This window comes from Rattus rattus, chromosome 8 (assembly GCF_011064425.1).
Source record: "Rattus rattus isolate New Zealand chromosome 8, Rrattus_CSIRO_v1, whole genome shotgun sequence".
NCBI lineage: Eukaryota > Metazoa > Chordata > Mammalia > Rodentia > Muridae > Rattus > Rattus rattus.
The window spans coordinates 71,997,237-72,069,325 of record NC_046161.1 but is presented as its reverse complement, the minus strand read 5'-3'; the positions used below and the strand labels follow the sequence as shown (position 1 = coordinate 72,069,325).

Here is a 72,089-nt window from a genome sequence, read left to right as displayed (position 1 = left end):
GACACAGTACTCATGGATTAAAATCTAAAACTCTGTTGAGGCCTTCCTCTAGAATAGGGTCAACAATCACAACTACCTCACTCCCCAGACCACTGAATCAAACTCTGGGGTCAAATTTTACTTGGCCTTGCTAAAGAGTTGCTCACCAATGGTGGAGCAGACCACTGCAGATCGAGACAACTCAACTGCTTGACCCTTAGCATTTAGCAGACCTGACATGATGAAGATCCTCTGCCATGTTCTCCTTCAGTGGGGGTCCCTGTGAAGCAAAGTGGAGTACACAAGGAGGGAAGAGGCGAACAGAGAATATGGCCATGCTGTGTGTTTGTTCAACCTTAGGTTTTGAGATGGACATAGAAAAATCACCAGAACACGAAGTTTTTAGGTCAGTTACAGCTGTCAAATGTTATAGTCTGTGTTCCCTTTTATTATTAATAGTCAAGAATGAGCCTGTTTTCAGGCTGGTGGGGCAGTCTGTAATCTACGAATGATGGCAAAGTAAATCATTAGTCCTAAATACTGACATGCTGAGAAGCCCCCAAATATGCTGGCTGATGGCTAAGCCATCTACAGGCTTCAACTGGACATTTTAGATTCTTTGGGCAAATGATCTTACCTAGTGGAAAGTGGTGTTGAAGCAGGCTGCTCTTGTCTTTGAAGACTAATAAGCAGGTAGAACATGTTTTTTGTGGAGATGCACAAAATGACTTTGAATTTTATACTATGATGCCTTCCCGTGTGCACCGAGACAAGCACACAGGATCTCAAGATCTTTCTCACTCTGTTCTCTGCACTGTCTCATTAAAAATAAGTGCTGGTTGCAGTTCACTGGGGCACTTGACTAATGAGTTATAATTTGCAATTTGGAACTTAGGAATGAGGAGACAGTTGAGGATAAAGATGCTGGTGAGCTGGGCTGTAGCTCAGTGGCAGAGAACTTGCCTACAATCCAAAGGCTCTAGGTTCAGTCCCAGTGCATACACACCACGCACACACACACACACACACACATGCACACACATACACACACATACACACACATACACACACATACACACACACACATATACACACACATGCACACACATACACACACATGCACACACTACTCTATTGGCTGTAGTTGTGGTTTCTCAGTCTGAAGAACCAAGGCCACTCTACTCTTCGGTTACATTTGTAGTATGTGTGGTCAAGTCATCTTGGTTTGTCCAATGTATAGGAGTTGTATCTGCCTAGGAATAGTGTCGTAGCTACTTAGTTATAAGATTTCTATAATGATTTTCAAATTAGTGTATAAAACAAATATATTATTTTTCATAAAAGTCAAGCTATAAAGATAAGAAACTATCGATGGTTAGGTAAATCCTGATTGTGCTATGATGGGTAATAAGGTTGACAACCTAATAGGGAACTACAGTGTAATTCAAAACCAATACAGAGGCCGTATAATTTGGACTGAACCATCAAACAGGGCCTTAGAGTACTGGACCTGAGGTACCTGAAGAATGTGATATGGTCCCACTCAGCAGCACCAACATTACCAAGGAGCTCCAGAAGTGTAAGATCATCTGAGCTGGAAGCTGTGTTTTATTAAGTTCCTTGGCTGATTCTTGTGCAACCCAAACCCAAAGAAGTCATGAAATGGTGGATGCTTTTTCAGAAGCCCATGTGTTATTTCAGATCCTTGTACAGTGTGTTTGGGGAGGGGATGAAACTTCAAAGCATACATCTTCTAACAAGGCCACACCTCCTAATCCTTCCCAAACAGATTCAACAACCAGGGACAGAGCATTCAAATATATGAGCCGGTGGGAGTCATTCTTATTCGAACCACAATGGTGAGGGAAGCAGAGACCTTTAGGTAGGGAGCCATGGAGGCTATGAACACCTCACTGAGAACATACTACTCAGAACTTCCTGAATAATTCTGATTTCATGTCCTTTTTCGTTTGCAATAAAATCCCACTTTAATGTATAAATAAATATAATTATATTTTTTATGTCTCATAAGAAAAAATTTACAAGTCATTGAAAGTTCTGTATTAGACTTTATTTTCTGCTTTAGTGTAAGTAGTCAGTCTACATTGCCGAGTTGGTGTTGTTTGAAGGGACACTGGCTTTCAGTAAGTAAGGGCCAGGAATTTACTGTAATTTTCCTAGTATACGCATTTGTTTGAGGTCAGTCATAATATTCAAACTTTAAATGAACAATTCGGTAGTATTCGTTTGTTCACAGTTTTGTGTAGCCAGTTCTATAGAATTCTAAAATAGACCCTGGAACTGCTCCTGCTGTGAGCTACTCCCTGTTCCCTCTTTCTGCAGCTATTGAAGCTGTCAATCATCCGTCTGCTTCCTTCTTCCACATATTTCATATCAATGGATTGACCAAGCCAGCTCAGTCAGAGGGAGTGAAGACTGAAAAAGAAAAAAAAAAAACAAAACAAAACAATTAGACAATTGACTCCAGCCTGATCTGAGGCTAAAACAGCTTTACTCCTCTCCAGTCTGCTTTTATATCATTCTAGGTACATCCAAAAAACATGGTCAGTTCTTAGATCAAAGACAAAGTAATCAAGAGAAGTAATAAACAAGGCGATCTCACAGGATAGTAATTAAGTGAAGTAGTAGCAAAAAGATCACACAAGGTAATAACTAAGTAAACCAGTGAACAAAGCCCCATGGTCACTGTTTCTGACACTCTTATCTAAGCCTACTTCCTTGTCCGAGCCCAGAGACAAATGCCAAGTTCCTAAAAATGGCACCAGAAGCTCTCAACAATGGATTAATGTGTTCTCTAAACTTTGTGTTCAGCGTCTTTCATTTAGAATAATGTTTTCAAGGTTCACTCATGCTGATGTGTTATTTTATTCTTGTTCTAGCTGAATAATAAACCATTATATGAACTGACCACATTATCAGTCCAGCCTGCTGACCATTACACAATGAAACCTACATGTACCACAGTTCCCTCATTCACCCATTGATGAACCTTTAGGTTGTTCTAGCCTTTTACCTGTTGAGAACACTGTTGCCACAGCAAACATTCATCTGTGATAACAAATGACGTCTTGCTTTCTCTTCCTTGTCAAAAGATGGAGATCAGACGTCATTCCAACTTCTTTCATTTAACATCTTAATTTCATTCTTTAAAACAATGTTGACTTATTTTTATTTTATACATTTGAGAGCTTATCTGTATGTATGTCTATGTACCACATGCATTCTTGGTGCCCTTGGAGTCCAGTAGAGGGCACAAGATCCCCTGTGACTAGATGGTTGTGAGCCACCATGTGAGTGCTGGGAATCAAATCTAGGTCCTCTGGAAGAGCAGCCGATATCTTAACCACTGAACTATCTTTCCAGCCCCTTCATCTCATTCTTACCCTGTATTAGAGACTTTTCTGTTGCCATGATAAAACATCCCCAGTCTTGCTTTCTACAACACACATCTCCCTTGGGCTTGTTCCCCTCCCTGTATGCAGCTCTCCTAGCAGCTGTCTCACAGTGCTGGCATCTCCAGCATCGTGGGGGTTTGGTTTCCTTTGCAATCTAGGCTTCGCGTTTATGACGTACTATGGCCTCTCTGAGCTTCCACTCAGGGCCTTCATCCAGGGACTCCCATAAAACACAGTCTTTGGTCTTAAATGATCTCTAAAACAGTGGAGGATGAATTCATGACTGTTTCATTCTTTTTTTTTTTCCCGGAGCTGAGGATCGAACCCAGGGTCTTGTGCTTCCTAGGCAAGTGCTCTACCACTGAGCTAAATCTCCAACCCCAACTGTTTCACTCTTACATCAGTTCTACATGGGCAACCCTAGCCCAGGGATGGAGCCTGATCCCTATAAACCAGGTGAACAATAGTGTCTCTTTTCCAGTTGCTTTCAAGGATCAGAGAACTCCTTAGGCTTTCTTTCCAAAGTTAGAAGCTTAGCTGGGTGTGGTCCTTCCGCGAGGACACCCTTCCCCTTAGGCCAGTGCCCTCTCCTTAAAGGCATCAATCTCGACAGCCTCTCCTCCAGGACCTGCCTTGGCTATAACACAAGCTTTCTACTGCTGCCTTTCTCTCCAACCTACTTACATTTTATTTCTTTCCTCTCCACTTGCTCTTTTTTTTAAGTTGTAGACCTGAAAAAGAGTAATTAGTAATAACTATGCTAAAGAGTTGATTTTATGCTGCCTTGAAATTTCTTCAGTCAAAGAAATTAGTCTCCTACTTGCTTATTTAGCCTTGGGCAAGTTCTAAGGCCATGGGCAGAAAGTGCAATTTTTTTGGTTGTTGTTAAAATATCACAAGACTGACGAGTTACTGTTGAAAGTTTTGCTTCCTGCTAAAACCTATTGACCCAGGCCTCTTCATTCTTCTGAGCACAAGAATCTTATAGGCTCCTACTAGAAGAGCCCACTAAACTATGCCAACAGGGTTCAACCAACTTTCTAGTTTAAAGTTCCAAAGCCTTTCACGTTCCTCCAGAAAACTCCAACATGATCAGCATTTTCACCACAACAGCTTAGACTCCGGAACCAGCTTTATATTAGCCATTCATCTGTTGTGATTAAAGGCCATAACCAAAGCAACTCATGGAAGACAGTTTGGAAGGCATAGCAGCTAGAGAAGGAATAAGAGGAATGAGGGAACTCACATCTAAAAACGCAGTGAAGTGGGGATAGGGAGGGAGGGAGGGAGGGAGGGAGGGGAGAGAGAGAGAGAGAGAGAGAGAGAGAGAGAGAGAGAGAGAGAGAGAACAAGCTAACTGAAGATGGTGTTAGGATTTTAACTCTCAAATCTTCCTCCAGTGATGTGCTTTCTTGAGCAATGGTAGGCCTCCTAACCCCCCCTGACAGTACCACAAACCAGGACCAAATATGCAAATAACTGAACCCATGAAGCATGGTCTTCTTCAAATCATATATATCCCAAACCTTGGCTTAGCTCCTCAGTGAATAAGTACTAGTTGCATGTCCTATTTTATATATTATATGTCAAGTTTGGTATTGGCCATGAATATAGCCACATTTTGGGAAGATGATTCCTACACTGTAGTTATTGTATTAATCCTAGGCTAAGGATCTCCATATTCACAAATGGCTCTTTTCAAAATATAGATGTTAAGTCCTTGTGGATACATGGCAGGTCTTCACCAGCCGTCCTGGTTCTGTACTCACTGTGCTTAGTCACACAGGCACTGATGAAGGCAGGAGTTCTTCAGGCCAGTTCCGTCCTCGAGACAGACCCTAGCAGGTCCTGAGAGTCTCCATTGTCATACTGTGTGTTGACACCACAGTAACTTCTCAGCTACAGTTATTTTAAATTATTTCCATAATTGGATCGGAGAGACAGCTCAGTGGTTAAGAGCAGTGGCTGCTCTTCCAGAGTCCTGAGTTCGATTCCCAGTAACCACATGGTGGCTCACGACCATCTATAAAGGGATCAGATGCCCTCTTCTGGCATTTAGGTATACGTGCAGACACAGCACTCACACCAAACAAACTAACAAATAACAAACAAGCAAATAAAATTAAAAAAATATCATTTCAGTAATTACTATTCTCACATATATAAAATGCTCCCAAATGTATATTCCAATTCGATCCTTGTGTGTCCGTTCAAAGTGTGGGCTTCTCCTTGGTGGCTCGCCCTATCTCATCTCCACCTTGCAGTTCAGGGGGATGCTCTCTGTGAAATCAGCCTTGTGGGAAACAAAGAGATCCTCAGGTGTGTCCAACCAACTTTTTACTTGAAGGGTTAAAGTTTTAAAGTAACAACTGTGCTTAATGCCTCCCCGCTTAGTACTTGGAGCTAGTAAGTCCCCCTGGCACAGACTTCCATGCTGCATTCATTGAGCACATGCTCAGTAAGATCTAGGGAAAATGTATCTTTCACAAAGGCAGTCTGGGGAGGGATCAGAGGCGTTAAGTCCCTCAGTGCCGTGTAGGGGGTGGAGGAAGTGGATTGTGATGAGAGGCGGAAACAAGCTCATAATCGCTAAAGCTAAGCTGCTTTGCTTCCTATGAGTAACTGTAATGAAAAGCGACATGAATGAAACCTGGCCAAGCCTTAAATAGTTCTCAGTCTTAGGAGAGTGGATGGAATGACTTTTTAAATACTGCAATAAATTCTCCCAGCCTGATTTATTTATTCATTCATTCATTCATTCATTCATTCATTCACTTTACATCCAGATCACAGCCCCACTTCCTCCAGGCCAAAGTTTTATGTTAAGACAAGCGTACTTTTATTTGTCCTTCCTAGCAGACAAACAGTACTATGCTTCACTCTCCTGGTACTGCCCGTATCTACATTTGAACTGGTTATAGAATGTATGTAAATGCGTGCCTGGGGACCTGGAGAGATGGCTCAGTGGTTAAGAGCACTTGCTACTTGTCTTAGTCGGGTTTCTATTGCCTTGATGAAACACCGTTGAAAGCAAGTTGGGGAGGAAAGGGTTTATTTGGCTTATACTTCCACATCACTTTCACATACACTTCATCACTGAAGGAAGCTAGACCAGAAACTCACAGGGCAGGAACCTGGAGGCAGGGCTGATGCAGAGGCCATAGAGGGTGCTGCTTACTGGCTTGCTTCCCCTGGCTTGCTCAGCCGTTCTTATAGAACCTAGGACCACCTGCCCAGGAGTGGCACCACCCACAATGGGCTGGAGTGTTCGCCACCAATCACTAATTAGGAAATGCCTTACAGCTGGGTCTTTTGGAGGCATTTCTCGATCGAGGTGCCCTCCTTTCCAGTGAGTGTAGCTTAAGTGGACATTGATTAGCAGAAGACTTGCATTTGTCTCTCAGAATCCACAGGGTAGCTCACGGCTGTCTGGAACACCAGTTCTGGAAGATCTGATGCCCTGTTCTGATCTCTGTGGGCCCTTTCTGTATGTGGTGCACAGATACACATGCAGGCAAAATGCTTGTGTACATAACATAGAAATAAATAAGTCCTTAAAAATTAGACGAAGCTATTCGAAAGTAGTTTATACTTCTGAATACTGTGTGTGGCAAGAGTAACACATGTGCGTGCACATGTGCGCACGCGCACACACACGCACGTATGTTGGTGGGGAGAAATAGAAGGAGAGAGAATACAAGTTATAAGCTCAATAAAGAATGAATTTTCAAAGGAAAAAAGAGCAAGTACTAACAAGTGGGCTTTGAAGAATTGTTGCTATTTGTCCATTGTGTGTACACAAAAGAAAAGGTGTGTGTGTGTCTGTGTGTGTGTGTGTGTAAGATTTTTATGCTTACTTCTGTATTATATACTTCTCTCTTGCTATGATTAAGCAACTAATAGAAAGAGTGTATTCTGGGTAATAGTTCCAGAGGGTAAGGGAGAAAGTCCGGAATGGTGGGAGAGGGATATCAGCAGGCAGCCGGAGCAGCAAGGACATAGGGAATCACACAGGGATCATTGAGAGAGCAAACTGGATGTAGGTAAGGCTATACACTCCTAATGCCTACACCCAGTCATGGACCTCCTCCAACAAGGTTCCACTCTCTAAAGGTTCTGTAACCTCTACGAATAGTGCCACCAACCAGGGACCAAGTACTCAAATACGCGTCGACAAGGGACATTTCTCAATAAAATCTCCACAGAGGTCTTGACAGTCTTCAAACTGCAGACAGCCTAGTGTTTATATCAGGTCGGCCTTTCCTGCTCCCTAAGGGGCTTCCTGTCAGCTGTCGAGCCTCAGCCTTAAAGCTGCTTGGGGATTGATGCTTCACCTTGCTTTTCCTTCACCTCATCCTCACATTCAGTCTCCATCAGAACGTCCTTTCTTCTGTTACCTTTCCTCCTCACTTTAAGTTAGATGTGGATTCAAATCCTCGCTCTAACTCAAGCACGAACCCTTGGACAGTGGCATCACCAGAAGAAACCAGAGAGGTCAGTCTCTACTTCCTAGAGGTATTGAGCAGGTAAATGGAGGCCACACACAAACAAAACGAAAACAAACAAGTGAGGGGGCTCCCTGTAGGGTCCTTCAATTTCTTACGGGCTCAGCTTAAACCTCTTTACTGCCTGTGGATCAGTGAGGTGAGCCTCTGGTGGAGACCAGTGGACTGTGACGTAGCTTGCCAATTTCATGTTAGCATTTTGATGTCACCTCATACCAACACACTGACTCCCTACTTCTCTGACTGAAGGAAATTAGGCAGGAGTGCCGAAGCTCATGTTGAACGAGCCCCCAGTGATGGCCTCAAAGAAGATAAAAATTTGTCGGACCCTCATTTAAGGCCTACTCTAATGTAGCCACGCCTTCTCTCCATCCTCACCCTAAGCGTTGGCCTTGTGAACAATTCTCTGACCCCAGAACAGCTGTCCTAGCTGGCTCCCACCTGCCTCCTGCCTCTTCCCAGCATGTACTTCCGCTCTCATGGTTCCCTCTGTCCATGGTTTCAGCACTTTGCAACTCAGAAAGTTACCTTTCCCAAGAAGTCTGCCTGCTCCTTCACTGACTCTTCCAACTCTTTCCCCATGCACGGCTGACCATGACCCAGTGTCTTGGTTTACTTTCTACTGATTGATAAAAACTATAACCAAAAACAACTTAAGGAGGAAGGGCTTGTTTTGTTTATACGTCTCAATCACAGTCCGTATTGAGAGAAGCCAAGGTAAAACTTAAGCCGGACAGTCTTCAAACTGCAAAAGCAACACAGGGTTTTGGCGCTCCCCCAGAGAGCTGCATTAGCTTTTGTCTCTAGCCACCCCCATCAGTCACCAGTGCCCACGTCTTTACCACTCGGGTCCTCCCTGTAGGTCTGAGGCACACAGGTGGCCTTCCCTTAGGAAGCCCAGTCTCTGAAAGTCCTTCCAGACCCTGCTTCTCTTCTCTTCTCCCAGTGGATCCACAGATTTTGTACAGGAAAAAGATCGAGGAAGTGATTTCTCCTGAGAAAAGTGCCAGCTAACTCAGAGCTCTGTGAAGCCCCCACTGACTCCTCTATTCACATAATCTCTTGGATGCTTTGCGGGATTTTACCAAAATGTGTCAAATACATGGAGCAGCTGCCCTAAGTAAAAGACTTTCGCATCCTTAAAGTGATGACCTCTTCTAGTTGCCTTAACCTTCAAAACACCCTTTAGCCTTGTCTCCTTCTGTTTCCCATCTTGGTGTCTATGCCTTTACTTATCTCAGAGAAAGAAGGGTCATCTTAGCGTCTAAACCTTGGCTTTAAATGGTCCCACAGTCTCACGCCCTAGAAAATAAGATGCCGGGCTATTCAGCACATGTGAGCTTGCACAGGCAAGGACTAAATAACCGAATTATAGAATAGGTCCATAGTCTTCCCCTCCCCCTTTTTTAGGTTATAGTCTTAAGCATTCATGTTAATTTAACTACATTTTTTTCTTAAACTTTTTTTAGAACTTATACACATAAAACATTAAAATTAAGTATTAGTAAGCTACTGTGTAAAGTTTCAATTTATCTGAACATTACATTAAAATGTCATAATTTTACCCAGGAGCAATAAAGATTACATAATCGATTAAGTAATGTAATTTAAATAGCAAGCTCCTACAGTGCCCTCTGATTGCCTCAACTTTACCATTCCTTGTTCTCTGAGGAGTTGTCTTGTAGCAGGAAGGGAAAGAAGAGGAACAGAAGGATGAAAGGGAAAAGGAGGAAGAGGAAAAGGGAGGAGGAAGAAGAGGAAGAAGAGGAGGAAGAAGAGGTGACACCCAAATCACCCATGGGTGGAATTCTGCACAAACACCCAGATGCAATACCCAGCAGTCACAGGACATGCCATCTTTATTAGCCGCTAGTTAGTAGGATAGATGACTTTGTCTTCACCAGTGCTGAGACAGAGGCAAATATATAAACCAAAGAGTGAACATGTCTTACAAAGCTCCCCAGGTTTTTGGCACAGATCTACAGTCCCAGCTACTAAGAAAGTTGAGGCAGGAGGATTCAAGTTGAAGGTCTTCCTAAAGAACACAATGAGACCTGAGATCCTCCCGCCTTTAAAAGCACGAAGAGGTCTGTGGCTGTAACTCAAAGAACTTGTTGAACACATGCGATCCTTAGGTTCAATCCTCAGCATGGCAGAAAGCAGAATAAAAGTAGCCAGTGATCCCTCCCTCAGTTCTGTTTACCCAGGAGATTGTCACGTAGAGACAGGCAGGGCTCTATGTCTACTCTCGTCCTTCTGTTTCACCCAGTCAAGTCAGGCTTCTCCTTAAATCTTATGGCTTAGCCTGACAGGGATGCTTGTATAAACAAAATGCTACTGGTGTGACAGCAAGATGACAGGTATTGAAGGGATTTGTCCTTTCAAGAATCCTCTGCCTTCCACTTGTAAATCCAACGCTCTGGAGGCAGAGGCAGTAAGAGTGCAAACTCAAGACCAGCCTGGGCTATATAGTGAGTCCTGTTTCAGAAAAACAAAACATAAAACCTGACAAACTCCTTCCCATCCTATGCATCTAGACCCTGCTTCCTGGCATTGCTGACATGGCCTAGTACTTTCTTTGGAGTGTTTATCTCTCCTGACCTCTTTAACACTAAAATTTGTCTTTACTCAAGGGCTAGGTTAGGTCTGTTCTCCTCCATTGATTTAAACCTTCCCAGGCCAATTGGACTGTCTATAGTCCCACCTGAGAGACATCCTCTCCTCTATGACTTTCCACATCGTGATATTCAAGAATATTCAAAGGCTGGGCTGGTTAAATAAACTCCTTGCTAAAGGTTACATTAGGATATTCTGCTGTCACCTCAGACTCTACCAGGCACACTCCAATGTCAGCAGCACCCATAGGATGTTCAAAACAATGCTGCCTCTCTGGTTTCTGCAATGAGGACCTGTGGACCTTTGAGGCAATTTCAAAATACCTGTCACCATCCAAAGACCACACCTCTCTCAAAACATCTTCCCTTTGCCACAAACCAGCTTCCAATGTCTTCAAGAGTCACAGTTGGGTTGGGGATTTAGCTCAGTGGTAGAGCGCTTGCCTCGCAAGCACAAGGCCCTGGGTGCGGTTCTCAGGTCTGAAAAAAAGAAAAAAAAAAGAAAAAGAAAAAAGAAAAAAGAGTCACAGTTGCCCATCATCAACTGCTGCTACCCAGCCTGGGGTTCAATGTCTGCTTCCTCTCCTTTTCTAGATATTACAGTCTTTGACATAATAGTCTTAATTATTTCATTTTAAAATGTTTCATTTTACTTTCAGTTACTTGTATGTGTGTGTGCTGTGTCCTTGGAAGCCGGAAAAGGGTATTAGGTCCCACAGAGCTGGAGTTACAGGTGATTGTGAGTTACCTGTTGTGGGTGCTGGAAACCGAACTCTGGGCCTCTGTACGAGCAGCACATGTGCTTAACCACTGTGCTGCCTCTTCTTCTCATATCAACTCGTTCTTTACAGCATCTTGTGTCTCTCCCCCATGCCCTTTGGTTCTTACTATCGCCATCATAATTCATATTTACATTTAAAGGATTCCAAAGCCAACAATTTGTGTCTCAACGATGTTTCTGCTCCCGAGAGGAGGAGTGCAAAGGAGGGCATGTGGCATCGGCCCTAAGACCTAGATGATCTCTGAGCTTCTTCATTACTGGGATAGGTTCTGCAGCCGTCTGGAAACCCTGAGATTCACAGTAGCTTCTATTGGTTGGCCCGTTCTTAAGTCATTTGAGTTAAATCTTGCATCATAAGAAGAGTGTCTGGGCCAAGGAGCAGAAAGTGCAAGAGCAATGGTGGGACATACTTGGGAGCTCCTGGGACAGCAAGAGTCCAGTGGGACCCAAGCACAGAGACACGAGTACAGGAAAGGATGAAGACCCTACTGGGGTCAAGTCACTGTAATATTTTCAGGCCAAAGAAAGGAATTTGGAAGAGACATTGATCTTAGTTGTGAAAACTGAGGAGAGCATGCAGGCGATTAGGAGATAAAATTCCAGGCAAAGGCAATGCCACGGACAGTGGAAACAGCCTGTGCTGGCCTCCCATTATATCTGTGGGGAAATTCCCTAAAGGGTAGTGAAGACAGGCCAAGGGGAAGGAGAGGTTAGGCTGACAGAGAGGTCAGAGTCCAACCAGCACATGCTATCCCAGCCAGACTCCAGGTTTCTCTCGGGTGGTTGGTGGCCTGAGTGTGCTGGGCAGTAGGTCCTGTTGGGGTCGGGGGGTCTCTGACAGAACTGTTACGAGTCTGACAGCTTTTAGGCGGCTTTTAGGTTCTTCCTCAATTCCAAAGGTGGAAGGCACAGGAACATGATGCTACCTGAGATGGAATCGGTTTTAACTAGTGGGAAGTCTTAGGTCTCTCACAGCAGAGAGGTTTAAGGAAGACGAAACTCCCAAGACAATGATCAGTTTTGAAAGAAATATTGGTAAAAAGTGAGAAAACACAACAACATCCTTGGTTAAGAAACCAGAAGCTATGTTAGGATTTGACCAGAGTCAGACAAATGCCTTTTGTGTTCTCTCTGAGGAAGGCCTGTGCCTATGGCCCTCGAGCAACCTTCCTGTGAGGGTATTTGATTGCAGATTGTCCACCTTACTCTATAAACAATGCCCAGCATCACACAGCGATGCTCCTGGTATGGATCTAGGAATACACTATGTCCCATACTCAGGTGACCTTTGACAAAGTTCAAATAGTCAAGGTTAATCTTCACTGCCTCTGTGGTCCTCTGGGGTATTGCTGTGCTCTCAGGGGTGGTAGCTGATATGGCCTAGTGTGTTACTGCCTTGTGAGCTATGCACCGGCCTTTGCTTTGAGCACCTTGGACCTGTTTCTGCAGTAAAGTGATGTAGGCTGGCACAGGCAGAGAATGGGAGTGCAGAAATTGCTCTTTTCTCTCTGACCACAAAAATATGAAAGTGATTTTAGATTATTTTGACTAAAGAGCGATTCTGTGGTCATGAGAAACAGGTGCATGTCACCTCCATACTGTGGCCATTGTGTGGCCACTCCTTTGAGTCAAATTTATTGCGATCTTCTGTATGCTAGGTATCATTCAAGATGCTGTGACTATAGCCATCATTTCCTAATTTAAATATTGTATGGGTAAGTAAAGGACATCAGGAGGAACTCTTCCCATTTGTGGCGAACCTTGGTAGCGAGCTACTCACGAACATCCTGTAGAACAGTGTGTGGTGGGGAGGGTCTGGTGATACCATTTAGGAATTCCAGAACCTGTCAAGTATTTCTGACTGTTAATCAAGAGTAGATGAGTAGCTGTTTTCTCCCAAGGTGGTAAACTTAGAAATAGAGAGTTGTTTGAGCCAGTGACCACTGTGCTGCAGCTTTTCTGGACTGTGTGTACGAGCCAGGGGACTTCAAACAGCAGAAAGTTATTCTCTCCTGGTTGGAGAGTAACAGTGGAAAACCAAGGCACTGGCACGCACATTCCCTTGAAGTCACTGGGAAGAATTCTTGGGATTCTTCTCATTTCTGGTGGTGTCTAGAGATGCACCTCAGCTTGTAACATTAACTCCAATCTTGGCCTCCATGGCCTTCCTCTTTGTATGTCTGTATGTCTCCAATATGAACAACAACAACAACAACAACAGCAGCAACAACAACCAGACAGCAGTCATTGACGGACAGCAAACCCTGATGGACAGAAGCCATTGGATTTAGAGCCCTTAACTTAGTTATACCTGCAAACTGCTTCCAAATAAGGTCACGTTCACAGGTACTAGCAGTGTGTGTGTGTGTGTGTGTGCGCGTGCACTCTCGAAGACTTCACACCCTGGTATACACAGTAAGACAATGTATTGTCTGTGGCTAATTTAAAAGTAACAATCCAACTGAAAATTCAGTGGAGGCTTCTATGCACTGTAAATGCTCAAATATTTCCTTAGGCCTTTGCTACCCTGCAGGTCCAGTGGGGAACAGGCTGAAACACCACTAATATATTTGTACTGTCACTGACCTCCTCGATGTGTCTTAATCCTGTCACATCAACAAGATGATCCAGCATCCCCAGGAAGCAGTGTCACAGGAAACTGTTACTCCATAGAAAGAAGTCGATTATCAGATAAGGGGAGGGAACAGAGGAGCAGAAGGACTCCACAAACTGAGTTTTCCTGTATGCCTTTCATGGTGCCTTGCTCATCTACACTTGCAGGAAGGTCCTCTGTAGAACAAGTTATCAACCAACCAATCAACCAACCCATCCAACCAACTAACCAACTAACCAACCCATCCAACCAACTAACCAACCAACCAACCCATCCAACCAACCAACCAACCCATCCAACCAACCAACCAACCAATCCAACCAATCCACCCACCAACCAACCCATCCAACCAACCAACCCAACCAACCAACCCAACCAACAAACCCATCCACCCACCCCACCAACCCAACCAACCAACCCAACCAACCAACCAAACAACCAAACAAACCACCCAACCACCCAACATCCAACCAACCAACCCATCCAACCACCCAACCCAACCAACCAACCCAACCAACCAACCAAACAAACCAACCAAACCAACCAACCAACCAACCAACCAACCCAACAACCAACCAACCAACCAACCAACCCAACCAACCAACCCAACCAACCCATTCAACCAACCAACTCATCCAACCAACCAAACAACCAACAAGCACAAGCCAAACAAAAAACAAAACAAAAACAAAAACAACAACAACAAAAAAAACCAAGACAAAAACCAAAAACCCAACCCTCCTGATTTATGGCAATTCTTAAGAACATAATGCTGTAGTGTGAGACAGGATCTGCCACCCACATTTATTTCTTATTAAGCTTTGGGTAATCTAGTTTTCTTTCCTTCCTTCCTTCCTTCCTTCCTTCCTTCCTTCCTTCCTTCCTTCCTTCCCTTCCCTTCCCTTCCTTCCTTCCTTCTTTCCTTCCTTCCTTCCTTCTTTCCTTCCCTCCCTCCCTCCTACCCTCCCTCTCTCCCTCTCTTTCAGCCTTTCTTTCTTTCCTTCCTTTTATTTATTTATTGATTTTTTTTTTCAAGACAAGGTTTCTCTTTGTAGCACTGACTGTCCTGGAACTCTCTTTGTAAATCAAGCTTCTGTCAAACTCACCTGTCTCCTGAGTGCTGGGATTACAGGTCAGTGTGCCATCATGCCTGGCTCTAATTTTCTTTATTATAAATAACGGTAGGAAGAGGCTCTTTAAATAGATATAAATACATTTAGGAGACATTACATTTCTAGAGACCTTCTCAAGATAGGCCACAAAATAGAAGGCAAGGGCCAAGATATGGATATTTTAGAGCAATTGGCATTGTGCTTTAAAGTGGGGACCTTCCCTTCTGCTGCATAAAAGCCAGCAGTGGTTTTTGTACTGGAAAACAAGATTTGCTGTGAAAATCAATCCCACTTAAGCCTTTGCTTTATGGTGTGTGAGTTTGTGCTGTTTCATATGTTCGTTGCGTTCCTTTCCTTAAAATATTTTAACTATATACTTTTATCTTTTACTGGTAGAACACATATAAAACCTAAGTTTATCACTTTAGCCGTTTCTACCCTCACCAACCATGCTAAGTGCACAGCTCTGGGTGAAGTACATTTATAACATTGTCCAACCGATTTCCATCTCACAGAACTGAAATCCTAGACTCATTAAACAACTTCCCCGTTCTTTCTTCCCACAGTCCCTGGCAACTCCCATTCGCTTTCTGTCTCTATGAATTTGACTACTCTCCTTACTTCATATGAGTAGGACAATGCAGTATTTGTTCTTTTCTGACTGCATATTTAACACTGTCTTCAAAATTCATTCATGTTTTAGAACCTATCAGAATTTCCTTATTTTTGAGTTACCCAATATTCCACTGTGCATAGTATTCCACCTTTCCTTTTTTTGTCCATTGGTCTGTTGTTGGACATTTGTGTCACCCTAACTCTGGCTAGTGTGAATGATGTCGCTCTATATAAATACATCTTGAGACCATGCTTTTGATTCTTAGAGGATGTGTGTATGTGCCGAGTTAGATTTGCTGGGTCACGCAATAATCTTACTTTTGACTTTTGGAGGATTTCAGTGCTCCCCTGTTCTGAAGGCTTTGAAGAAATAGCTCTTCTATGGTCTCCACTGATCTTGGACACAACTCCATGGCAGCTAGACTGTGGAAAAGCCTGCTTTGGCTCTATCTGACAGTTTCGAGGACACAGCATTCGCCATTCCTTCCTGAACAACCCATCTAATAAAGCCTAGAGAGCTGAAAAGAGTAGATACAGCCTCCTGGGCGTTTCAGGCAGGTAGCCTGCAAAGTTGGTTTCCCAGGACTCCTACAAGATCAAAAGACCCAGGGCTGCTCCAGCTACTGCCGAAATAATGCTCGTCAGACAGAGCCTGCTCTTCCGTACCGCCATCTTGGTGCAGTGGGAACTGCCTAGGGTAGTCTCCCAATCTGTTAGCTGTGAGGCACAATACAGTAAGATTATGTTAATTATTATATTAATTAAATATAGCACAATCCTTTCTTTTTTTGTCAACTCATAGCTGTTGCTGGACACTCTGACGCTGTGTCTTCTCTAAACACACTGGCAGCATGGCAGCACCCAGTTCCTCTGAATGATGAGAGCAGGAGACAGCAATGTCATGTGACCTTGAGATGGTGGTTCTCCTTGTAGACTTCACAGATGCCCATAAGGCTGTGAGTGCGGAGTACAAGATACCCACAGGTAAAAGAGAGTGGGGGCTTGCATCCTGGGATCCACCTTGACTTTCCCATTAGCACAGGTTTTCTGTTTGCCACCCCCACTGACTTCACTGGAAATGCACACACTCCAGGCTTCTATGTCTTCAGGATAATGAGTTGATGGGGTAAACATTTTCTCCACCCTTGGAGAGACCAGTACCAGGAGGGGTTACTAGGAGGGATATATTTACTGTGCACTCCTACCCTCCAGCAATGGGCCTTAGGTCCCCTAGGACTTTCTCATATGCCCCATTGGTTTCAAGCACATGAGGGACACCCTTTCTCTGCAGAAAAGGGCTTCGGTCTCGCAGTTCCCATGCCTTGTTCAAGAATAGTCACCATTGCTTGCTCCAGACTCCAGGGAGAATGTTTTCCTGGCTGCTTCTTTTTCTTTATAGAGATGACACAGGCAGGGCTCAGGCTCCTGTTAACTGAGCACCTTATGCTGGGCACCTGGCCAGATGAACATTCCCTGCTTGAGTGATGTCATCAGGCCCATGTTATCATTTCCATGTTTATGGATAACAAGAGGAAAAGTGGGGTCACAAAGTAGGTTTGAATTCCAGAGAATCTATTCATTTTGATAGCAAGGAAGATTCTGTGGGGTATAATTTTTTTGTACCCCATTGAACTTTGTCCAGAAAAATGATATCTTTGTCAGGAGATTGCATGCAGCAATGGCTAAAGAACCAAACCACTACCACAACAGAGACCCAATTCGTGCTAAGTGTCTTTTGGACTTGGCTATAACTCAGCAAATGCTTATGGCCTGTTATGTTTGGGGTTGGGGAGGTACATTCATTACTCTCCATAAAGCGCTTTGAGGACCTTGACTGAATCATGTTTTTTGGCTGTTAGTGTAATTCCCAGGCAGGGGTTCATAAGGTCATACACAGCCAAGAAAAATATGTGACATTTCTATAGTCCAGTTGTCCCTTTGTTTACAGCCATAGGGGCCAACCACGAAAAGAGAACTGAACTATTTATTCTCAAATGCTTGCTTTCAGGGGGCAGAGGAAATGGGAAAAACATTTGTAGACAGGGCTATTGTGTTTGCCACTGGCTGCTGTCCAATACTTATGAAAAGGGTGCTCTCACCAAGTAGATGCTTTGTTTTCCCATAAGAAACTGTTTTCTCTGTCTGGAAAGCGAGCTGCATTTCTTTGTTTCTGAGGTTAATAACCCAGATGCATGAGGCACTTTGTCTCCCTTCCGAGCAACCTGATTTTGCATCTGACGGGATTCTGGGGTTTTTGCCTTTGCCGTAGGTGAGTTCAGGATCCTGGAAGGCGTCAGGTATATTCGCTAGTCTTACACTGCCATCACGGGGCCACTGCTGGAATTTCAAGGTACTTAGGAAGCTCTGTTCTAGTCTCAGGTGTCCATTTTCAGAAGCGAAAGTGAGCACATTAATTTTATGTTATGTTACTCAATTCAAATAATATCAGATTTAAAGTTATAATTGCTCAAGAACCATAAGGACACAAACTACCTTCAGGAAGGCTTTAGAGGGACAGGTAGCTTCAGCATGTGTGTCTGAATTACTTTAAATATGTAGAGTCTCCAAAGATCCATATAGTAAAGGCTCGACTCCCAAATGTAGCAATGGACAGGGTGGGGGTGGGGGGGTCAGAGAGGTGATTGGGTCAGGAGTGTTCTAAACTCATCTACAGAAAGTAGGGGAATCTGGTGGTGAGTTCATAGATGAAAGGGCTATTAGCATATGGTGCCTAGCTGGATGAAGTAGGCTACAGGAAGAGTGCCATTGAAGGCTGTGTCTCCCCTCATCCTTGCTCAGGAAGAGTGTCATTGAAGGCTGTGTCTCCCCTCACCCCGGCTCAGGAAGAGTGTCATTGAAGGCTGTGTCTCCCCTCACCCCGGCTCAGGAAGAGTGCCATTGAAGGCTGTGTCTCCCCTCACCCCGGCTCAGGAAGAGTGCCATTGAAGGCTGTGTCTCCCCTCACCCCAGCTCAGGAAGAGTGTCATTGAAGGCTGTGTCTCCCCCCCCTGCTCAGGAAGAGTGTCATTGAAGGCTGTGTCTCCCCTCATCCCTGCTCAGGAAGAGTGCCATTGAAGGCTGTGTCTCCCCTCATCCCTGCTCAGGAAGAGTGTCATTGAAGGCTGTGTCTCCCCTCACCCCGGCTCAGGAAGAGTGTCATTGAAGGCTGTGTCTCCCCTCACCCCGGCTCAGGAAGAGTGCCATTGAAGGCTATGTCTCCCCTCACCCCAGCTCAGGAAGAGTGTCATTGAAGGCTGTGTCTCCCCTCACCCCTGCTCAGGAAGAGTGCCATTGAAGGCTATGTCTCCCCTCACCCCGGCTCAGGAAGAGTGCCATTGAAGGCTGTGTCTCCCCTCATCCCGGCTCAGGAAGAGTGTCATTGAAGGTTGTGTCTCCCCTCACCCCGGCTCAGGAAGAGTGTCATTGAAGGCTGTGTCTCCCCTCACCCCAGCTCAGGAAGAGTGTCATTGAAGGCTGTGTCTCCCCTCACCCCGGCTCAGGAAGAGTGTCATTGAAGGCTGTGTCTCCCCTCACCCCGGCTCAGGAAGAGTGCCATTGAAGGCTGTGTCTCCCCTCACCCCGGCTCAGGAAGAGTGCCATTGAAGGCTGTGTCTCCCCTCACCCCAGCTCAGGAAGAGTGCCATTGAAGGCTGTGTCTCCCCTCACCCCAGCTCAGGAAGAGTGCCATTGAAGGCTGTGTCTCCCCTCACCCCGGCTCAGGAAGAGTGTCATTGAAGGCTGTGTCTCCCCTCACCCCGGCTCAGGAAGAGTGCCATTGAAAGGCTGTGTCTCCCCTCACCCCTCAGGAAGAGTGTCATTGAAGGCTGTGTCTCCCCTCACCCCTGCTCAAGAAGAGTGTCATTGAAGGCTGTGTCTGTCCTCTTCCCTGCTCACACTATCTGCTTTCTGCCTGCCACAAGGTGAATAGCTTTGCTCTAGCGCATGCCCAGCCATACATGATGCTGTCTTATGATGGTCCAGAAACAAAGTGGACAGAACCCTGTGAAACTACAGGCCCAAAGAATCTGAGTGGGTTTTCTCTGTGTTTCTCAAAGCAACGGAAGACTACTAGCCTGGCTTAACCTACAAACCAGACATTTCAGTCTTCTAAGCCACAAGTGTAGTGAACCTCTGATCACTACACTCCAGTTCAGTGGTAGAGTTCTTACTGAGGCCCTGGGTTAGCATGTCGTTCATGCTATCCCACGCGTTCTCATACACACACACACACACACACACACACACACACACACACACCAATGACAGAACCCATTTCACCAAGTTTGTCTTGACTAAATAACACAGACTGTCTCAGTCATTAGTATTTGGAAATTATTCAGTGAAGGACTGCTCTGTTGCTATTATCTGACACTGACTTTGCCTCTCTGCAAAGCCTTTATGGAAGACAGAGTGTTGTGGGGAGGTGAGCACCCAGCATGCTGCTAGAGAGGATGCTCCAGAACCCCTTGGGATGCTAGAAGAGGCAAGTAATGGCGCCAACACTGATGCTCATTGCCAAAATGGGGATGAAATAGTATTTTGTTTGCTTGATCCTCTGGTATCAGAAAATCATAAAAGTACATACGTCCCTCCCTCCCTCCTTCCCTACCTCCCCTCATGGGGCAACCAACTAAGTGTTTATGTCACTTTCAAATTAAAATGTAGGCCACTGGAAGGGTGACCAGAACCTAAGGTTTTCCACAAATCACCCAGCAGTCTTTATGTAGCATCAAGACATCACCAATGATCACCAGTCAAGATCTCCTTAGACTGGACTAGTTATAAAGTTGCTTCATCCGACTGTGTTCACCCCCTTCCCCGCGATGGAAATATTGATACCCTGTTGCAGAAGGCTATAGGGAAGACCAATGAGATGATGTGTGTCAAGCATCTAGGATTGCACATCACTCATTAACCAGTGTGAATATCAATAGAGATAATCATAGACGAATCCAGTTATAGAAAGGAATAATGGACTAGAGAGATAGCTCAGTGGTTTAGTGCACTGACTGCTCATCCAGAGGTCTTGAGTTCAATTCCCAGCAACCACACCATAGCTCACAACCATCTGTAATGAGACCAGATACCCTCTTCTGGTGTGTCTGAGGACAGCTCCAGTGTTCTTATATAATAAATAAATAAATCTTTAAATCCCACACACCCTTTACCAATGTATGTGGCTGTCCAGACTGCACAGTATCATCTGTGGGCTTCCCAGGGCTCACCTGTACTGTTCCTGTGTATTGCCACCACACATGGATCTGTCTCTTTTGTAGGCTCACGTATTCACAATCCTAATCAACTCATGGAGCAATTCCATCATCCACAGGATCTCTCGCACTGACTCACCTATTCTAACTACACCAATCCCTCTCCTCTCTCCCAGCTGTCCTGAAACTAGAGAGACCTAACCAGCATAGAGCTTTGTTGATGCGCGATTCACTGGGGACTCATCTACGATTGCTGCTCAGATCAATACTTCATCCCATCTATCACCACCTCATCTTAGATGACATGGATGAACCACTGTTTGCTTAACGTTCCTTGAAGGAGAGCTGGGTTGCTTCTTCTGTTTGGCTACTAGGAATAAAGCAGCTATGCACGGGTCTTTGTGCACACAGGAGTTTTCGTATCTTCGGGACAAACGCCCTCGAGTACAACATCTGGGTCAAATGGCAGTTACATGCTTAGCATCAGAAGCTCTCAAACTGTGTCCCAGAGTGGCTGTTACCATTGACCTGACCAGCCCAGCTACCCTATATTTTTAAGTCAGCATTTCTAATAAGTCGTAGTAATATTTTGTTGTGCCATACATATCCTTTTGACTTTCCCTAGTCACTAGTAACGTTGAGTGGCTTTTCAGTCCTTACCTGTCCATTGTCTTACCTCTTTGGTAAAATATCTCTTCATATCTTTAACATCAGGGAATAGAAATTCCCTATGAGTTTTTTGTGAGCTATCACTATTGCTAGTTCTTCACATGTGTGAGATACGAAGACTTTGATGTTTAATTTTTACTCTAAAATACCAACATTGGATTGTGAGAAACATTACCCACTTCAGTAAAAGCCACAACCCAAAGATTGATGACCAAAGAGTATACAAACTCATGACTTGAAGACTTACTGACTCATATGACTTGAAGACTCTTATGTGACTCTTAGGGTACATATGAACTGTGACAGTGTAGATCCATGCCTAGCTGTGATATGTTAGAAATATGCACTATGATCATTGAGACATACGTAAAGATGAACCTTTAGCAGAAACCAGTGAGCTATTAGTGACGAGAAAATTACATAGCCCAAAACCAGGACAAAATGTACGTGAAAGGAAACAGGAGAAACAAAAAGAAAACAAAGAGGTTGTTGTGCCTAGGCCTGGCCAAATCAACCACCATAAATGCCCACAGATGAAATAACTGCAATTAAAATATTTAAAAAAGTAGGGCCTAACGAAGAAAGGCTTTAAGGGATGTACTTTAGTTAGAAAACTGGATATGAATATAAAAGAATGGAAGAAATATCATGAAAGTGTCATCTAAAGAGATGAAATGATAAAATGATGTATCATGAAAATATCAGTAAAGAGCAAAGCAGAAATGACACCAGAGAGAGAGAGAGAGAGAGAGAGAGAGAGAGAGAGAGAGAGAGAGAGAGAGAGAGAACAATGCTGTTATAATCAGCTGGAGGGCAAGTGACTGAGAAAGTGCATTTCAACCCTAGAGGCCAAGGCAGCTGCCCACAGAGCCACAGAGCTCAGGTACTTGGGAAAAAAAAACAAAGTGGAGAAGATCATCCCAGTCACCTCAGATGCTTCATCCCAGGTACTGGAAGAAAAACAAAGAATAAGAGTATAGAAGATCCAAACATTGCCACTGAAGATCCCTCTCCGGAGGTGTCGAGTGGACATTGTATGGAAGTGAGTACAGAATATTTTCCATGAAAGGTCAGACAATGAGCTGTTATGGAGTTTTTTTTTTTTTTAAAGGAAAGCACTGAAATAATTCAGAATATTTTGTGAGTAAAGAAATTATGCTAGACATCAAGAATAATTATCTAGAAAAATTCCCAAAGATTTTGAAGTCAAGCTACACACTTCTAAATAACACTTAGCCAAAGAGAAACCTCCAAAGTGTTAAGAACACTGACAACAGCCAGGTGTGGTGGTGCAGGGAGGGCAGAGGCCGCAGATCTCTGTGAGTTCTAGGCCAGTACACGGTAAGAACCCGTCTCAAAAGCGAAGCAAACAGAAACATTAGAAACAGCAACAACCAAACCAAACCAAAAACAACCCACCCTCAAAAAACTAAACCAAATTAAACAAACAAAAAAGTCCAACCCCACTTATAAGTGAATAATGAAAGTGGGGCCTGCAGATGGCCCAGGGCACAGGGGTGCTTTTGTGTAGGCCTGACAGCCTGAGTTCAATGTCCTGATCCCATCAGGTTGTCAAGAGACCTGTCCTCTGACCTCCATGTGTATGCAGTAGTACGTGTGTGTGTGTGTGTGTGTGTGTGTGTGTGTGTGTGTGTGTGTGTGTGTGTGTAGGCTACTACATGCAAAAAATACAAATTTCAAAACAGGGATGCGGGTGAAGCAATGGTGAAAACTAGCTCACGGCTCACCAGCCTGTTTTAGAATGAAAGGTCATTTGTGCCTAAACGTAAGAATGGAGTTAATGGTCACCTCAGTACGGAGTTTCCCAGTCGCAGCATCCAGCGCCCTCTTCTGGCCTCTGGAAGCACCAGGCATGAGTGTACCGGTGTAGACATACATGCAAACAAGACTCCCACACACATAAAAATAAAGACTCAATGTGGAGTTTCACTTTACAGTCATCTGTTCAGAAGAGGCATTTGTAAAGGAAATGACAAGACAAGACCGAAACTCTGAGTGAAACTGCATCAAAAAAGGCGCCCAAAGAATAGATGGCACTACCATCGAGCTTCCAAAGGAATAAGGCCTCCGTGTTGATAACATGTTGGCCCTGGAGGAAATCCAAGACAGTGTTGACATTTCAAACATTTTGAAAAGAAAACCGAGGCCTAGAGGGAGCAGACGACAGCTCTAATATCAGAAGTCCCGGGAGGACTCAGAGCAAGAGCCCTCTTTGGGATTCTTCACGATACTGGTTTTTGCTGTGGATCCACGGCCAATGAGAACGTCTTGAGATGCTGGAGCATATGGCAGGGTGGGGACCATACTCGAGCTGTGGCAGTCTAGAACCTGAGGACATAGTGTCACATCTTGTACATTTTACTATTCAAGTGAGTGGGTTGGTTAGTTTAGTTTTTGAATTTCAAGCCAGATGAAACTCAGTTCTTTTGCCACTTACATCCAGCAGCTCAAAACATGCCCAGCATCTCTACCTTCCGCAAAGGCTGAGAATATTCAAAACACATAATTCTATTTTGATACAAAGTAAACCAAAAGCCAAACTGAAAAGGACTGTAGGAAACTCGACAGGTGACAGGCGTGGTGTTTGGATGTGACTAAAAGAGAAAGTGCATTTATCATCCTCTACTCCTTCCCCAGGCAGCTCAGCTGTTCCAGTGTGGGTGGGGTTTTTCTGACTTCTCGTATCGTTGGAAATGTCCCCGATTGGAAAGGAAGCTAAGAAGATGTGGTAGGCTGGTTAGAGCACTGTGGGTGTGTCATCTATAACAAGAGGGCATCCTCTGAGAGGACAACAGAGGGGTAAGAAGGCTAGGCTGTTTTTACTTCCCACCCATGTGGCTCCTAGAAACAAAAAGGATTTGTTATTTATCTACTCACAAAACTGGTGTATGAAAATATTAGCATTTTGCTAAGAACATTGCCGAAACCATTTTGTGTAACTAAAAATAAAATAAAAAAATCAAAAATCTTGCGTGTCTTGAAATAATGTGGTGTTCCAGCTTGCTGCCAGCAGCTCTGACAAGGCCCTGGCAGGCCACTGGGCCAGCTCAGGGGATGCCTAGTCCAGGGCTGGCCTTGATATGCTAATGAGCTAACCCTAAGGTGATGCTTTTGGTTAGAGAACCAGCCCTAAGTGGTGAGCCTTGAGAGTGCAAAGCCACTACCAGATGAAATAACACAAAAACTATGGAAATAATCTGTAGGTTTGCGCTCCTGAAGATATGGCCTCTCTAGCTGAGTTGGAGGCTAATTTAGGAGGATGAGGAGGAGGTACAGGTACCACAGGACTGTGGGGTAGGTTTTCCCTTTTAACAGTGTACGTTTTACATTTTTTTGTTTACCATGACGTGTGAAAGGTGCTGTCATCCAAAGTGTCACTTTGCAGGGCACTGACTCATCACCAGACTAGGGAAGAAACTGAGCCTAGCGTCCTAGAGTTGATGGCTTTGCAGTCAGTGTTGTTCACTCTGGAGTTAACTACTAGGTACCCGGTATCACATCTTTACGATTTGAATTACAACTGGAGTTCACAGTGCACAATCATCTCTCTGGCCTCTCTCATTTGGGACAATGTGTGCATAGTTCGCTTCACTGCTACACTTTTCTTTCTCAGTGCATCTTCAGTACTTGTCCAAAATTCATCCCAAAGACCTTTAGAATGACAAGGGATTCAGACCATTTTGGCCTCTGCTTGTCATCGAGTTCAAGGACATACCTTTCCTAGCCAAGCCCTGGTTTCCCCATTTCCTTTCTGCCGCAGGCAGAATGTGTCTTCCCTTAAATGTCCAACTGCCAATGGGATATACCTGGTGCTGAGGCCTTAAGGAAGCAATCAGCTTCAGATGGTGGTGGTAGCTTGTGTAAGTGGGATGAAGGTATTAGCAGAACAGCATGAAGTTAACCTGCAAGCCAGGAGCTCCCACCAGGAACCCTGTGTGTCAATGCTTGAGCCCGCATTTCCAGTCTCCAAAACCAAGAAATGATGTCAAGTCTTTTGTCAAGAACTATAGTGTTCTGGTGTCTGAAGTGAGACACCCCCCAACTTTTACTTTCCTAAGCATCATTTGGTGTGAACTCCTGAAGTGTTCATGGGGAAAGTGGGATATAAGAGCAGATGACAGATCTCTCTTCAGGGAAAGATGATGACCCTCACTGACCTCAAGGGGAGCCATAACCAGGGCTTCTGATAAGTGGCTAGCTGAAGCTCTGAGAAGGCCCCTAAGCTAACGTCAACAGGCTCTGCAGCACAGCCTCACCGCCATCTTCCTTCCCCTCTATCCCTGAGGGTCCCTTCACCTTTCTCCTGCAGGCTCCTAGTAAACCTCCGAGCACTCTGAGACTTGGGCCAAGACCATGCCAAAACCCAGACATTTGTGACAGCCAGTTTTTCAATTAGGCATTGGTTTATGAAATCACCATATGCTCAGTCTCTGGGATGATATCTTGGAAATATGGGGAATCGGCCCACCAGTACAAAGGATGCCCACGTGACCAGGAGGTTAGAAGCAGGGAAGAAAGGCAGTGTCTAAGAGAATGCAGAGTCCAGGCTTGGCCATGGTTTTGGTTAATGTCAATCTTTATTGTACTCTATAGAATGTATCTGGATCATGACTACCCTTCCCTTCAGCTCTCCACAGAGCCCCATTAATCTCCCTTCCAGCTTTTTTATAATAATGTATTTGTTTTTAACTCAATTAATGCTGTCTATATATGCATGGATGTTAGGGTCATCCACTGGGAAGCAACCAGTGGCCACACTCACAAAGTAACTATCCTTTCCCGAAGCAGCCATCAACTACAAATAGCTCCCCCGGCCCCCTTCCTCCTTGTGGAATTTTGAGCTGTCTTGGTTTGCGCAGGTCATTGGCAGCCGCTTTGCGTTCATATGAGCAAGAGCCATGTATGTCCAGAGAACAGCACTTCAGCCCTCCTCCAGCTTTTACATTCTTCCTGCTCCTCTTCTGTGAGACTCTGAGCGGGGTGCTGATGTTGGTATCCCATCTACGGCTGAGCACGCAGCTGCCTATTCTTAGGCCTGCACTACATAGGCACTACCAATGCAGCAGCCAGCTTCCCTGAGACCAAAGGTACCAATCTATGGGTATAAAAATACCATAGAAGGCAGCTCGACAACAAGATCGTTAAAGTAAAAAAACAGCAACAAGTTCTCCCCTGGGCTTGCTAACTTCTCTAACCATGGGTTGAGCACTGTGTTTACAGCACTAGGCATTGGCTCCCTGCTGTAGAGCAGGCCTCAAATCTGATCTGGTGGGGGCATTTCTTGCTTGGTAGGTGGGTATTGTCACATGTAGAGTCCAGTCTGCATCTTACCACTGGGTAAGATGATTGATGTCTTTTCCTCCCCCAGCAGCCTACGCAGCTCCTTCTGGCACTATAAAAGCAAGCAAGCAAGCAAGCAAGCAGGGAGAGCTTCCTACCTCACTGACCCTCAACTCATACAAAGTATCCTGTGCCTGGCATTGAAATTTCCAATTTGTAACTGTCTTCTCAGCATTTGTTCAGTAACCTGAGGTCTCCCATCCAAACTCCTTCTTTAAAATTGTTTAATTAGTAACAGGCCAGTGGTGTGTCACAAGGCTTCTTCACACATTTTCACCAATGACGAAGCATCTTTTGTTCATGTCAGTGTTTATAATTTGGCTCTCGACCCTGAATGCTGTTTAGATGGTAACGCTCATGAGTGTGGGTCATACTTGCTCTGTCTGGGAGTGGAGAAGAGCATGTGACATAGGCTGAAATTCGCCTGGTTTAAACTTTAGCAGGAGGACAATCTAGACATGCACTGAAGGCGAGCGACTGCTGATGCTTTAAGCGGACTATCTGTAACTTGGGCATGAAGTGGTAGCAAGTATTCGTGTGAGCTGCAGGCAGACAAGCAATACCCAGGCTTACTAGCAGTGGAGAAGTGTAGACTTCACTCTATGTAGATTAGAGCTGAGTGCTGCTGAGGGCCAGTTAAGAAGTTACTGCCCAGAGGAAGGCGAGCGGGAGAAAGCCTTTTGGGGACACACCCCTTCCACACCTTCCACACGACTTTTCCTTTATCTACAGCGAGATGAAAGCCCAGCACACCATGTTCTCATCTCATCAGGAAAGCTGTATGCCATGATCTTGAACTAAGCACACCCATCTTTCCTTCTTAAATTATCACCTTAAATGGACCATGCTTGGAAACGTCCCTGAAGTACTTTTCTGAATGAGGTCCCTGAACAGAATAAAATCCTCTGGTGCTTCCTTTGCCTGAAGGGAGCGCTGTTTTGGAAGTAACTCTTATGTCTGGGCTATACTTGTCTAAGCTTCATTCGAATGAAGGTGTGACCCAATAAAAACATGCTCCATGAACTTGGTGTATGTGAGAGGATGTGGTAGGGACACCGATCCAGACGGGTTGAAAACAGCTCTGCAGGGATCGTTTGTTCCTCCGTATAAGTGTCTCCAGTGTGGACTACATTTTCCAGGCCACCACTGGCCCAGCAGCATGAGGCTGGCTGAGAGTAAAAGAAAAATTCATTTTCATAGGCAAAGCAGTCTATCAGCTACAGCTCAGGTCTTGTGAGAGAAATACTGAGCGAGATCCATCTGCCTTAGCAGTCCTCCTCTTAGGGGATCGGAGAGCTGAAATGATGAGGTGACGTCACACAATCTGATAAAATCCTCCCAACCAAAGCCAGGCATATCGGCTCATGCTTTTAGCAGTACTATCAGGTAGAGGCAGGTGGGCTTTTATGAGTTCAAGGCCAGGCTGAGCTACATAGTGGGCACATAGTGGGCACAAACCAGTGGCCAGGTGACATAGTTAGAAATAAAAACAAAACATAAAACAATGCCTCCCAATCCAAACTAAAAACCCTGAAAACCACTCATACACGTACTACCTTTGAATATGAATCCCGATCTTTTATTTTCTCATACTACAAACATTTTATCCTTTTTACAACCTAGTTTACATAAGAGAACTATAGAAAATAAGGCTTCCTTTAACTTTCCGAGGTAAATGAGATACAGAGCCAATCCCAGTATTTAAAGCTTTAAGCTGAAGCGGCTTTATTGCAATCTTTCAAAATTAGCATTACAGTAAATATTTATATCTGTAAAGCTTGGCTTAATCTACAGTTCAGTTACTTTAGAAGTAGTTAAATTCAGTTAACAATTAAAAAGATAACACAAACCTAAAGCAATCTATGAAACAAATTATTTACAATTAAACACTTAGGGTCCTGATTCACAAAAATTAGTGCATTTCATGATTGATTTGTAAGTTTTATACAGAAAGCAAGCAGGATGCAGACTATTCCCCTGGGAAAATCTGGAATGAAATGAATGGCTGTTAGAAGACAGTCTGCCAATCTGCTACAGCAAACTTGAGAGAGGGCGGAAACCTGGTGGCTGCACTGACGACTGTTCTCAGCAGAGGTCAGACAGGTGGTAATGGAGAGCAGACATTTGACAGAGCTCTTGGTGTACATAGAAGGAAAAGGTTTTCCTTTTCAGATGAAACTAAATATTCTCTGAGTCTGTATATTCAGACGAATCTAGGATTTGTAGTTTCTTTTCTAATAGCTGGCAGAGTTCAGTTCCGTGGCAGGAGTGGGACTGCGCTGGAAAGGAAGTGTCACAGGTAAGGTGCCTCGCCCTCAGAGGGCATCAGTGCAGTCCAGTGACTTCACGTACACAGCAAGAGGAGACTCAAGAAACAGGTAGGAGAAAGCATTTTTTTAAAAATAAATTTCAGTGAATCAGGTCCCAGGTAGTATTAAAGAAGGTTTACAGTAAACATTGAAACTCTGGAATGCAGGTACATGTATTGTACAATTACATTTACAAAACTGCCTAGACAGCAGTCGCTCCAGAGTCAGAATTCAAAAATGTACAAGCCAGTTCACCATGACTGTAGATACAGTGTTATTAAAATACATTGTTAATAATCATAAAAATACTTTAGTATATACATATACAAACTCAGATTCACCTACTGAAGGAAGCTTCTAGTCACTTGCGGGCAACTGGAACACTGTAGGCCATCTTGGTCTTCACAGCATCTGAGTGGGCTTGGGGTCAGGGCTGCAGCTGACATCCACTTTGCTGGATGTCTAGTCTGAAGGGTCGCTTTTACCTCCACTGTACTTTGCTTTTCTAAATCCTGATCCAAGTAACTCTGGACATTCACACAATTCATTTGCAATTTGATTGCATTTCAAAATGAGGCTATAGTTGATCTCATCAGTTATTACACTGTCTTGCTTGTAGTCAGGATGGTTTGCAATAAACTCTCTCATCCACCTGGCAACAGTCATTAGTTCTCCTGAAGAAAAGAAAATAGGTGGTTTAAGAAGTAGATATTTAATGACTGGTGAACACATGCCTCTAAAATGAGATCATCATGAACTGGGAGTATCACACAGTAAGGACTGAGAGAAAGGTTTTCATCACATTCAAAGGATTCCTGCTGGGGACAAATGGCAGGTTGCAGAACAGCAACACACACGCGCGCGTGCGCACACACACACACACGCACAGAGAGGCCCCCACAGGCTGATACTACCAGCTCTTAAGAGACAGAGAGGGCTATGTCTCTAGATGCTGGCATTATATAACTACTTGAAGGGCTATAGGATCCCTACAGGGATGAGAAGGACTATGGTGTCCCTGTGGGGATGAGAAGGACTATGGGGTCCCTATGGGGATAAGAAGGACTATGGGGTCCCTATGGGGATGAGAAGGACTATGGGGTCCCTATGGGGATGAGAAGGACTATGGGGTCTCTATGGGGATGAGAAGGACTATGGGGTCCCTGTGGGGATAAGAAGGACTATGGGGTCCCTATGGGGATGAGGAGGACTATGGGGTCCCTATGGGGATGAGGAGGACTATGGGGTCCCTATGGGGATGAGGAGGACTATGGGGTCCCTACAGGGATGAGAAGGGGGTAAAAGCGAAGCCAGAGATACAGCATCCTAGAGGTAACATGCTCCCAGATGACCTTTGTCCAGAGGCTGTTAGCATTCGCACTGAGTTAGTTTTGCATGAGCTGTTCCCTGTGTAAGAACCAGCAAGGCCAGTAAGGCCCTGTAAATGAGGTCTTAAGCTGACAAGGAAAGGGCATGGGGTTGGGCAGAGGCACTGTACAGGAGCTGGCAGCTGTCCACATGTCAGTGGTATAGCCTGCCTGAGCCATGATTACTTAGCCCAGCAGAAGTTAACAGTGATGTGCAATACACAGACGACACTGGAGTGACACTGCAGTCACCACACCTCATTGAAGATGCCACATTTTAAAAAGCATCATTATTTCACAAGCCAGTAAAGAAAAAGAGAGCTCTGTCAATTCAATCCTAAGACTGTAAGGTGTGGCCACTGCAGAAATAGTCACGTGTAGAAAGTGAGCATGGCGAAAGTGGAGCTGTCACAGAAGCAAACATCACAAGGAGTCAGACAAAGGAAAGGAAATGACTACTGTACCAGATGCTCTCTTCTTAATTAGCTTCAGGTAGTTCAGAATACTGCATCGGGTGTCCACGTCGACTTCCATGTTCTCAAGATAGGAGTTCAGAATGGGGATGAGTCCAGGAAACACGCCTTCCTACAAGAACATGTTGTTATAAACACTGCCATTGGCGTTCCCAGTGCAGAGCCCCGGTCAGGCCCTACCTTCCCATTGATGATGGTGTCTATGCTCATGAGTGTGTACTCCTCTGCAGATGGCTCGGAGCTGGTCTGGGCCTTGCTACACCCATCCACCACAGCGTTGCCACCTGCCAACCAAGGGGAGCACAGGTGAGCTCCAGCAGCTTGTTCAGCATAAACTGACCCCAGAACCCTGAACACACGATACCTTTGCAAATATCTTTCCTGAAATAAAACATCCCCTGGAGGACGGCATCTCGCTTCTGTGCCACTTTCATGTTCTCGTCAACCTAATGAAGAAGAGGGGTCAGGACCAAGTCAGAACGTCTTAGATCAAACAAGCCAGTGCCTGCATCGCTCCCACCCCTCACAGCAGGAAAAACAGACCATGTGCCCATCATATGGTATCTGTGCAAAACAGGAATTTAAGGGAAACGTACTTCACAAACCAAACCAAACAGAAAACACCAGAAGATCCTGGCTCTCTTGGTCTCAAAGTCGGTGTTCTCCCTAGCCCTGCCTTGCTTAAGTGAACAAAGGGGCAGGAAACTGTTAGGTCTGCAGTACTGGGTAGCCCACCATGGGCAGAGTCACCAATGCCATTTGCCTAGCTGGTAACCCATCCACGAATTCTCAATTTCTACAATACATTTTAAATTTTTCTATAATGTTATCTTTGTCTCTCTCTTTTTTTTCCCTTATTTTATGTGTATGGTGTTTTGTCTGCATGTATGTCTGTCCACCATGTTTGTGCAGTGCTCTTGGAGAGTAGAAGAGGGCATCAGATCCCATGGGACTAGAATTTCAGATGATTGTGATAAGCTGCCATGTGGTACTGGGAACTGATCCTGGGCTCTCTGGAAGATTAGTCACTGCTCTTAACAAGTGAGTGGCCTCTTCAGCTCTCTCTAACACTAGCTTATGTGCAACCTCAGTATATAATACAAACACAAGCTGGAGGGCCGGGTGGGCCACGGTTGATGTTGGAGTGCCTTCCTCAATCACAGCCTCTCTCTCTGAACTTGGAACTCCTGGTTTTTGCTGGACTGGCTGGCCACTGAGCCTGGGTCCCGCCCACCTGTGTCCACCTGCAGAACTCAAGTGAGCCATCTCTCCAGCCTGGTTACAAGTCGTTTGTGATTATTTAACCTCCTTCCACACTGGTTATGGAGAGAACCCTGTTTTAACTCCTTGATGCTTTACAGGGATACTGAGAGACCTTGTGAATGTCTAGACACTTGTAGGAACACACTCAAGTAACAGGCTGAATGCAACTGCGGCTGTGGGCAGCTCTAAGGTTCAGGCTTACACTTGGTTTTTACTCGTTTTGTTCCAGCAACATTCACACCATTAATTTTCCTTCCCATAAGTCATTCAAGTTTCAGCTTACTTCAAGATTTATTAGGAAAGACACTTCAAACTTAAAAGAAAAATAGAGGACTTTTTTCTTGAGTATTATTTTGTTGACTTTTGGTGGGAATATATTTCAGATAATGTCTATTTTTGAGAAGTGATTTTTTTTTATTGATTTTTTTCAATCTTCAAGGCATGTGAACAAAAGATGCTCTTTGGCATGACATATCTGATGTAACCTACACAATTACACTTGTTAACACATCATTTGATTCCCTGCAGCTCTTCAGCCTTAGCAGCTCACCTGTTAGGGACCCCTAGGGCCCTATTCTCTATGTGGAAGGAGACCATAAGCAACCTGCGCACAGAATAAACAGCTCAGGATTCAGTTTCCTATCTCATGCATTACTGCCCACCACAGTAAATGCCTCTAACAACACTGTAGACAGCCAGGGCCATTGCCGCACACCTTGGACGAGCAGTTTGCACTGCTGTCTCCAGCCACCTGACTGCCTACCTCACACTCTATTTTGTGTGGCACTTTGTCATTTCTGTTATCATTTTTAAATGCCATTGTTACCCCTCATTTTCAACATTTGTCCTTGTTTTCAGAATGTTGTACAAAAGTGACACATACCAGAATGTTACAATCGGATGTTACCTGTTTCTTCATAAAGATTTTTTTTTCTTTTTTCTTTTTTTTTTCTGGAGCTGGGGACCGAACCCAGGGCCTTGTGCTTGCTAGGCAAGCACTCTACCACTGAGCCAAATCCCCAACCCTCTTCATAAAGATTTTTATACTTCTGTTTATCTTTGTGTGTTTGTGTCAGAAGACAACTTGTGTGGGCATCAGCTCTCTCTCCTACTACCACATGGGTCCTGGAATCTACCTGAGGTCACCAGGCTCGGAGGCAAGTGCCTTTACCTGCAGTTATCTCTCCATGCCTGTGTTTGTTCTTACTGCCTCCCCTGTGGCTGGATGTCCTCACTGACCTTTTACAACACTGAGACATTTGCTCTCTTTGTTTGCTCACTCTGGAGACGGTCCTTTAGAATTGACGAATGCTCTTTTCATATGGTTTCCTTATTTACTTTTTATGCTTGACACAGGTTCTTGCTTATGAAGTCAAAGTGGCTTTGAACTTGTGATCCTCCTGCCTCAGCTTCCCAAGTGCTAGAGATCTTAGGTGCACTGTTGTACGTTGACACTGATGACTAACAGTTTTGTGTGCTTGTCTTATTCTTCGTTATGGTCAGAATCACTGACAAATGAGAAAAGGAAGGGCTCTGCCGGGAGCTTTACTGCCAGATGTTTTACTTCTAATTCAAATTACTTACATACTTATTTAGTATGTGTGGAGCAGTGGGCCATACATATGCTACATGATATGCATGTGGTAGTCAGAGGACAACTGTTCTCTCCCTCAAGTTCCTTTTGGTTACAGTGTTCATCACAGTCACAGGAAGCAAACTAGGACACGCACTAAATTATACAAAATACAGAAATCACTTGGCTGGGAAGGGAACTCTAATAGTGCTCTTTCCATCTCTCTAGCATTAAATTCAGTAAAGAAGCACATCCCACGCCCCGCAGGTGTCCTTACCAGAGTCTGCCCTGTCCAGAACATTTCTGCTGAGATAAAATTCCTAGTTTGGGTTCTGGAGTTAATGGCTTCAGAGGACTGTCTAGGTGAGGACTCTTCGGTTAGGGATACTTTTCCTTAATTTTTCTGTCAGTTTTGGGGACATGTCCTCAAATTCACAAGCAGAAGTGTGGATGTGTAGCTCACATGGACTTCCACACCCACAGACGTCAGAAGCCTCTAGAATCCCTCCCAGGTTTGCTATGACGGCCTTACTCCCTGTCAGGGCTGCACAACTGACAGCCTTACTCCCTGTCAGGGCTGCACAGCAGCAGAGCCTTACTCCCTGTCAGGGTTGCACAACTGACAGCCTTACTCCCTGTCAGGGCTGCACAGCAGCAGAGCCTTACTCCCTGTCAGGGCTGCACAACTGACAGCCTTACTCCCTGTCAGGGCTGCACAGCAGCAGAGCCTTACTCCCTGTCAAGGCTGCACAGCAGCAGAGCCTTACTCCCTGTCAGGGCTGCACAGCAGCAGAGCCTTACTCCCTGTCAGGGCTGCACAGCAGCAGAGCCTTACTCCCTGTCAGGGCTGCACAGCAGCAGAGCCTTACTCCCTGTCAGGGCTGCACAGCAGCAGAGCTTTACTCCCTGTCAGGGCTGCACAGCAGCAGAGCCTTACTCCCTGTCAGTCAGGGCTGCACAGCAGCAGAGCCTTACTCCCTGTCAGGGCTGCACAGCAGCAGAGCCTTACTCCCTGTCAGTCAGGGCTGCACAGCAGCAGAGCCTTACTCCCTGTCAGGGCTGCACAGCAGCAGAGCCCTCATCCATCAGCAAGCTCTCCTACCCATCATTATGTCAAGAGGAAGATCTGCCCAAAAGTTCCTGGCATTCACCAACTTTTGGGCTTCTCCAGATTACACAGCTTTGTGGCCTGAGCAAGGAGATGCTCAGAAGCTTGGCTGGCCAACTTCCTCCAGAAAGCCTCTTCTCTGGTCTTCTTCATGAGGGTGGGGATGTGAAACTCTTAATTTGGTAATCCATGCCATCACATCCTCCACAAACATGTGAAGTTTGGTTGCACTGAAACCTACCGGCAGGCCTACCAGTCATCCTAATTTTGACATTGTAGACCAATGGGAATATCAGGGAGATAGCTCCAGTTTGTGGGACTGCCTCACCATTATTTTACAAAGCTTAGATTTAGGCTTGCCAGGAAAATCAGAGTCCAAGTAGAGACAATTTATCCTGATGAGTAAAAGAACTCTATGTAAAGATAGGTTAAAACTGGAGAGTGAATTCAAACAAGTAACTGCATTTACATTGTCTACGTTCATGGGTGTGAGCAGACTCATCTTTACCTTGGACAGTGGAATGAGGAAGTCTAGTTTGTATGAGAGGATCACCCTGGTCAGCAGTACCACAAATACCACATAGGCAGAGTTCTCAAAGTCTGTCAACTGTACCTGTAGATAAAGAGCAGACATGTTGGGGATCACCTGGCTGCCAAAGCTGCGCCCCTCACTAGCCCCTCAGACTGGATTATTCCCCAGCACTTTCTTCCTCTTCCCCATTTGAGACTGGAAGTCCTCTATCCAGGTCCACGCGCTGGTACCAGCTCCCAAGGGCTTTGTAGATGCTATTCGTGGGCAAGTTTGGATTCCTATTGCTTTTGAATAAATGCAGAGCCCTCTGAGAAGAGCACTGGAAGGGTGGGGAGCAACTGGAAGGGAGCTTCTGAGCTGAAGCATGTGTCTCACCTCCATTGGTCGGAACTCTACTCTCCATCCAATATCTGAGTTTGGAGGAGGAGGCTTAAACCTCATTGTCTGCCAGTTTGTGGACTGAATATTCTATAACAGCAAAAAGAAAGAGGATGAAACCAACTTTCTACACATTTAGGACACACTTAGGTTACATGTATTTAATGGGGGACAAAGACTGTTCACTGTCGAGCCACACTTAAAACTTCCCAATTTACAAATATAAAAAAGTTAACAAGTTAAACGCTTTGCGAATGTGACCTGTGAGAAGACAGTGTTTCCTGGAAGTCAGGATATGTCTGCAACACTTACTGCAGAGCTCCAGCAAGTTTCTGTGCTGCTGGTATTTAGTTTCACAGAACTGAGAAGTAACTAGGAAGCCATGGAAGCACTTTATTCCTTTAGTTTTTCTTAGCTCTGTATTGCACTAGGTAATGGAAGACATTTTCCTGTCACTAATCCTCACAGGCACAGAAACAAACTTCCTTTAGTTATGCAGTGAAATACATTCGAATGGGAGATACCTCAAAATGGTCAGACTCATTGGCATCATCCAGATGTATTTTCTCTTCAAAAAGGGTCAGTGGGTCTCTAATAAAGAGATGAGCGACGTGCTGCGCCAGAAGGTGATCGATGCCTGCAAAGACAGACCGCAGGGGGCTAACTGCAAAGGGCAAAGCACCATGTAGGATTTCTAAGTCCACAGACTGAAGAAAGGCTAGAAGCTTAGGAAGGGCTGGGTGGTTCAGTGCTCTCACCTTGCCCAGGGTTTTATCCTATGGACACTGGGGAAGACTCGGAGTTTACTCACTCCTCACACAATGCCTTCTGGGCACTGGTGTGGACCTAGATACAGAGCTCCAACAAGTTCCTTTTGCTAAAAGTCAAGAAGATCTCACAAGGATTTGGAACTTGAAACTTTAGGAACAAGCAGCCTCATAAGAAAAGTTAGAGACTTCACACTAAAAACAGAAACCAGACCAGGAGTCAGCAAAAAGTTCAGAGTGCTTTGAAGAACAAAGGTGCACATATGAACAAGGCAGGCGTGGGGTACGCTGCTCACCTTCCTCTAAGAGCTGCTCGTAGATCTCCGTGTCGATGGTCAGGTCGATGTCATTGTACTTCTCTCCACACTTGGACAGGTAGCTATCTATTGAGTCATACCGAGACTTACTGATTTTAAAGCGATTGTTCTTCAGAGGCTAAAACAGAAGAAATGACCTGACATTAACAGCCAGGTATGAACTGTTCAGAAGCACACTTGCCTCGGACCCTACATTCAATCTGGGAAGTCAGAGTAGAGAGAACAGACTTACAATGCTGCTCTCTGACCTCTATGCTGAGGCCTGTGTGCCCTCCCCAACCCTCTCTCTTCCACACACAACAAAATTATAGACTATGTTCAACAATTAGTGAATAATTATGAAAGGGCCAGAGCAGAAATACCCTCAGTGGAAGCCACTAAAAACAGTGATGTCCAACCAGGTGCTTGTCCTGAAGAGTCTTTCCTAGGATAAACCTAGATACCTGGCTCTCTGAGGTGGGTGGTGACGCATGTCCCTGGAGCTCAGAGTTGAAAGGACGCATTACTACAGTTCAGTATGACAAAAAACGTTAGTAATGCTAACCAGACCTTACAGGGCAAAGCCTAAGGCCTTCAAATGGAAAATCACCCAACTTCCTAGCAGAAACTATCAGATGTAAAGTGGTGGCCAGAGCACTTGGTAAAACAGCTGTCGGTGTGACTGCTACAACACAAAATGGGCAGTATTTTTAAAAGAAGCTATTAAGATCTATTAAGCTTACAGAAAGAAAAAAGTCACTCGTACCTCCAGTCCTCTCTCCTCCCGTGTTCTATCATCTACAGATGCAGAAATCACTCCCCAGCGACAATCAATGTCTGACACGTAGCCTCGGTAAAATGGAGATGCAGCACTCAAAGCCATCTGAAAGCACAAGACAGCAAATGCAGAGTGGAAGTGTGGCGAACACAGATAAGGGTACACCTACCCATCATCCTTGATGTTCCACTGTATGTACTACCAGCTACTGTTTTGTAAATAGAATGTACGAGAAAGAACTCCACGTCCTGTACTCATTAAAGCCATCCATTCTGTAGCATGAGGACGTGGTCTTATTTTCTACAAAGATGTATTTAAAGAAGGACATACTTTCTACTTACAACAATCGGGCAGATAGTGGCCAACTGGTCATAAAGGTATCTTGCCTCAGATATACTGCAGGCTTGGAATGTCACCTGATGAGAACAGAAATTGTTAAAACATCATAAAGTCCTTTTCTGGCCCAGATGGGAAGGCTTCGGGTACGACCTTGGCTTACAAGTTACCTTGGGTGTTATGTAATCAAGTCCCACTGCATAAGGACAACTCTTACACATCAGTGTAAGCCAAACCACTGTCTAGCCAGGAAAGAGAGGAAAGACTCAGGCCAGGCAGAACAGCTTTGGCCCCTTGTTGGCTTCCAATAGTGGAGGGCTGCCTGCATTTTGGCAGAAAGAAGGGTTTGGTGATATTACAGGCAGCTTTCTAAGTACACTGGAGGGGTGTGTTTGGTGTATTTCCAAGCACTGGTGGGTGAGGTTGTTGGGGATGTGGAAGGCGGTAAGGCCAGAAGGCACTATCGTGAAATCTCTGGTGTGAGAAGGAGAAAGCTCAGGGCCAGCAGAAGGGCTGTGCCAGAGGTGAAGCAGGTGGGCTGGGGACCCGTGGACAGAGCATGACTAGATTCTTGGTGGGTGTTCCTAGGGCATAAAGAAGAGGAGGCTGGAGCATGAGAGGTACAGGACACAGGTGCTGTGACGTGCAGGTTAAAGGACGTTAGGGGAAGAAAAAGTCCTGGAAGCAGCTGGGTTTCCAAGGCTCTGGACTTCAGAGGGAAAAGTCTGTGCTAAGAGTATATGTTCTGACAACGTCCCAAATTCAGGAAGATTACCTAGGAAGCCTCTTCACAGGGGCAAGTAGGCACCAGAAAATGATAGGAGAACCACACTGGTTAGCACATCCTCTAAAGTAACAACCCTAAAGAAACAGAGTCTTGCGCTCCCTCACAGGGAACAGTGGCAGTGATGGTCAAGGAGTGCTTTAAAAACAGCACAACTGCTATACCCACAGACTGAAAAGTTTTAACTTCCTTATTACGGCCATTCAGTGATGACAGTTTGAGTTTGGTCCTGATGCAGGAAATGATAACTGATGTTCTTAAACTGTGAAGTAATAGAGGCTGAAGAAAGCACTGATAGGAATCTCAGTGTTACTGCTGACTCTTAGGTCCAGCGTCCTGACTGTACCTCAGCTGTCCCTTATACCATCAGACATGGGGGACACACCTGCTGATCCTCCTGTAGTTTCCATGTTCATGCTAAAGTGAGCAGCACATTAAGTAATGGCAATCACTGGCCACCACAGATTAAGACAGTGAAGCTATTGCATCCATTAAGGAAAAAAGTTCCAAAGGTTACAGTAAGAGCTGAAGAGAGCTGGAGATAAGGCCACTGACAAGTAAAGCAAGGCATCCCTCCAATGACATGAGACTCAAAACAATGTGTGAGGCCAGGGAGAGAGTGCGAAGGGAAAGCGTTTACCTTGTTAGCACTGGGACCTGACTTTGATCCCTAGAACCCCCACCATAGCTGGGTGTGGTAACATGTTTTATAGTCTTGGAGCTGGGGAGGCAAAGACTGGCAGATTCCTAGGGCTTGTTAGCTCCAGGCCAATGAGTGACCCTGGCTGTTGTGCTTGAGGAATCGCACCTGAGGTTGGCCTCTGATCTACACAGGCAGGTATACACACTTTCTGCAGTAAGGATTCAGTGTGGGAAGGAACTTGGTAAAGCAGAGCACTGCTCATTGTCTATGGTCCTATCACCTATCACCAGGACTCTGTCCAGGATCTTCTGTCCCAAGAATGTGTGGAAGTCCTTGTCACCCACTTATTAAACTGACGGATGGTCATGAAGGAAAGAGGATGACAAAGAGGGGAACAAGGAGAGAGCTACGTTGAGGGACTTTGAAAACCTTTGAGATGTAAAAGAGTCAAGTGTTTCCGGGTGTTGTGATGGACAGAGTCTGTTGGACATGTTTCTTAGGAGATCTGCTTCTTTCCCGTGGCTCTTGGGTCTGTTACTGTGCACTATTATCTTTAGTTTTGCACACATACTGTAATGAAGACTTTTCTTGGAGGCGTTTCTTTAGGTAGCTTGGGACAGAGCAGAGGATTCGTAGGTACATTCCAGAAAACCCATCTTTAGAAAAATCTAAAAGGAGTGACTGGGATTTCAAAGTTCTGTTTAACAATAGTTATCTTAAGTAAATTTCATAACTACCCTTTGGCTCTACAGCTGAAACACTGTGTGCATCGAGTCAAACAGAACACTTTGGGGGGGGGGAAACAAAACCCAGGATCTCTGACTCCTTCAGAAAGGCATAACCATGGAAGCTCTAGCTTTTGTTGCCCTCTGAAGGATCACAGAGGAGGAAGTGTCATTCTGACATTGACAGAGGCAAAGAAGGAACTATGAAAACATGGACATTAGCAACCAAATCTGAAATTTACCTAGAATCCGGTTTTGAAACCACATAATTTTCTTAAGTAGAAAGAAGAAGAAAAAAAATCCATAGCAGGCTATGACTTTTCTATTTATTAAATGCCTCTCAAAAACCCTGAAGAGTGAGGATTTATCCTTCTCTGAGATGGTCTGGCTATGCGGCCCAGGCTCCATGTGTGGCACTGGGGTCACTGGGGTTGCAGGCGAGCACTACAGCACTCAGCAAGCTCGCAAACTTGGAGGAGTTTCCTTTTGTCTAGTTAAGTCTGCCATTACCTAAAAACTTACTTTCCATTTCTTTTGTGCTTCTCTATAATAAAAGTTCCTTCAGGTCCCGTCAGAAGATATAAGGCAGGGACTTTTGTAGCTATTTGTGAGTTCATGTCATTTAGAATATGTCTTAATTATCTGTCACTTCAACCTTCTGAAGAGGAATACTGCAACTGGATATGTTGGGGGAGTAAAAAACTCACACTTTAATGTTTGTCCCCACCAATAGGACTCACTTATTTGCATAAACCAAGTATCTGAAGACAGACTGTCGCTCTGTGCGAACCTGATAGACCCTGGTTCAATATTAAGCCAAGGAAGGACTGGGTTCCCAGAACACTGAAGCCATGTATTTTAAATGCTACAGCTTAATGGTTCATTCCAGAAATGTTTGTATTTAAGATAAGAAAGCAGGTAACACAGTTAAAAGTCAGCCTCGTTTTAAATGATGTGTGACCATCCTAAGGGAACATTCTGGCTTCTCTTTGGAGGCCACACATCCGATCCTACTTAAATAAGCTAAGGAAACAAAACACCTTTTCCTTTATCATGTTATAGAAACATACACCATGGGAAAGTCTGACTTGGGTATTATATCTGAATTATCTGTAGTTTTAAAAATAACAGTCAGGAGGCTTATGTGACAACTATGTGTACAGCTGCAGCCCTGAGAAAGAATGCTGAGTTCTGTGCCCTTTGTGCTGAGGCTACTGTCAGTTTAACAAACTGAGCCAGCAAAGCAGAGGCAGCAGGGGCAGAGTCAACCACGGGCTGTGCGGTGGGAGCTCTGCACTCCTCAGGCAGCCTGGCACCGTCACTGCCAGAGGCTGTCAGTTATTTGATTAGGCCCAACCAAAGTTTTAGTTACATGAACAGAGAAATACTATTGTATCTCCTGTGTAACTTAGCCAGGGGCAAGCAAGGCAAAGGCTGTTAAATATTTATTCCTTTTAAACCGTGAAGTAGCTTTGCACAAGAATAAAAATTTAAATGCCAAACCACCTTTCCCCTCAGATCATAAAGTCATTGGATTCTCCCACTAGAGGTCATTTTCAGAAACAGAGATCTGATCCTTGTCTAACATCTTCAAAGGCTGTCACTAGATGGCAGTAAAAATCAGGCATCTAGAAAGGGTGCTCACGAATACTTTCTCAGCAGATACTATGTTTAGTAACAACCACACACGTTTGTGGTGAACTGTGAACTCTTAGTAAAAAGACAGCTACAAAAGACTTCACTAAAGCAACATCACTTTCCAGAGGCATGCTATCTTCTGAATCAGGTTAGAAGGTGACTTTAAACAGGACGCGCTAAGGAAGAGGTCACAGCCTCACTGCAATGGAGGCAATACCTGAAGACAGCAGTTGCCCATCCCAAATCCCATGGCATCCATGTAGATGTGATCTGGCTTAGAGGCCTTTGATGCCTCCTCGTCCTCAGGAAACGTTTCTACAAACGGAGATGGTGTGTTCTTGTCCTTGAATACTGTATTATTAATTCAGAGAAGAGGAGTTGAGAATCAAGGATGACAGATGGACATGCTGTCCCCCAGCCCTCCCACCCCCCACAGACGTACTTGGCACATTGATGACAACCTTTTCTCCTCTCCGATGCCGGATGTTTCTTGTTAGAGTACTAAAATAACCAAACAAAAGAAAAGGTCATCCAAGAACTGCCACATTAGAATGTGAGCACATCCAAAGGGATGGATCAGAATCCTACAAAAACTAGAACTCCAGGACAGCCTCACGGCACATGTGACATGCCACCCTAAGGCTCTCCTGAAAGAGGACTGGTAAGCGGCAGTTCCTTTGCTCTGTGTGGGGGCCCATCCTGCTCACCTACTGTTAACCCAAGTCAGCTCAGGTGTTCTTGGGCAGCCATAGTCTAACTAATTCTAACATTTCTCATGAAAACTCCAATGATTTTAGTCAAACTTAAGAACTTAGGTTTTGGTTTTTACTGGAGTCTCAACTCTTCCCCTGCTTCAGCTCCCCAATTCCAAAGCACTAACCTAATGCATACCTTATGGCCACCGAACACTTGCATGACTGGTCCTCATTTAACACAATTTAACAGCACAAAGAAAGGGGAAAAATCCTCTCAGATTTTTGAAACTGATTATAAATTACAGCAACACTTTAGATAAGCTTCGATAAATTATGAAATCAAGATTCACTTATTTCATATGTTAGTATGACTGTGAATTGATTGGCAGTGCTGTGACTGACATCTGTCCTGATGCCTGCTTTGAACCCTTAGTCAGGACAGGAGGACCTCCTGTGCTAGCCTTTTCCATGAGGGGTTCTTGGGTAGCTTTTATAATTGTCATGATCCATCAGCAGCTCAGAATTTTCTTTTTAAACACATAATAATGCTCTTTAAGCCCAGTACTAGAGAGTCAGGCAGGAGGATCTTTATGAGTTTGATATAGTCTATATAGTGAGTTCCAGGATGGCCAAGGCTTCAGAGACAGACCCTGCCATAAGTAAGCAAACAAAAGCAAATGAATGAAGGAAGGAACAAATGACAGTCCCTGCCTCAAATAAGCCAAAGAACAAGGCAGTCAGTCGGTCTTTGTCTATCCTTACAAAGACTTTGAATGTGAGAACTGGGGGCCTGGAAAAGGAATAGTGTCCCTCATGTTGGGTCAGGAGCTTCTTTTCAATAGAGATGAGCCCACAGATAAGATCAAGCTGGTGCCGGACCTGAAGCAACAAGGAGAGTCTATGTTACTGGGGTAGACACCTGACCTTGTCAGTGCGGACAGAGTAACATGGGTGATGACAGATTCCGGGAAACTTAGAGAGGGAAAGGACCAGGCAAAGGAAACCTTCCAATCCATGCATTTGCAGAATGAGGACAAAAACTGAAAACTAAGAAGGAGGAAAGGAGCCATGTTGTTTAAGGGTGGCTCTCAAATGGACAAAGCAAACCTGTACGTAGGAAGCAGCGTGAGCAGATATGGGTCCGCTGTCTCCTCTGAATTCAACGCGTGCTTGAGAGGAATTCAGACCAAACACTGTAGCCCAGACCACTGAGTCTGAGCCCCACTCACCCAAAGCGGGGGTGCTTGTTTATGGCTTCGTCTGGAAAGAAGAGGGACTTAGATGCACCTCCTTCCTCTGGGTTGGGTCTGTGCTCTGGCAGTGTGAATCCAGGGCAGCCTAGCCTGCAACCAATCGAGAAAGGAGAGGTGAGAAATGGCTTCAGAACTGGTTAGCTGCAACTCACTATGGGACTCTTCTTCACTAGCCATATCAATGCTCAAAACTGCCTTCAGCCCTGTTCACTACACTGCTCCAACCTCCTGATGAATATGGACCAGGTCTTCTGGGTATTGCCTCTGCTATCTCCTCAGAAGTCCCTCAAGGTTAAGCAGTGTCTCCAATGTCCCCAATTTACACCAGAGTGCCCTGGTGTAAGATCCAACCTCATTGTCGTTCTTAACCTTAAGAAGAGTTCTAATTTCAAACCAGGACAGTTCCATCCGCCCCCTAAGGACAGTGCTCATACTCCCATCTCACTTGAGTAAGGTAGTCCTTCTAAGTCAGTGAGAGCAAAACAAAGCAGGCTCTTTACTGGGTTCTAGATCAGTAGCCAGAACTACTAACCCAGACCTTATATCAACTCCCTGCCCTTCACAAAGGCAAGTCCTTGTAGGCAACCCAGCACTGTAACCAGCTGAGATTGTTATTCTCATCTGGAAAGTAGTTCCTAGCACCAAGGTTTCCTGGACATTCCTGCAGCCACTGTGCAATCTTTTCTGAACCTGTAAACTTAAATCAACAACAACAACAACAACAACAACAACCCTTTAGCAGTGTGACAGACATTAACCTGGGGGGAAATCCTAGCTTTCTAGGCAGAGGCAGGCAATTCTCTGAGTTAGAGGCCTGGTCTACAGAGCGAGATCTAGGACAGCCAGAGCTACACAGAGAAACCCTGTCTCAAAAAGAAAAGGAAAAGAAAAGCAAAACTAAACAATAACTGAAGAAAATGAAGAAGAGGAGAAGGAAAAACAAGAGAGAACGAACTCAGACTTTTTGAACGGAACCTATTCAATTCTCTCTAACACAGAAGAAGCCACTATAAACTTTTTTCCAGAGAAGAACTATTCTACACAGAGCCATTAACTGAAGCAAAATACACCGTAGAGTTTAACCAAAGACAATGTGGCCCAGAAAGAACACTGTCTTTCAATGCTGCACATTTCCTCAATGTCTAAAATGGTTCTGCTTTGTGCTGCCTCCTCCTGCCCCACCTTAGTTTGCTAGAGAGAGATGTATAGCTCTCTTATGTTAAGGAGAGAAAGCAAAACGTAAGACATTTCCAATTTCCCTGGCACCCGCTATGCATTTGCTCTCACGCCAACAGCCCAGATGAGGGCACCAAAGCAAACGTGTGATACAATCTACCCAGCCTAGATTCCCAAAGTCTCAAATGCTCTCAGAATAGCAATCAAAGTTCCTAACTGCCGGCCTGGCCTCAGCAGTCACCTGCACCCAGCTTCCTGGTCACAATGGGTAACTCCCTTTCTTCTTCTTCCCACCAGGCTCTCTCTGTGACTCCTCTTCCCCCAGAGTCCCTCTGCCCCCTCTCCTACGAAACTCCTCCTAGAGTTTCGGATATCACTCCAGTCATCTTCCTGTGGAGAAGTCTCCCTACCCCAGAAACCACAGCCATATCCACACCCCATGCCACTCCTTAATTTCATCATTATATATTTATATAATAGGTATTTGACTAATCTCTGCTGTCTCCTCAGCTCTGACGAGCAAAGTCTCTCTGGGTCTGGCAAAGAAAAGGCACCCAGAGTCTCTACGTATATGACAAGTGACTTAACTGCTGTATGCAGGAATGACAATGGGGAGGTAAAAGCTATTAATTCCATTTAAAATAACGTCCTTCTAGGATCAATGGTGTGATTCTGAATGCCTATGTTTTCAGAAGAAAGAGCAGCATCACAATAGTTTAGTGCTTTAAGGATACTCAACCCCAGAACTCTTTTGATGGAGGAGGCAGACATCAGCATAGATAAGTGAGCTTTCTGAGCAGAACCCCAGTCTTACATAGGAGCTCTAGACTCAACATTGGACATTCTCGGATCCCTTTGTAATCTGAGAATACACTTCCCTATGTTTACTTACTGGTATTCACCGTCCTAACTATTGGTCACAAACCCCCAATCTCCAGCACAATACAAATGTGACTCAGCTTGTTCAGTCAGTATCTGGCAAGAGCACTCCAGGAACAAGTGTGCCCCAAGGTCCTGCTCCCTCCCCGTGATCTCACTTATCTGTGCTAGATATCTGCCAGATTGTGAAAGTATGCTCCCTCCTCCAAGTTCAAAGGCTCTCTGGGGGTTGGGATCTACAGCTCAGAATACTCAGGTGCTGGAGGGCAGATGCTCCTTCAGATCGGGTCTGCGAGTACAGCTGCTACAGTCCACTGACAGGAGACTGGGCTCCTCCCCGGTGAGCTGGAGCCACTCTCTCCCCACACTGCCACCAGTCACCAGTCACAGGGTCATTTCCAACCCTGTCCAGATGTGCACCCTTACCAGGGCACAGCCCGCCCACCATGAAGCTGCTATGCAATGCTTGTAGCAGTCCTAATGTAAGAATGTATCAAATGTCAGCAGTTCGACCTCCAGCACAAACCGGTTGGGGAGTGACTCACTTATGCAGTAGTTCCTTAAAGTGAACTCTGAGGATGATAGTGCTGTACTGTCCAACAGTATGAACACGTGTAAGAATTGTAGAGGAAAATGAGCAGGTCAGGATTTACTTTCTTCATAACCTCAGTCTGATATTCCTGCTAGAACATGTTAACATAGGAACTAACCTGGGAAATGAAGTTATCGTGCAAAGAGCCTGATGTTCTCCTAATACAGAAGTAGCCTCCTTCCGGCGTTTCCTCATGTTGTCCTCCACTGTGTTGAACTCAGACATCGTTCCTCCGTACGGCTGGCCAGGTGTCCCTTCAATCATATAACTCCCATACTCTGGTCTCCAGAGGGTTGGGTGGCTGTAGAGAAGTCATTATGATTTCAGCTTATTCTTTTGCTATAGTCCACTTAATTTTTTTAAAAAAGAGGCTTATTAAAGCTGTAAATTTTCCATTGCTTTTCAACTACTTACGGCTACTAAATGTTGAGTTCAAAATATTTATAAGTTTTTGAAAATGCACACAAGTATTCTGTCTAGGACAAAGCTAGTCCACTCTATAAGGAAGGAAGTGAGGCCTTACAGGCTAATATCGAGGTTCTCAAATGCAGCTTCCCAAAGCAACCAAATAGAAAATGACTAGAGAGATGCCCCGGCCCCTCTCTACTCCCAGGTAAAGAAATATTTAACCAGCACAAAAAGGTCAGGTGTGTAGCACATGTCTTTAATCCTAGCAAGTAAGAGGCAGAGGCAGGCAGATCTAAGTTCAAGACCAGCGTGGTCTACAGAGCAGGCTCTGGGACAGCCAGGACTACTCAAAGAAACCCTGTCTTGAAAAACAAAACAAGCCAACAAAAAAGCAAGCAAAAGAAGGAGGAAGATGAAGAAGAGGGTGGGGAGGAGGAGGAGAAAGAGAAGGAAAAGACAGACAGACAGACAGACAGACAGACAGACGTAAACCTCATGTTGCCAAAACAAAACTGATTCCAGACTCTGCTCGGATCTCAATCACATTTCAGAAATGTGTCTAAGAAAAAATCTCTCCACACTGTAGCTGAGATAACTACTGTTAGCCACACGTTTATAGAGAAGAGGAGACTGAGGCACAGAGGGGTTGCTCAAGGCTACTCACCTACCAACTAGATGAGCCAGAACCAGAGACTCTAGCCTGGCACCCAAGCCTACCCTTTACCCTCTATCGTCCTGCCTTCTAGACAGCGGAGGAAAGAGCCTATGTCCTGGTTACTCCAAGGGCTCAGAAGCACTAGGCTGAGACTTGAGGGATCAGCTTACTTGGGGTTTGTCCTCTCCCCCTTCTCTTGCAGAGTTTCAAGAACATCGCCGCCATTCAGTAACAACTGGACTTTCCTATTTTCATGATCAAAGGACACCAACATGTACTCCACCTGCAGAAAGTAATAAAGAGATTAATGTTTTTCCAGGCTTGGACTCAACATGATCTTCAGAAATAGAGAAATGTAAAGGCTGGAGTCACAGAAAATGGGGCCAGCCACACATGCTGGTACTACAAGCCCTTTCCATAACATAAAAGCCTGCAGAGCGCAGTCTGTCTGCAGTGCATTGTGGGAGGACAAGAACTCATTTTCTGATCCCTCTTTCCTCTCTCTCCTCTACTACATATCCCACAGAAAAGTCAAGATGTTCATTTTGGCAAGTGCTGCTCAGAGACAGACATCTTCAGAGCTGAGATGCTGAGAGCCGTTTGTGAAGACGCGCTCTGCTGCTCATTTCCCCAGATGTTCAACAAGAGGCTCTCGAGGTGAGTCAGGAGAGGCTACACTTCCTGGCAGATTCTTCTACATTCCTGTAATTCCCCACCCTCCTGTCTCAAGGATTAAAATCATAAACACGCGAACGTAAAGACATTATTTTCTTAGAGGCTCCAACAATTTAGTTTTGGCACGGCACAGGTAATCTACGACAACTTCCTTGGTCTATAATGTCATCCCATTTATAATGCGGACACACTGGTGCATTTATTACACATGGTAGAATGCTAGTCCAAAAAACAGTCACAGGTCAAATACCAAAGAGAGACTTTTGTAGACAGAGCACAACTTGCGCTTGCTTTTGTTTCTCTAATATAGTATGCTTTAAAAACAAGAGTTAGTGTGGAAGGTTAAGATCACCATCCGTGATTTAAATGAAATACCTATTATCCACTCTTATGAGAATTTAAATGAAATACCATTATACCTATTATGAGAAGTTGTGGGGCTGGGTTATTCGAGCCAATGCTTAGCTGACTCTTCAAAGACAGCAGCCCTAGAGAACATGTGCCACGCTGATGGCCCACAAGACAAACTAGCCCCGTATGTATAACCAGCCTTGGCCTGTTTTTATTTAAGAGAAAGGGGTAAGAGGAGAAAGGTAGGTAGGAGTGCATCTACTCTCTTTTCTTGACATTTCACATAGAACTCAGAAGCACAACCTTAAATCTATCCAGAAGGCAGCCTGCAGCCTGTCTGCTCTTTCTGAGACCATAGTTGTTAGTCAGTACCTATTCTTCAGTTATGTGGGCTTAGCTCACTCCTGTTGGGCATTTAAGCTGCCACTCCAAAATTCGTTTGCTGTTATTTGTTTTGTTTTTTAGAGAGAGTCTCACTCAGTTGCCCAGGCTACCTTTGAGCTCACCGTGTAGCCAATGCTGGCATCAAATCCCCCTGCCACAGCCTTCCTAGCAGAGAGGACAGGTGTAAGTCCACACCAGGCAGAAGCCATAATTCAGTTAAAACATACAGAGAGATGAACACTGATAACCACAGGAAATGGTATAGCAGTTTAGAAAACAAAAGAGAACAAACCAGCCAACTGACCAACCAAGTACAGCACTAGCAATTCATATTATTCGTCATCTGATTGATGCACTTAGGTTCCTGTCAAGAACGGGTGACATTGACTTAGGTATGTGAACTTTTCATTCACATACAAGATGTACCCCTCAGTTAATGTAGTGAAAACAGAGGCTGAAGGGCGTGGAAGGGTTGTCCATAACAGACTTCCAGACCCTGTACAGACCTAGGACTCCTTAGCTTAACACTGTTGGAAGCTGAGGGGTACATGCTCCTCACTCCCTGAATCAGTGCGGTTGTCTCCACAGGTAAGTGCAGTGGTCTGCAAATGAACACTAGGGAAAGGGTGCCCAGGACTTTTCATACGCAGATCTTACCCTTTAAGCCTATTGTTACAGTTTAAAAGTTAAATCCTCCCGCAGCCTCAGGTGCTGTTTTGAGAGATGTGGAGCCTATGGGATTGGAGTTACTGCTGGCAAAGGTAGGTCAGTGGGAGCCTTGACGGCTGCATCTGCTTTCGGCTCTGTCTTGAGATCTCTGCTTCCCACATTCATGTTTCCTATACCAACAGTTCCCGCTCCCGCTTACTGTGCATTCCCGCTCCCTGGACGGAGCACTCTACCACTATGGGTTCCCACTTCAGGACAGACCAGGAAGTTCTCTTCCCTAAGTTGCTTCTGATAGCTGCAAGCAGCCTTCCCCTTAACGCTTTGGCTGCACGCATCTGCCTGGCATCACCAGTTAGCTATGCATACCTTAAGCAGATAAGACGCTTTCTAAAAGACTAAGAGATAACTCTTAGCTTACTGAGTCTGAATCATTTATCTGTGTCCGAAGCAAGCAGGAATATCTGTGGTAATTATATAGATAAACTGAAATGACTTTGGCTAGTTTCCTAGTTTAAACCTGAATCCTAAATTTCAGAAATCCTGGCCTCAAACTTTAAGCATCAAGAAGAGCAAAAGGACAAAGAGCTCAAGTTCAGTTTGTTTTAAATCAGCCAAGTGAGAGGATGACCCTAAAGATGCCAACAAACCCAAATCTTAGCCAAAAATAATCATCCTGTGGTCTAACGAAGCAAACAGAGTGGAGAATATCGAACTATTTGTACATAAGAAAGAAAAACTAACTTTTTATAGGGCCCAAGTTTGAATGAAATCTTATAAAAGTTCAAGTACTTTTTCAATCTTAAATAAATATAAAGCAGTAAGGTTTGCCTGCTCCCTCATTCCCTCAGCAGTCCTCAGAAATGCTCCAGCCTAGCAGCAGCCACCTCAAAACACCAATGGAACCAAAGCAGGGCTAAAATCAGGCTTGGTCCAGGGAATGCACTGTTAAGTGAGAGTGGTCTGTTGATGAGAGTGGGAACAAGTGATCACAAAAATGACAGAGTAAGCCAAAGCTTCCCATATAGGATGTCTAAAGCCACAATCAACGACTCCATGATGATGCCTGCATTTCATGCCTTCCCTGTTTCCTTGGCTACAACAGAAACAAAGCTCAGAGAAAATAATGGAGCCTTCTGTGCCACATGGACTACAGGGACCCCAAGGATCCCAAGGATCGACAACACACAGTGTCCTCAGTCACTGCATCAGTCATTCCTACCCCTGGAAATGTGGGACAACACACCTGAGGGCAATAGAGGGAAGGCACCCCGGAATGGAAGTGATAAGGTATCAATAGGTAAAATGCAAAACAAGCTCAAAGGCAGAAGTGCCAGATAAACCCGGGTTCAGGAGGTGAGTGAGGGAAGGGCTAAATAAAAAGTGAGTGCTCGCACCTTTTCTAGGGACAGGTTATTCAGGTACCACTTTGTACTTCTATGTTCTTTCCAGTTGCTACCATGGCAACTCTCAGGTAGTGGGGTACTGAGGATGGATTATCGTGTTAAAGGTTTAACAGCCATCTCAGAACCAATTTCAGCTAGTCTACCCCAAGGGAGACTTCTGACCCACAGGTACCCTGTTTTCCAAGAGGAACAAGTTAGAGCAAGCAAAATCCAGCTAGGTCACCTAGGCTACACTTAGGGCAACTAACAGGAGAAACCTTACATGAGGTTTTCTTTCTCCGGTTTCAGTTACCTGCAGTCCCCAAAACTGTCTTTATCCTGACATACCTCTTCTCATAGTGTATTTAATTATGTCACTCTCTCACTGTGAGTAACAACTAATCTTCATTATTCTTACATATATGTAGGAGGACCATATGTGTGGTTCAATGCTGTGTATGGCTTCAGGAACCTCTGGAAGGCTGTTTTAGTAACTAATCCTACGATAAAGGACTGACTACGCCAATCCTCTAACCCTGCCTGGGCTATGTAAGGCCAGAATTCCAGCTCATCTCATAAGCAGACTGGACACAGGTACCATTCTGAAACCATGAACGGCTGGCTGCACGGTGACTGAGTGTGATGTCACGTAATCAGTGCAGCATCCCAGAAGTAGCAGGGGAAGAAAAATCTTCCAGTACATAACATCTATTCTCATAGCACACGAAAGACAACTCCCTACACAGAATTTAAAACAAGGCTGTCTAGCACCATAAGTTATCCTTCTATATGGAGAAAGGCCCAGTAAAAATGCCTGCCCACTTTGCTATCTTTTAAACATATACTGCTTTCTCTATACATTAACGTTTAGGTTCCTGACATTTCCATTGCTGAGAGTAACTTTTATCCTATTAGATAAAGGTCCCTAATAATTTCCACAGTTGAATTAAGGACAGAGACAAAAATCTAGTCTCAAATATCTCTGAGCTGTTGAATCAAGACAAAGACACACATAAAAGACTATTGTGAATACGGGTGTGTTAGTGTTGCTAGGACAGCCAGACATAAATTCTAAGTCATAATGCAGGTTTGAGCAAATGTAAGTAAGCGCCTTTATGTTCATGTGAAATTGTACTAATAAAAATAAAGAATCTTAATTGAGGTGATGTACTCTGTAATATACTGAATACAGAACAGGCATACAGCAAGTATTTGTAATATTAAAGGTTAAAATAATAGTAATATTAAAAGTCTTAGGAATTATATGAAGCCTGTAAGTGCCAGTTGTACAAACTAAAGTCTCCACTTCCCCCTGGTTTTATAATTTTGAGGCCGTTGGGAAGGGAGTAGAGGCTGAGCATGTTGGGCATTTAATGAAGCACTGCCTTCTTGGTTTCTACTTGAGGTGAGTAAAGAGGAAGTGATTCATTTTTCTCGGACTCTTGGGAAGTTTCCCAGAGAAAGATGTACTTTGGAAAATCTCCTTTGTCGGTGTCTGTGTGAATAACGACTAAGGGATCTCCATATGCAAAAAGCATTGAGCGGATCCACACACAGCTGGAACTCATGTGTAAAGAACCACAGAGTGCAACATGTTACCCCGCCCCACCACGGTGGGCCTCTACATCCCAGGACGGGCGTGAAGACACAGTTTCTCGTGGCTTAGACAAATCTCCACCCACTCTCCAGGAGCTGGGTTCAGGCCTGCCCTCCACTGTCGGCTGTCTCCTAGCCTCTGTAGCTTGAGTCAATTTCCAGGACCCTCAGCATTCCCCAGAGATCCAGTTTTCTCCTTAGACCAACTCCTAGACAACTCCACAGCCATTGTGATGGTGACGGCACCAGTGAGCACAGATGACGGAACTAGTGACAGTTGGGAGTTCTTCCCCAAAACTGGTTATTAGTATTTTGCTGTGTGTGAAAACTTTTCGGGATCTAAGGCGCGGTCCAGCTAACGCTACTTCTTTTGTTCTTCAACGAAACCGTGAGCTGCGCAGGCACTGGGAACTCTGAAGAGACCGGAAGGTGCAGCTTCTGCTCAACATCACACTAGGGCTTGAAAGGTAGTCAGTAACACAAGAAAGCTTAAATTAGGGTGCTCAAAATGCATGTGTAGTATCAGGGCTAATAAAAAACAGGGTTTCAGAGGCCTGCCCAGAGGATATGCCATTTAATTAAAGCTAACTCCTAGAAGGGACACTGGCCACACAAAGGTAAGTGTCTGTAGACCATTACTTCAAAATAAACACAACCTCCTTCAGCAGACTCCACTCCTGGGAGCTGATGTCTCTGCAGATGCACCCAGAGCTCACACACGAAGCATCACCCCACAATGGTTATCCTCTAAATCATAAACTCTTAACCCTGGGACCTTGCCTGGGGTCTCAGAAACAAGAACCACAACACAGAAAATACCAATAACTCATTTTGGGGGCATATTCTCAGCCATCAAATTGGACAGCACCAATCATTTCCACACCCAGCATGACACACAAAGTTCAAGTGTCTGAGGGTGGGAGCTGCACTGTTACTACTCAGTGTCAATCACTCCACAGTTAGGTTGGAAAAACCTGAATGCCAAGACCAAGAACATTTGCACTGAGCACAGTGTAAAACTGAGAATCTGTGGTGGTTTGACTAAGAATGGCTCCCATAGGCTAAGTATTTGCCGCATTGAATGCATAGTCAATAGGGAGTGGAACTCTTTGAAAGGATTAGAAAGATTAGGAGGTATAGCCTTGCTGGAGAAAGTGTGTTACTTTGAGGTTTTAAAAGCCTAAGCCAGGCCTAGGTTCTGTGTCCAGCAGATGAGGGTGTAGCTCTCTCTCAGCTATTGCTCCAGAGCCATGTGCCACCATGCTCTGCCATAACAATAAAGTCAACTTCTAAGTGTGTAAGCCAGATCTAATTAAATGGTTTCCTTTCAAAGAGTTGTCATGGTCATGCTATCTCTTCACGGCAATAGAACAATGACTAAGACAAAATTCTAATGCAAAGATTTTCAGACATAACATTGAGATGGGTCAGACTTGAGTCAAGGTGCACTCTAGTGTCAGAATTACTGCATTTCCAACACGCTTTGGAGTGCTGGCCACCACGTGTCCTGTGGCTTTCTGCCTGTTTTAGTGGAATCTTAAAACATCTCATGCACCCTAAGGTGATAGTTGCCCATCCTCCTCACACATTTCAAGATGTCAGTTTATGTCACAGAATCATACAATATACTCCAGAGGAAGTTTAGAGATTTAGAAATCAAAATAAATCTGGCTGCCTCTTCCTGACCTGGTCCATGGCTGGCATCTGGCACGCTTGATCAGGCCTGTAGCTTCCAGAGCTGGTCTTTTTGTTTTTGTGTTTTTGTTTTTCTTTAACCTTAGAACATACTAACTGTTCATTGCTATTTTAACATTGCATAAGTGAACGTCTCTTATACATGGACTTACCTCTCTGAGAGACTTTGGCCCACAGAGGAAATTCTCCACATGCCTAGTTCAGTGAGAAGAGGCCCATGTGAAAAATCAAGACTTTAAAAGAAGAAAACAGGATTGCAACTCTCACAAAAGGAAAGTTCTCCTTGTGGTTAGTTAGACTCTAATTAATATAGAGTAAATATGAAATAAAATTTCAGTTATCTGATCACAACTAAATAGAACAGAGTAGTACCAGAACATTTCTATTACCGTAGAAAGGACAAAAACCTAACAAAGACCAGAATTCTGACCCAGACACACTGATAGCAGCGCAAAAGAAGACACGAATATAGATTTCCTCCCTCGTGATTACAGTTTTCTCTAAGTTTCTTTATTAATTTAGGACTTGGAGCAGTCGTGGTGCCTGTGTGTACGTAGATGTGTATATAGACGGGATGATAACTAGTAGGAGTTGGTTTATCATCCGTCCTGTGGGTCATCGCAGTCACATTCAGGCTGCCAGAGGGGTGGGGCAAGCCACCTTCATCCACTAAGCTGCCCTGCTTCTTCCTGCTTTAAGGAATAAAACATCTATTTTCTGGACCCCTGAATTTATGTTACTTATTTTTTACATCATGCAATTACTTTCAGCATGTCATCTTAAGTTTTCTGACATGTATAAAGCCCCACCTTGTTTATGAACCAAACAAGTTTTCTCACGCCTAAGAAGGAAGCACATCAGGTTACTGATGTGATGTTTTCTTTGGCCACTAACGGCACTCGCGGTATTATAAACATAAGGAGTTATTTACCTCAAAACAATTGTGCTTCATTCAGAACTTTAGCATCTAGATTTTAAGGACAGATGAACTCCCTAGCTCTTTCCGCAAACAAACTATATTGCTCTGCCAGAGTTCTAGTCACATGCATATGGGAGAGGCTGTTTTCATTCTACTGCAGAAGTCTGCAGAGCTGGAGGGAGCTAAGGTCGCCATCTTAAGTGTGTGAGAACTATGGACTGTACAGCTTCAGTACAGAAGCACATCTATTACTAGAAAGAACATGCATGGCTGTTCTCTAAGGGTGGCACCCCACTCAGTGCCTGAGGTACCAGAGGGGTGAGTAAACACATCCCCTTAGACCATGTTTACTTTGTCCTAAGTCCTGTGAGAAACAGTAGAATGCGTTTAAATTTCCAGGAACCAAATCACAAAACACATGACAGGAGCCCAAAACAGGTAACTCCAGAGCACCCACTGTACTCACAAAGGACCATGCATGCCACAGAGGTAGTCCCCTTCCCCCAGCATACGTAGTTCAATGCCATTCCTCAGTACTGACCCATCTTTCAGGCTATTATCAAATGATGTAGAAGAAATCTCCAAATGCTATCTTTGAACCTCCAGGCCGATTATGTGTAGCACTTTCCTCTGGATTGAAATGTTTCTTTCATGAGAGGGGTGGGGAGGGGTACCCTCCTGAGACCCAGGAAGTTCCTGAAATTAGTGAGATCTACAGGTTCCTGTCTAAGACTATGGAAGCAGTGAACAAACACTGCAGAGGAGCAGGGAGACTGACAGAACTGTCCACTGCCTGCATATTCCATGACTAGCTTGAATGAGTCAGCACCCAGGCTGGGGTAGCCTTTTCTGTGATACAGCTGCCTTCCTGAAAGTCGCCTCTCCCCAGACAGACCCTTATAAGTGTCCTCAATAGGTGCAATGGTTTGCCAAGCTGGACTTCAGTGCAATTGTTTCCTTGGTCTGCTACCTGTGCCTCATCAGGAGTGAGCAGACATTTTCACTTCTGCTGCTGAGTCTCATGTAACAACTTACAACCCCACACATCTCCCCACACAGCTCCCTACACAGCCATGAACAAGCACATTAAGAACATGGACTCAACCTTCTTCTCAGCCTCAAGTTGTGACCATCTCTATTTCCTATGCTGGCTGTGAAGCCACATGAACTCTGCTCAGGAAATGGAGCCTGTCCTCCAGCCACTGGCTTTCTCTACAGCAACAGGCTTCTTTCTCTTCTTCGCTCTCTGTTCCTGGCCCAGCACAGGAAGCATTAGTATGCAGCAGTGCTTCTCAACCTAGGAGTCGAGACCCCTTTGGGGGTGGGCAAACAACTCTTTCCCAGGGGTCGCCTAAGACCATCGGAAAACACAGATATTTATATTATGATTCACGACAGTATGAAGTAGCAATAAAAATAATTTAAATTTAATACATGAGGAAAGGTTGAGAACCACGGGTATACAAGAAGTAGTCAATAAATGCTCCCAATTTTAAAGCAGCCTACCATGGAAATATGGCCTTTGGAGTCTTACTGTGTCAGAAAAGTTTATTTCGATTTTTCTGAAGAGCTTGTTAGTTTCTTAGAATAGCTGCAAGGCTCAAATAGGTTTGCTTAGTACGACAGAAATTCAGAAGTTTACTATGCATGGCTGCACCATCAGATCGCAGTCTGTAATGCATGCTGCTTCAGACAGTGCTAACGCCCTATCCTGACAGGGAAGAAAGCAGATCCTAATACTGTTGAGTGCATTACAGGATTTCCAAAACTTGCTGGCATTCAGAACATACTTGGACAGTTTAAAAACGTAGTAAAAGCACGTGCCTAGAATGCACAAAGCCCTGACCAGAATCCCTGGCACCACAAAAACAAAAGGATACCAAAACAAGCGGGAAAAGCTTTGCTAATCTTGGCTATTGAGCATCTTAGAACCAGGAGGACAGCCAGCTTGGACAGAGTGTAGACAAAGGAGAAGAGAGCTGGAAGGATAACAAAGTGAGAAGGCAACCATTCCCTACCCTTAAACAAAATTAATGTAAAACCCAAACACATAAGAAAAGCCCAGAGAGCTGCAAGCCTCTTCCTCAAGAATTCAGAAAGCTATGCAGAACTCATTGTTATGCAGAAGTAGCCCCCCAAAGTATTTGCGCTCCAACTAAATTCTCATTCTAGGGTACTGGGTAGAGGACACAGAAGTATGTAGACTTTTCTGAAGCTACTCGTAAACTATAAAAACTACTTCTTTAAAAGACCCTGTCTCTAAATAATTATATTCCAGGAGTGCTATGAACTGATCCAGGATATATAAACACTAAGCGCCTAACAGGGAAAGTTTATTTCTATCATTCGAAGAGCAGAAGCATACTAAAGACGGAGGTGGGGTCGACCGAAGAACAGGTGACCTGAAATGTCCAAAGCAATCTTAGGACCACACTAATTTTCATAATTGAGTGTCCACAAGAGTGGGTCTAGAAGGTTGAAGGATAAATGGCAAATCTAGAAAATCAGCAAGCATATATGGTCTTTTGTGTGCAAGATCAAAACATAGAAAACTACAAACACTGTTGAGAAATTAAAGGTGTAGAGAGATTTACTTGTTCATGATTAGGGACATTCAATATTGTTTAGGTTTCAATTCTCAAATTGGTATTTGGACTCGATAAGAGTCCTAATGAGATCAAAATCTCATGAGAGCTTTTTTTTTTATACAAACTGACTACCCGGTTCTAAAACTCATGGAAATTCCATGTCTCTAGAACTAAATTTAAACTAACTAAAAAAACAAAGAGTAGTGCACAAGCCTTTAATCTCAGCACTCAGGAGACAGAGGCAGGAGATCTCTGAGTTTGAGGCCAGCCTGGTCTACACAGCAAGTTCCTGACAGCTTGGGCCACACACAGGGAAATCCTGTCTCCAGAAACTGGAAAAACAAGCAATGAATGCTCTACAGAAAGGACAAAGTCAGATCAGTGGACAATGTTAACAAATACAGAAATAAACTACACATAGAGAGAGAAGGTACACCTTTGCCAGCAGACGAAGTCTAGTCCTTTCAACAAACACTGGAACAATAGTCAATATAAATTCATATGTGTGCCCAGACACAACACATAAGTTGCCTTTCTTTTCTATAAAATCTAGATAGATGGGGGGCACCCAGAATCTTTGTAATACATATTAAGAAATGAACTGTCTTCACTTCAGATAAGAAGTTAATATCCAGTTTATAAAAATTACAAGACTTAAATACCAAGGAAACAAAACTGCCACTCAATGAACAGATTAACTGAGTAGGCAGTGTTCACAAAACACAACACCCCACAAATGACCAATAACTATCTTTAAAAGTGCTCAATATCCCTATCAGGAAAATTCAAATTTAAACTACTCACCTCAGTCTGAATGGTCATCATCAATAAATATAACTACTATCAGAGAGGATGTGGAGAGAAAGGAGCCCATGTTCACTGCAGTGGGGATGAAAATTAATACAGCCACTGCGGAAATCAGTTTGAATATTTCTCAAAAAATTATAAATTACTATATGTATAGTATGAGCCATTTCACTCCTGGGCATTTCCCCTCAGAACTCCATACCCTTTATAGAGATGCTTACCTGTTTACTGCTGCTTTTTTTCACTATAGAAAGGAACTGGAATCAACCTACTTGTCCATCAAACAGAGAAACAGATAATGAAAATTTGGCACATATATATATATATACATATATATATGTATATATATATAAATAAGATAATACTATTTAGCGTTAGAGAAAAATGTGATCACAAAACTTGCAGGAATGGATGGGCTTAGAATGGATGTACAATATCAGAAAGAAAAGCTCAGCATGCTCTCCCTTATAATATATGTAAATAAATGTACATGTAAATATAGTATAATACGCAGGAAAGAGAATTTTAAAAAGCTAAATACTAGGAAATAAAGGAATGAATGCAAGTAACAGATCCGAATTACAAAAGGATATAAAACTAACTGTTTTCCCAGTTCTATTCACTTTTGGTAGTAGTTTTACATATATTCATTCAACTGTCAAAATATAAAATCCAATGTGAAATTTTAGTTTGTGTTCTGAATAGTTATTCTGCCAGGACATGGTCCAAAATGGAGTCGTGTGAGGAGAATTCTGGGTACTTGTGAGAAAACTCCAAAGAAACAAGAATCTTATGACTTTAGTTTCTTCAAAACATGGATCTGTTCATGGAATGAATTTCCATGCTCCTCTCAGGTGTGTCAGACAGGAGTGAGCTCACTTCAGATCACTCATTAGTGCTTGCTGCATTATTGGATTAAATGTCTAAACTCTCCTTCTATGAAATGGTTTGTCCTTAACTCAAAGGTTTTTTTTTTAATTGGATATTTTCTTTATTTACATTTCAAATGTTATTCCCCTTCCTGGTTTCCCCTCAGGAAACCCCCATCCCATGCTCCCTCCCCCTGCTTCTGAGGGTGCTCCCCTACCCACCCACCCAACTCAGATGATTCTTCCCCCACATTGTATAGACTGTCTGATGCTCTGAATAAAGTTGGGCATTGAATGAGACTTTTGTCTACCTCATTTATCAGCTTTGTTCTCCACCCATCCCCTCTAAGGTGGTGGCACTATTCTAACTTCAAATATAAGTTCATTGGGTCTTTGAGTCTAATCTAGTTCTGGTGTGTGACATTTTTTATGTGTGTCTGTGTATATGTGTGTCTGTACTCCACAGGAATGTAGTGCTCTCAGAGGCCAGAAGAGGGTGTTGAAAAGGAGTTATAGATGGCTAAGAGAGGCAAAGGAAACTGGGTTTTCCGGAAAAACAAATGGTCTTAACTGTAGAGCCATTTAAAATTCCATCACAGATCACTATGCTAATGAACAGATCAGACTATAAAAACAAAACAAAGAATGCAGAATGTCTCACCCACAGTGCCTACGGTTATTTAAGTGAGAGATGTAAAATGAGGCCTGGTGACGCAGGCCTATAACCCTAGCTAGGCTCCTGGAAGACTGAAGCAGGAGAATTAAAAGTTCAAGGCCTGCCTATTTCGCCATTGCTTGCTGAATATATCCTTGAGACAAAGCAGCAACCTTGGAATAACTGGCTTTGGGGAAGACATTCTTTGAGTACAAACTACTGTAGTTGGTTAAAAAATCTCAAAATACTTGCTTTCTTTTTCCTGCATTTACATATATTATTTTCAGGGCCTCATCCATCTTTGCCACACGTGGGGCTGAGATGAAGAAAGAGCAGGCTCGAGCAGGGCTCAGACAGGCTATGCTCACTCTGATGGGGTGGCTCCAACTACAGCAAGAACCAGAGCCTCCACACAGGGGCGGGGAACTAGCGAGCCTGGGCCTCTGTAGGTGAGTGCTCTCACGATGTAACACTCAGACCAGAGGAAGACCTTGCCAGTTCTGAGGTATGGGAGGACCTTCCCAGTCTCCCATGCGTCTGAGGCTTCGGTCCTTGGCACGCCTCAAGTGACACCACTCTTATCCACTCGAGCTTTACTCACGCCTGCACATCATGACATCTTTTATACATCTGCCTTTTGCATTATGTCCTGACAGCTCCACGACCTGCACAGTGTAAGTGCTGTAAAAGGGGATTTGGTAGCAGGCCAAGCACTGCAAATAATCTAAAACTTTGGAATCAGGTTTCAATCCTGCTATTAAATAACTGAAAAGGCTGGGCCAAGCTGACGGCAACATATTTTCTAAAGTAGTAGCTACCCTACAGGGTAGGAGATGACGCCAAGGGTCTACACAGGCTAGGAAAGGACTCTCTAACTGACCTATGTCCCCAGCCCTGCATCAGTATTCTATTTATTGTTTGTTTGTCTGTGACAGGGTCTCTCAACCTATCCTTGGCTGTCCTGGAACTCACTACATAGACATGCTGGCTTTTGGATCCAACTGCTTCCGGAAGCTGGGACTGAAGGTGTGTGCCACCACACCCAGCTTCCTCCATCAGTATTTTAAAATACAGACACTGCACTATAAACAAAACCTGTACCTGAAGACTCCTTTCCCACACCATCCTCATCCGGGAACAAGTAGTACTTGGTTCCTCAAGTTAGAACTTCTATTTCCCAAAGAAACATCATAGTAAGTGGTGGCTAGAGTTAGGAGTTAGGTGAAAGAGGCATATGTAGGAAAAAGAAAGAAAAAAAAAAACAAAAAAGCAAACAAAAACCCTATCCAGACTGCCCACACTCAAGCCGTAAAAGCTGGAAGAAAGAAGAGAAAATGAAGGAAGCGGGCTCAAGACACAACAGTCTGGCAAACAGTAAACATAGTTCTTTCTGTCCTCGTACATGAGCGGAATATTTCTGAGTGGCAGGCTGTCTTCCAAGGTTTTAAGGTTTAGCTGCAGTTCTTTTTGTTTTTTTTTTTTTCCAGCCAAGTCCATAGTCCCCATAGATACAATGTCAAACTTCCTAATGCTGAGACCCTTTAATACAGTTCTCATATTGTGGTGACCTCCCCACCATAAAATTATTGCTACTTAATAACTGTAATTTTACCACTGTTATGAATTGTAATATAAACATCTGATATGCAGGATATATGTATGTGACCCCTCCCCGAAGGGGTCATGACCCACCAGTTGAAACTGGTTGTATTTGGTATTGTGCCTATCCAGTACAGCACATTCATCTAAAACACTTCTCCCCAGCAGAGCTGGCCTCATCTCCAGGGCCCACACCACTCACCACACCCTCCCCCTTTTATCTACTCGTCTATTTCTCAGTTATTCTCCAAGGCTTCTAAGGCGCGCTAAGATCTTGACCGGCCTCCAGACATCTCCTCAGTGGATGACAGAAAGTCCTCACTGTGCACAAGGACTTGTGATAACTTCTGCTCTTGTACATAAGGCTGACATCACAACAGATACTTGGGCATGAGACTGCCAGAAGAAATGTAAACACACCACGATAGAGGCTAAGTATCTGTACTCCAGAGGTCAGAGGCAGCAGGGGAGGCCAAGGCTTCATTCACTCAAATGTCATTTCAGGAGCCCCAGAATGGAGGGGACTTCTCATCACCTAGGAGCTTTTCACAACTCTAATCCTTCCAGTGTTAGGCTACTTCCAAGTAAAGTCTCAACACTGGAAGGTTGGGGGAAATCAGTGTATAGGTATGTACATAATGACAGAATATTTGCAAAAAGAAATAGGGAAATGCAGTTTCAGCATTAGGTTTTCAAGGGATATTGCTGATGCCATCTAACGTAGGAGCAATGCTAGCAAGGCAGTGTGTTATTGGAGGATTACACCTTTGGAGTCCAGCTTGTCAAGAGACCTGCCTAGTATGCTCTTTGCCGAAAGTATTCCCTGTTGGGCAATAACGGTTCAGACCTTTAGGCCCAATATTCAGGAGCCAGAAGCAGGAGGAGTGAGTTTCTGGCTAGTCTGGTCTACACAGTGAGTTCCAGGACAGTCAGGACTATAGAGAGAAACCCTGTCTTTAAAAAAGTGTCAATTGGCTGACATTCTGGGCTCAACATACTCCCCCTATACAGACAGAATACAAGTGCCCAAGATTGCCAGGTTTCTTCATTCCTCTTGATCTTTTGTGGGGAGGAAGGTAAACTTAGTACCAACTCCCTATCTTGCCATGATGGAAATGTATGTGGTCCCCTTGAGGTCCTGCCCTGCAGTTCCTCTCACAGCAGTTTACTCTGCCACGGGAAGTCTCTTGAAACAGGCAGTTAGTTGCACATGCTCTTCCTGCCAACAGGGGGAGCATTTTCTAAAACAGAAAGAGGGATCTGGGAGGTTCCTGGTTAGTAGAGAAAAGGCGAGGAAGGAAAGGGACTTGGTGAACCTCCATGCTTGGACTGCATTGAACATCTCCTGTGGATGAAGTTCAACTTAGAACCTTACAAAGACATTCATTTGTCTTCTATTTTGGTTTTTATGGAGTCCTAGTAAAACAGTGAAAGACACAAAAGTAAATTTTTGATTGCTCCACAATGGCTCGTTTTATGAGAACCTTAAGGGACTCCACAATTTGCTGCTGCCAACTATGCCAGGCACATAGTTGGGCCCTAGGAAAAACAGGTGCATTGAAACCATGTCCCTGCCCTGTAAGTGATGCACGGAACACAAACGGAGAACTGTCAAATATTGTAGATAACAACAAACTTTGGACTAAAACTGGAGAACTGCCAAACGTGTCCCTTTCCTGAAAAAAGGAGACAAGTTTTGTAGAAGTGTGAATTATTAGTCCTTATACTTCCTTAAGTCCAAGCATAATTCTTCCAGCTGCAGATGGCAGAATCATCTACCAACATTAGACACAGAAAAACTAACTTTTTGCAAGATATTCTATGCTGGCACAGCAGCACTTAGCCCAAGGATAATACTGACTAAACGATCGTTTACATACAGGAGTGGCACGATATCTATGGTAAATGCCAAGCCCGCACAACAAAGGTCAGACTCAAGAGGTTATGTATCTTTTTATCAATGTGTTTTGTTTTTAAATAGGGAATGCACAAAAATAAATGGTTTTTAGCGTTGCCGCTTTCAGATGGCTGGAACAAATGGGTCCCAGAGATCATGCACAAGTTTTAGCCCTGACTGGTAACGCTTAGCTGTAGGATCTTAACAGTCTTATCTAACCTCTACGTTGTAAGCATTTACAGTTAAACGGGATAATGAAGACTCCCGTCTTTTAGAAAGACAACCCCAAGTCCTTAGGTCTAGTGATGTATTGTTGCAATGTATAACTCTCAAGTTTGCGGACAGGTGTCAGATGTGGCAGGGGTTTAAGAAAAGAACCTAGAGATGATGGAGGGCCGAAGCAAACACCCTGGAGATTTGAAACGTGATAGCAAGCCAGCCGGGGCAAGTCGGTCCCGTTCACACTCATCTCCAAGGCGAACCGTGCGACCGGACGCCGGGAGGCAGATATTCACATACACACACCTCCCGCTCAGGCCCTCCTAGGACCCGAGCGGCTTTCGTCCCGACTGGAATGAATGAGCCCCGAGTCACCAGCGCCGAGCCAGGGACGGCGGCGGGGCCGCCGGCGGCCTGGCCGAACAAAGGCGCGCGGGCTCACCTCGTCACCCCACTTGAGCACGTCCTTGTGCCGGTCCTTGACTGCGTGGTAGATGTGCAGGAACTGGAGGATGCCGTGTCTCCGCACGTGGTCGGCGTGGCGCTGGGTCTCTTCCCAGCTCAGTGGCGAGCCTTGGGACAGCAGCCCCATGGCCGCGTCCTCCTCCTGGCCGCAGCTCCGCTCTGGGGGCGCCCTCGGGCCGCGCGGCGGGCGTCCCGTCCGTTCCCGCTCCGGCTCGGACCCCGCCGCGCGGTTGACAGCCCGGGCCGCGGTCTCTCGCCGCCGCCCGGTCTCGCGCTTCCACGCCGGCCCTGCGGTCCAGGCCGCCGCGGTAGCGCTCCACTCGGCGCCGCCGGTGTCGTGCACGGGCTTCCTACTTGCGACCCAAGGCTGCGGCGACACCGAGCATGCCCAGTTCCTCGCCTGCCGCTCCGCGCGCCGCGCTCCGGATTTTATAGGCTACGGCGGGGGCGGGGAACGAAGCGGCGAGTCGTGGGCGGGGCCGTAGGCGGGGTTGAGGCCGTGGGTGTTCCCGGGTGTTAGCAAATAAGGACTGAAAAGTCTTGGTTCCCAAGAGAATACTGGGTCAAGGGAAAAAAAGATTGTTTAAATTAATGAAGAGCCGACCAGATTACTTTTTAGATGGGGAGGGAGCCTCATGCTTACAAAACGATGAGAGATAAAAATGTGTTGTGAAAAATAATTAACTCCGAAGGCAGCTTAAGTATCTGCTCAACTGTTTGTACCGGTATATAGTTAAAGTAACACTTTTTTTCCCCCTTTTTTCTTCTTGGTTTTTCGAGACAGGGTTTCTCTGTGTAGCCTTGGCAGTCCCGGACTGGCTTTGTAGACCAAGCTAGCCTGGAACTCCTGCTTCCCATGTGCCGGGATCAAAGGTGTGTGCCACCATGCCTGGCTGAGTAGTACTTTTTAATGAATGTTGTGTGGCTCCACATGTGCGTAGAGTTGATTGCTGGTTATTTACATGCGTTCATGTATCTACGGAGATTAGACATACGTGTGTCTAATCATTGTAAATCCCATTTGCCAATAAGATCTCTGGTTGACACAGACATCATTCATTGTGCAAAAGAGATCTTGTGACTGTCTCCAAGTGTGCGGTGTGAGAAGTTTCTTCAGAAGTTTCCGCACCTTCAGAGCCAAAGATTCATCCAGCAGTGGTCATTCTGTTGCTCAGGAGCACTTTACCCTGAATGCTAAAGGCTCTAGGAACTGGATCCCGTGGGAACGAAGGGAAGGTACCTTGCCCCTGAGTAGTTGTTCGATTAGTGTTTTGCAACTGGATAAATATATGCAGTAACTAGACGATCCATTCATGTACAGAGGGCAGAAAACATTTATTATACCCTTCCCCCACACTGTGGCTACATTCTTAATACGTAGTTATTTAGAGACAAGATCTCACTATGTAGCCCAATCTGGCCTTGAACTCCAGGCAGCCGTCTTGCCTCAGCCTCCCCAGTGCTGGGATTAGAGTCATGGACTTCCACTTTTGCCTTAGATTTAATATTTAACGAACACCAATCACAACATACAATAAACACACTAATGGATGAATGCAAGATAGGAATATTTCCTCACTGCCTTCATATTGAATGTGTCCACCAAAGAGCTTGGGACCACGGACACTGATGGTATGGCTGTGGTTTCCACAGTGGAATGCATCAGATGTGTACATGGGTTAGATGACATCTTAAACCGAGGAGACAGGTGACGCCATCTAGCTCTAGCACATAGCTGGAGTAATACTTTTAAAAAAAAGTCAGCCTACCCTCCCCACTCGACCTTTGCTACGCACTGCCTCCTACCTTACTATGCCCTCCCCACCAACCTTTCCAGGTCCTTAACTATGTTCTGATCTTCCATTCTTTCTTTGTTTCTGGATGCTGGAGATTCTCCAGTTGACACACTCCTCTGAGTCCTGGTCACTCTATGTTGAGCCTGAATTTGTGTACCCCTCTTCTCATACACTATATATGTTAGATACTGGCTTTCTTTAGAAGTGACATGTATGTATGCGCATGGTGTGTGAGCGCATGGTGTGTGTGTGTGTGTGTTTGTATTTCTAGGACTAATGCTTAATAAATGTTAGCTTCTCTGTGGAAAGAGCAGATATTGGGAGAGGGGGAGAACAGCAGATTTACCTGCATGTAAAGTATCCCAAAGATTATTTGGTTATTCTCAAAATCTCACCTCACATTTTCATACACCTGCATGATTCAGCATGACAGCTGCCAGCCTCGAGTGACTAGTAAGCATTCGGAATCCCACTGGAGGACATAAGAAGTGAACTTTTACTTTTATTAAACTTAATCGTTTTAAATGTATTTCAAAATTGATTTCAGTGGCAGTGGTGTCTCCTGTCTATAAGCCCCCCCAACACACACACACACACACACACACACACACACACACGACTGTGACAGAATTACCACAAGTTTGAGGCTAGCCTGGGCTAAGAGCAAGACAACAATTGACCTGTTAAAATTTCATCTTTCTCCTGGTAACTGGGATACTTTTACATAAATTTGGAACAAGTTGGGAATGTTCACTCATTGAATTTTCAACTGTAAATTTTATTAAATCAATATGCAAATGAGTCTGATGAAAATTTAGTGACCCTGGAGACACCAGATTAGAAGACTTACTACAAAAATTAAAGTATCTCATTAAAAACTTTAGCCAGGTGGTGGTGATGAATGCTTTTAACTGTAGCACTTGGGAAGCAGAGGCTAGAGGATCTCTGTGAGTTCAAGGCCAGTTTGGTCTACAGAGTGAGTTCCAGGTCAGCTAGGGCCTCAGAGAAACCCTGTCTCAAAAAAGCCAAAAACATAAGCATTATATATATATTATTATATATAATTATAATTATATATAATGTTGATAAAAATAGATTTCAGATATGTGTGGTTGAAATAAATAGCCCATTATTTACATTAGCCCACTAAGACCTTTTTCAGTTTTTAAGGCAGCTACTGAAAAGTCTGACCTGTCTGTGGCCTGCACTCCACTTTATTGAAACAGAGCTGGTGTAGGCTTTTGTTTACAGGTTGGAAAGTACTTTCCCTACACACTTGCTGTTTGCTCACAGAGAGACCATGAAGCAGTCTCCAGAGAGAGTGTCAACTCACTGTCAGGAGGAAACAGATTTGCACGGTTCAGTAACTGACAAGTTCTAGCATAGTCAAATTCCGACGCGATACTGAACGTTCTGGGGATTTACTCCTTGATCTGAGTTGACCTGCACTGAACTGGCCTTCACCATCTTGCCCTGTCTGAACTTTGAACGTTCACTCCGGTGCTAGGGTCTCAGAACTAAGGACCATAGCTTGGCCACAGACACTGCGCCACTGGGCAGATCGGTTTCCTGAGTGTGCCTTTAGCTATGTTTGAAAAGAAAAGTGACACCACCACGAATCAACGCTCAGCAAGTGGCTTCCTTTTGTCAGAGCTTTCTTTGCACCTGCATGTTTCTAAGATTGCACTGTTACAGGCAGACAGCCCGTCGTGTTTCAGCTCCGGAACTCATTTTTCCGCAGGCTGAGGGGTCAAGAGTTAATGCTAAGGTATAAAAGAGCTCCCAGCATTCAGAACCAGCTCTCTCTCCCCTCCGCAACGATCACGGGTTCATCCGGGTCAGCTCTTCGGACGAGAAGCTCTGGGTCTTGGGGCACCCCGCGGTGCGCGCAAACTTCGCGCGCCCGTTCTGCGAGCGCGCGCAGGCCCCGTCCGCAGGCCGCGGGAAAACCCGGACGCGGAGCTGGCACGGGCCCCGCAGCGCCAGGGCGTCGCCGCATGCCCGCCGTAGTTGTGGTAGCGCTGGCCACGTGACCATCGACCCGCCTTCCCCCGGCGCGCCGTGCCGCCTCACCGTGACTCAGCACTCTGCGCGGGCTGGCCGCCCACAGGGGTCCGGTCCCGAGTAGAGGCTGCCGCGTTCCCCGCGGGGAGGGCCGTTGTCGTAGCAGCCGTTTCTGATGTGTGCGTCGCTCCCCGGGCGTCACACTTCCTTCTTGGCTTCTTCGCTGAGATCCTGTGAAGGAAGCGGAGGCGTAGTGCCTTGGGGACTTTTATGATGAAAGCTCCCCAGGGTCTGAGAGTGTCTAATGGCCTCCAGTGGGTTTCAAGTGTTACTCTGGGCTGAATCTGGGGAAGCCGAAGAATGGACCTAGTTACAAGGTTTTCCTCAATGAGGTCACCGAGAACCATATCAAGAATACCTGTGGGGATCTGAAGTGTGGCTTCACTCGGCTTGCGGTCCTCAGTGGGATTCCAGATGTGATACTGATAGGTTATTTCTCCGCTGCCGGTGAACTGAGCCAATTCAAACCAGATTAGATTATATATTGGAAAGCTGCTCTCGGGTGGGAGAGTTCACAGGCTTCAAGGACCGAGGCAAGGGAAGTCGCCATGGGCAAGGGGGTGGGTAGGGAGGGAGAGAGAAAGGCTCGCTCAGGGAAGAGGAAACCAAACTGTTCTGATTGTATAAGGAAGAGCCTCTGGGGGAAGGGCAGCCCAGCCATGGGCTGGAAAGTTCAAGGTTGGGGACCGGGTATGCCAGGTAAGGACTGAGGGATGCTGGGAGAACCTAGAGGCCAGGTCTGTTTTGGTATGTAAAACAGGCACCTCTGTCCAGTGTCACCAGATCAGAAACCAAACAGATACCACTTCAGTTCACACCTCCTTTGAAACACACCCTTTCTCCAAAGCTCCCATTTACTATGGAAGAGCTGCAAGCTGTGTCTTAAGTTTAATTGATGGAAACAGCCAGTTTGAAGTGTATATGGTAGCAAAGCTACAATGATGTGGAAGGGATTCTCATCCTTTATTTGAATTATCCTTGGGATTTGTTCAAACCCAAGGAAGTCTCTTGTATCTTGTGATGAATGAGGCCACAGGGGCATGCTTCACAGATTTGCACGATGTACTTCCTGTCGAGGGAACTGTTACAAATGAGTCTGGGAATGAGGTTTCCCTTTCAATCCAAACATTCTCTGACGCCAGTACTACCAAAAGAGTTGAGGGCATGCAAATGCTTTTGCACTGTGTAGTGTTGGAACTCGTGCTGTTATTTGAATGAAAATGCATAGCTCTTGTGTTGTTTGAGACAGAGTTTCAGGCGGCTCAGGCTGGCCTCAAACTTATTGTTGAGCCAGAGAGAGCCTTGATCCTCTTGCCTCTACCTCTCAGGCCCTGACATCACAGACCCTTCCTCCCTTTTTAGTTCATTTGGAGTTTCGTTTATTTGCAACTATTCTTGTAGTTACAAAGACAAGTGAGTGGCGAGGACCAGTACGGGAACAAGACACGATGCTTTAAAAAGCAAGTCCTCACAGGGATTAGGGATTGATGATGGATGGGATGCTGGACACATGGTGGGGGAGCCCCCATAACCATAGCATTTTCTACCTAATGAAACACCAGGGAAGAAGACACAGGTGCCAAGCTGATGGTTTGGGATAGGGAGGGCTAAATCTGCACCCAGTAGATTTACTCTTTCTTACTGGGGCATGGTTTAAAAACCAACTTTTTACTGTGAAAATGTCTAACACCATGAATGCAGATATAGTGGAATACCCCTCCATTCTCTATTATCGGTGCCCCTACATGGCTAGTCTTGTAGCTCTTGGGGATGAAGATAGAAGAATGCAAAGGATGGTTTCGGGGAGAGATAGGGAGCCTAGGAAGATGGGACAGAATGGGTGGGTAGATTTTCAGATAGAAATTGTTTCCTTCATTCTGAAAATGGGAATTCTACACACTTGTTATCCAGGTGTCTTTCATTCCACATTATCAGATGTTGTAAATTATGGAACGTTTCATTTAAAAAAAATAAAACTCAAATATAGTGAGAATTTTGGTTTCTTAAAAAAACCCAGTTATGGGGTTGGGGATTTAGCTCAGTGGTAGAGCGCTTGCCTAAGGCCCTGGGTTCGGTCCCCAGCTCCGAAAAAAAGAAAAAAAGAAAAAAAAAAACAACCCAGTAATGTGAATGTTTTTGTTTTAATACCAGGTGTTGGGTAAGAGGCTGCTTCCCAGCAGGTGATTATGATTTGTCCCTCGAACTAGCAGGGACGTGATTTTTGCCCAGCTGCAGATAGTTTAATTCTGGGGACTCTGGAGAGGGACAAATGGCAAAGCCCTGAGAGGGCCTGTGGCCACTGCTGCTTCCTCTGTTGCTGCCTGCTTCTTTGTTTGCTATTGCTGGATTGCAGTTTGGAGATAGTCAAAACAAAGATTGGACTTACCCCTAGGAACTCGATGCCCTTAATCAGCAGGAAGTAGTGACTATGTCCCCCTTTCCCTCTAACCTCCTTCTCCCTTCTTAGTGTTGGGGGAGGCACTGGAAGTAGTATACAGAGGACTATGTCCCCCTTTCCCTCTAACCTCCTCCTCCCTTCTTAGTGTTGGGGGAGGCACTGGAAGGAAGTAGAGGTGTAGAAACCAATAAAATAGCTAAATAAATACGCCAACACTCAAAACCCATGCTTATTATTCACCATGTAAAGAAACTTTCATAATAACCTGCTTGGTTAATGACGGTAAGTAGACACAAGATTCTACTCCTTATTTTTAGATTCTACTCTTCCCATCTCATGCACTTAAATTTATATAAATATATGTTCATTTCATTCTAGATTAGATATCTTTAAATAATTGCACTTGGAACCCAGCAACCTATTTTATTTGGATGATATTTAAAAATATCAAATCATAATTACATGTGTGTGTAAAGACAAACAATGAACTTTGAGCAATTTTGCTTAGATAAGACCAATTTCTAAAGCTAAAAATAACATAATTGTACATAAGTTATTTTCTCACACCCTGTGCCTTCTGCCATTTGTTTCATTGTAACACTTAGACTTAAATGGTATAGATTCTTATGGAAAAAAAAATGGAAGTCACCTAAAAGCAGTTTATCTTACAGTGTACAAGGCAGTCCCACAGCAATGATCCAGTATATAAGATCAATAGTACTGAGAGACAGATTGGGAAATGTAGGCTGATATCACACACACACACACACACACACACACACACACACACACACACACACACACACACACACACTACTCCTCTAAAAGTATTTGGACAGGAAGGTGGGGACCAGGTGATCAAGTTGCCTATTTGTCTTTGGACAAGGATGGGGAACTAAGACGTTATCCAATAGTTAATGATTTGGACAGTTTTATATTTGTTTCTTTCTACAAAGAAAATAAAATGCCCAGAGTGTGACCTGAGTATCTCAGGGTACTCCTATGCTGACCTCCTCCAAGGCAGGAACTGATTGGATGACACTGTCTCCCTGATCAGGGCACAGATGGCTGAGGGCAGCAACAGCCTTGGAGGTGAATATACTCTGGCTGTACAGGGAAGCTCCTTACAGCCATTAACAAGGGTGAGTAAGGAGGGTTTCAAGTTTAAGGTCAGACGGGACACAAGAACCTGCCTCAAAAGAATCAGCAGTGAGCTTAGGGAAGGGGAAGGAGCAGAGAGGGTGAGTTTCCAGGTGCATGCTGTTAAGAAGGCTGAGAAACACTACTTACTTTAAGGCATTAACTCCATTCTCCATAGTGGGGGGAGCCCAACAAGGCACACAAATAGACAGAGGCCTTCAAAGTCCAAGTTGATTACCAGAAACAAAACATAGCTTACACACAGTAGACATTTGAATAGGACCTATAGCTTACAGAGTGCTTCCTTAGCCAGAAGGGGTAAAGGAGAGAGAGGTAAAGGAATGAGTATGTCTTATATACCCACAGTACACCTTTACTGTACACTAAGGGTCTTATTTAATCTTATATACCCACAA

The 72,089-nt window shown here is 44.7% G+C and overlaps 1 protein-coding gene across 1 annotated transcript; it reads right to left on the bottom strand.

Annotated features, from left to right (window-relative positions):
• Window positions 1-28,434: 28,434 nt before the first annotated feature.
• Window positions 28,435-64,669, bottom strand: Gclc (glutamate-cysteine ligase catalytic subunit). The gene is made up of 16 exons (XM_032909420.1): window positions 64,253-64,669; window positions 47,676-47,788; window positions 46,561-46,743; window positions 43,772-43,885; window positions 42,290-42,348; window positions 42,065-42,198; window positions 38,063-38,137; window positions 37,710-37,826; window positions 36,944-37,082; window positions 36,405-36,517; window positions 35,878-35,970; window positions 35,479-35,583; window positions 31,391-31,472; window positions 31,207-31,310; window positions 31,018-31,138; window positions 28,435-29,860 (listed from the first exon to the last, which is right to left on the bottom strand). Exons 1-16 carry the CDS (start codon window positions 64,400-64,402, stop codon window positions 29,649-29,651), a joined length of 1,914 nt encoding a protein of 637 aa, XP_032765311.1. The 5' UTR covers window positions 64,403-64,669; the 3' UTR covers window positions 28,435-29,648.
• Between the last annotated feature and the right edge of the window lie 7,420 nt (window positions 64,670-72,089).

Coding starts and splice junctions, on each gene's coding strand:
- Gclc (XM_032909420.1), bottom strand. CDS start 64,402: ATGGGGCTGCTGTCCCAAGGCTCGCCACTGAGCTGGGAAGAGACCCAG. Junction 37,827..38,062: donor CCACTATCTGCCCGATTGTT/GTAAGTAGAAAG, acceptor TTGTGCTTTCAG/ATGGCTTTGAGTGCTGCATC. Junction 31,139..31,206: donor ACACCATCATCAATGGGAAG/GTAGGGCCTGAC, acceptor ATGTTCTTGTAG/GAAGGCGTGTTTCCTGGACT.